Here is a 72,089-nt window from a genome sequence, read left to right as displayed (position 1 = left end):
TGCAGAGTCGGATCTGCACCCGCTGAGATCATGTAGTCGAAAATGGCCTGTGCAGACCTTTGTAGAAGCCGAACGGTGGCCGAGATTATCTCAGAATGAAATTCTGAGCACACCATGCCCTACGAGCTCTCCCACAAGATTTGGGGCCGTGTCTTTGCCTGTCGAATTTCACTCCAATCTGAGCTGGTGACTCTAGCCTCCTGCAGTGCTGCCCCGAGCCTCGATCTGAGCTCTGATACGAGTTGAAGGAGTACGAGCGGAAGTGCGACGCGAGAGAGAGTGCGAGAAGAAGAGCACGACGATATGGTGAACTCGCTCTACTGTAATGTGTAGAGCATAGTGAGTTCTTATTAGGTTTTACAAAAGAATATGTGTACATACCTGGCGGCCCGCCCACTTACCTGGGCGACCACATTGGGCTTTATACCCCAACACACTTGTCATACGAAGTGATCTTATACAACCCACAACACAAAATGTTAGATGCAACTATTACATCACCAAAGCGAAGATCATGAACTATACATATGTCATTAACAAATTTGACAACAAGACCAAGTCTAGCAAGTGAATATATAGAAAAAAGGTTATTTTTCATCCATGGTACATAAAGTGCATCAACATGTTTAAAAGAATTCCATTTGAAACAGTTAGCACAATCTTTCCAACTCCCTTGATTGGATAAGAGGCCTTGTTGGCACAAGTGACTGTATTCCCATGAGGGATAGACCCGAGAGAGGTAAACAAGTCACAATGTGGGGTACTGTGCTTTGTAGCATCACTATCACGGTACCACAAATGTGAATCTACAACAACTGACATACATGCATCATGGACAAAAGGATCATAAGTATACTTTGCACTAAATTCCCACTCTGCATCTACATCAGCATCACAATCTCCTTTCCCAAAAGATTCTACAATAGCTACACGTGTAGTGGATGTAGCCTCTTGCTTCTTGGCCTCTTTTGTATTCAATGTAGGACATTGGTTTATCAAGTGATCATTAGCCTTGCAATAATGGCATCACATCTTATTCTTACCTTTTTCACTAGAATTTCCAAAAGAGGTGTTTCCACCAAAAGCATTTGGAACACGTAATTTGCCAGTCAATGAAGAACCATGAGAAGTGGCTACATTACTGTTACAACCTTTTCTTTGAGAAACAAAAAAGCATGCTCAATTGCACGTTGTTTACCCCTTTTCTTTTTTGAAAGTGACTCTTGCAATAAAAATGTGCATAATGTATCAAACTTGAGAGCTTGAGGGATTCCTTGGGTCATAAGTCTCCAAGTACTAACAAGATGCATCGAGGACAGTCTACACAAGTGAACCGTCAAAAATGACTTCGCCTGCAAAAATGAGTTGCTCATTAATATCCTTGATACCAGCAAGGAAAGTTTCCATGTCATCTTGCTCTTGAATAATCTTTGACTCCATCTCTTTATGCAACAATGCAGTTTTAGCCTCATTGCGACTTGCATAAAGAAGTTCTCTTTTAATTAAGAACTGGAGACGGCCACTTTTCTTCTCAATTGAATGATAACCATTAAAGTAAAGCTCAAGAATCATGAACCAAAGGTCCTCATTTTCTTAAATTTTTATTTCTTAGAATCATAAGCAAAGTGACTCAGCTAGCTCCCATACTCTCAGAGCGGTATCAACACAAATGTAAGAGATTTCTTTGAAAAATTTAATCACCAATAAGAATAAGGTAGCAATTGTCCAACCTCTATTCATGCCATCCTTCATGTTTTTGTGACCTTTAATCTTTAGAATATAATAAGAAACCAAAACCACCCATAATTTACTATAACCCCATGGAAAAAAATTCTCACAAAAACTCAAAAATAGTATCCAACGAAGGGTGATGGACTCAATAAACTCTACAAAAAAGACCAATAAGTTCGGCCATTCCAATGTTTCTTAGCAAGGTAAGAATATACGTAAGGGACCAATAGTCATTAATTCAAACTTTTAGGGAACCAAGATGCAAGATTCAAAATTTAAATCAAAGCATGGTATAGTAGGTAAGACCACCAAAGCATGAGAGGCATCTTGTGGTATAGTAGGTAAAACCCCAAGTGACTTTCATGCATACAAACCATACTAAAAAATACAAGAGAAAATGATTACCAAAGCCTGACCAAGTTTTGATAAACACCGTACATCCTAAAATGCCAAAAGCCATCAACTATAGGTCCTATACTATTATCATATATGTGGTAGTGATGTGTGTGAATGTCTGAAAGACGTTTTTCTTTACAAAGGTGTTTTTTTTCCCCGTGCATTGCATATATGCCCATCACTCGAGGCCTAACTTAGCTTTTTGTTTGCACACTAAGAATACACTCTTTGTTGTGTGCCTTGAGCTTCTTCATCTTCTCCAAGCTATGTGTGCGTCATTGCAACCCTAATTCCAACAAGTGGTATCAACGCACGTCATGTCCTCCTAGTACTATTGCCAACACCCCTTTACTATTGCTAGCACCCCTTTGCTTAAGTTCCAAGTGTCTCTTAGCTTTTTTGAGCATCAATAGGTCAATCAATACTTCGAGCAAGCTCAAATTTCTCATTTGGGCTCATTTCAACCTCCGTTTCCACTATAGGTAGTACTATGCAAGCAACTTTTTCCTATTATATAGAATTATGTCAATAAATTTTTTGTAGAACAGCTCTCTCATAGTCCTCTTTGGGTTGTGCTATATAGCACGTGTTAGTCCTATAAAAAAACTCCTCCTTTGGGGCAAATTTCACATCAGGTGCAGTCACTCACCATGGCTGATAACAACATAGATGTTTTCAAGAGGTTTGCTATTGGGAAAAATTGAATGGGAATAACCACCCAAAGTGGGCTTATATATTCTTGTTTCAAAGGACATTTGGAATGTTGTGAAAGGCATTGATGTTGCTCACCTTTTGTGGATATAGGCTCTATTGAGGATCTTGAAATTTCTAGCAAATTTACTGGTGCTAGAGTTGTTTTGCCTACTAATGAGAAATTTCATTGTTTTTCCCACTGATGAGCAATCTCATTGGGAAGTAAGAGATGCACATGCTCATGCATTGATTGCATTATCTATGAAGCATACTATTTCTGTCAAAGATTATGTAAGAGAAAGATGACATGGGTACTTTTCTTGATGGTATCAAGGATATCAATGAGCAACTCATTTTTGCATGTGTTGGCAGGTTACCAACAACGGATGTTCATAGCATAGCCTTCTAGCACAAACATACTCTTGTTAGTACTCAGGAAGTGACTTGGATGGGACATGGAGATTCTTTGAGGGTGTCAACCTCAAGAACTGAACCTAACAATCAAGGATGTCACTCTATAAGATAATCAACAACTCATCATTTCCATACATTCATGGATGACCATGATGTATCTTCACCAAGCTTAATGCATACGCAACGTTTAGTTATGAGTTACACTATCATCTTATATAGGTAGTTGAAAATTTGTTTATAAATTCCTTTCCTTAATTTCAATGGAAAAATGAACAAGACACATGTGTATACCAACATAAAGGAGTGCATAATGAGAAACACGGTCTTGATTGCACAAGTAAAACACTTGCTTTGAGTTGATACCATCTTGCATGCATATAGAGGAATCATAGAATAGGATTATCATAAGTAGAATTTTCGATGTTCTAGCTGGCTTTAGATAGATAAGAATAAGTAGTGATAGTAGTATTTTGAGAGTTTTCAAAAAGAGAAGAGATATTAAATGTAGAACTGAATTGATGAAACAAAACACATTACGGTAAGGTGCCTAGGAGTTATTGGTCTCACAAGGCATTGGAGTTGCTTCACCAATGAATTGCCACAATAGCAAAATTACGGTAAGGTGCCTAGGAGTTATTGGTCTCACAAGGCGTTGGAGTTGCTTCACCAATGAATTGCCACAATAGCAAAATTTCCTTGACTTCAATGTGTGTGCAATATGTGAGAGAAGGACTCCTTATATAGATTATAGCAAGCTGGGGCCTTGTTTAAGCTAGCCCCTTGCTTCCTAGGCTAGCCCCTAGCTTCTAAGTGAACCTCCTCTTGCTATACTCACTTGTAGAGGTGTCAAGTGCAAAATTGCTTGCCAATAGAAGTGTCAAGTGACCATCCCCTTAGCCTTCCATGCAAACTTTGGGTGCTTCACCTCATGTAACCCCATGCTTAGATTCATTCTTTCCAAAAAAGATAGGTCCATGGCTATGGGTCATCCTATGGGCATCCATGGACATGCATACACATACATACCTATTCAACTATAGAGTTTTATTGGAGTATATAATTCATATTGTGTGTTATAATTCATATTATTCAGCTATAGAGTTTTATTGGAGTATATAATGGAGTCATAATTGAATTTGTAGATGGTGGCTGGATGACCTCAAGAAAGTTTTGCATAGCCCATACCCTAATCATCCCAGCGATGCATAGGTGGAGTTTGAGAGAGAGGAGAGTGGGATCTATCACGATGACTAGATAGACAAACTCCATGGTAAGGATACATGGAGAGAGTTTCCATGGTTCTTAGGCTATGTGGATGAAGAGTTATCCTAAAACAAAGCCAAAGCATACAACGGTAAGTTATATTCTCCTTATGCAAGTAACATGATATTTGGTTTTGAATAGTGTCCTCACCATCGTTTTGACTTGCAACATCACACAAGAAGGTTAGGGGGAAGGGCAAAATCGGAATAGTCATAGTTACTTAGCCTCTCGATGCCATTTCTCCTAGCACGGTCCAGGGGAGTCCAAGCCAACCAATTGTAGCTGTAGGACCATCATGTGGTAAGAAGAGAGGACGAGTGGTCATTGAAGAAGTCGAGGAGTTTTTGGAAGAGCAGCAAATTCAAAGGAGGAAACAATAAGGTGGCAGTTTAGATTCTGAGTAGGGTGACTCCAAGCAACACTCAGAATCACGGATGTTGAGTCCATCTCATGGTTCAAGATCCAAGGGTTTGATGCATACCATATCCATCACTACTAGGCAAAGCAAGGGAAACCACGCACTTTCAGTGAGGACTTCCAAACCACTAAATTCCTTTCCACTACATAAAAAACACAACTATAATTCAATGCATGTTGTTTAAATTATATTGGTTGCCAACAATTGATCAAATTTTGGATGTGAGGCAGTTTCGACACACTCAAACATGGAATGGCAGAAATTGTGTCTGTTGGAGTGGTTCATGTACATCTTTCAATAGTCGTTGACGTAGACCATCTATGGAAGACACTGATGGATCTAAAATTCAATCTTGAGTGAGTTTATGATGCTTTAGTATCTAATTTCCATTTTTGAAGTCATTGGTTGATGTTCTTACGCATGGTCTTATGCATTGCAGGAGCCTCCAAGTGATCCATTGTTTGGTGGGGTCCCTCTCTCAAACCGGAAAACTGGATCCTGATCAGCAGCTTGGAGGGGTGCAATTTGTGTGGGCAGACCTCCGACACATTGCAAACTTAGCACTGGAAATGGTGGCATTCCCCGATGGGATGTATTCTCTATCGAGGTCATTGCCAATGTGTTCACCCTAGTTGTAGAGTTCTTTTAGCTTGATAATGTAGTTGTGGTGGTGTGTTGATCTTACCACTTGGCACTTGTCATTGAGAAGGCTTGTGTGTGCGATTTTTTCCATCTTCCTTCGGACAATTTCATGGATTCAATAAGCTCTTAACCATTACTCTATGAGTTTCATGATAGATATTGGTGTGTTTCCATTTTAAATGTAAACCATGTTGCAGGTTGAGACCTTAGTGCTAGCCATGTTCACATGTAAATTTGATGGGCTTCTATTTGTTCCATTGTATGATGGTCACGTTGGAGATGTGGCAGTCGACAATGATGGTTTTGATACCGATAGCGATATGATCCAAGAACCATTCTGAGAGGTTCCATGGACGCTAGACGGCATTGGAGCACCCTTTTAGCCTAGTGTGGAGAAGAGAGAGTTCGTTTCTCGATAATATGAGGAGTGATTGAAGTTGCTATATATAGTTGTCATTGCCTTTATTCTAGAAGTGGTTGTTGGGTACATTGACAAAGGTTGGCAATGTAGTTTTGGACTGTCTTGTTGGATTCGACGGCTTGGCAATGGAGTGTGAGCATCTACAATGACATTGCATCAACATCGAGTGAGACTGCAAATTGTTTATGGCACATGTTTTACCACAACATCGGCTTCCTAGTGGGCTAGGGTTGACTCTTCACGTGGATGAGGTTTCACATTCAGCATAGTCACAACCTCCCACATCGCCTTCACCACATCCCTAGGAGTCCATGGTGTTGTATGTTCCACCCCAACAAGGTCACCACCTATAGTACCAGGTTGGCCATGCCACAATCAATTGGTCTAAGGTTAATATTTCCCTTGCTATCCATTGGGCCCCCACCTGCACGTGCACCACTAGCACAATCGAGCCACCAGGAACTTGAAACCCATGATGTATTGATTATTTCATAAGTACTCATTTTCTATGTAATGCCACATTCAAACTTGGTATTTGCTCTTCTCGCTAAATTTTAATTTTGCAAGGGATTGCTCTCTATTTTTGATTAGTGAGGTTAGTGCAGTTGTGATGTCAAATAATGAATGTAATTTAACCGAAGATGTTTGATCTTGAAGTGACATTTTATTAAATGATTTATTCTATTCAAAAAGTAGACGGAGGACATGGTGAAAATAGCCTTGGAATTAAAGTCACTTGGGTTTCCTATTAAAAGCCAATTCTTCACTAGTATCATTCATTTGCAAGTTTCTCTATGTTCTTTTTCACAAGCTTCTCTTTCAACCTTCTTGCGTTCACACATTCACCATGCCAAGGGGAAATCGTGGACAACGTGGCTGATTGTGTTGTCCATGATTTCCTCATCTATCTCTGTTTCACTCCATATCTAGCTTTTTGCTTTTTCTTTATAAAAGATGTTCGCTTTCAAGCCTTTCAATATTAGTTTCTATGGGTATGTTTTATCAGTCCTTTAATGTTGTTCATCCATTGATTTATCAAGACAAATTTGGATTGGAAACCCTCAAAATTTTCTTGTTGTGAATGATTTGGGTATATCATTTTTTGGTTGGTGGTTAAACTTTTTGCTTGTAGATTATGATGTTTGAAAGTGTGTGTGTGTGTGTGTGTGTGTGTGTATAATGATTCAGGTGTATTTTTGTGTTTGTATATGTGTGCGCATGTGTATGAGTGTACATGAGATAGGCAAAAAAGAAGGAGATTTATCAAGGTAAAGTGAGATTGGATTATTTTGGATTGGAAAAACTTAAAATTTGCTTCTTGTGATGATTTAGGTGTACCATTATTCAGTTGGTGGTCAACCTTGTTGCTCGACATAGATCGTGATGTTTGAAAGAGAGAGAGTGTATGTGTGTGTGTGTGTGTGTGTGTAATGATTTGGGTGTATTTTTGTGCATGTATATGAGTGTACATGAGAGAGGCAAACAAAAGGGAGATTTGTAAATAATGAGCGTTTGATCTAGGCGTATTTGCCAAGGGAAAAAATTAAAGAGAGAGAGAGAGAGAGAGAGAGAGAGAGAGAGAGAGAGAGAGAGAGAGAGAGAGAGAGAGAGAGAGAGAGAGAGAGAGAGAGAGAGAGAGAGGATGAGGATGAGGGAGAGGGAGGATGAGCAAAGAGGAAAAAAGAGCAGATCCTCAACTATCAAGGATTGAGGCCTAGAAGAATTCTTTTTTGGAATTTTCTTGTCGGATTGCAAAGAAGTGCTCGCTTGAAAATGCTCGCCAAAAATTACATCCAAACTAGAGCTATTGTCTTATATACGTGGGGCTTTTAAAAATGGCCATTGGCTGGATAATTTGGCCTTACATACAAAATAAGACATTTACAACTCAAAAATTAGTAGCTCTAGGATCAAAATCACATCAACTCATTTACATGGCTCTCAAAAAAATAAAGTACAATGTATAAAAAATGTGGCTCTAAAATTTGTGTCCAGTTAGGAGGGCACCCATAAGCTATAATGGACAAACACTCCCCCTTCCTAACCGATACATGTCCTTGTGCATGCTGCAAAAGATCTATCTGTAATTTTCAAAGTGCTACTTCTCAAGGGAGTTTAGTACTTTATTGAATTTTGATGCATGTGCCAGTATGTCCGCCTTATAGAAGAGCTCTCAAAAAGAGTTGTTGAGCAAGGTACTTTGATACGCCACATGCCTTGCTTGAAGCTCCCTTGTCAAGGAATTAAATATGTTTGAATCCATTTCAAACAACCCTCTCATAAAATCCTCTTTAGAAGCCTACATGTAGTGCGATGACAAAAACATAATGCGGGCATACATGCCCATACATTTTTGCAAGAAGCCTCATGGGGCTCCTAGTAACTGATGACGTTTGTGCCCTCAACAAAAATTTCCCAGGGGTGCTCCACCTTGTCAATGTCGTCAAAACCCTCTATATAGGTGATAATCATCTTTGCTATCTTACATGTCATTTGACATGTAAGATCTGGAATATCTCTCAGTAATGCTATTGTTGCTCGGAGGGTGTGGAGCATGTATTTATCAGTGGGCTTGGTGTTCAATTTAGGATCAATAAGGACTAGATAGTTTAACACCATCTTCCTCCTGCTTCTCCACACTCCATAGCTATTTCAAGGTTGCCTAAGAATAGGATAGTAGGTTGGGTCGATCCTTAGGTTTTGTTGTGCATTCCTGTATATTGTTTCATCCTAAGGCCGCTTCTCAAACCATCTCTTTCTCCACAGGGGTTGGTCGAGGATGAGTAAAAGCGGTTCGTTTGTTATTGCCACTCCATCATATTGTCCATGAACATTTGGCTCTAAATAAGGAAGCAAACATTTTTTCCACAAGAAAAATTTATGTTTCATTGGTGGCAATGATAGCATGTCATGGCCAAGATTCTTGGTTTGTTCATCTCGCTGGATAATAAAAAATGCTACAGAATCTAATACTTTGAGCTCAAACTTGATATATTCCTCTGGCATTTTTTCTATACACTTCTTTAGCTCATCTTGAGCATCTACATTTAGTATGTCCTCATCCAGGTCCTGAATACCCCCCCATAGTTGATGTACTAGATAGGTATGTTAGTGGCATCGACTCAACACTCTCAAACTCAATTTGTGCAGTTTAGGCTATTTGCATGGATTATGTTTTTGAGAGGTGCTATCTAAGTCCACAGCTTTTACTTTCAGCTCTTGAGCATTCACCTTTGCTTGTCTGCCAAATTTGATTTTGCCCTTGCAACCTGTTCTTGCAACTCTTTAACTTCTTGCTCATGGTGGGCATTTGTAGTGAGAAGTCCTATCATCATCAATTGTCTCTGCAAATTCTCTTGTTTTAGGTCTATTTTGAGTTCTTTGATCTCATATGAATTTGTAATAGAAGGAGTAGTAGAGGCAAGAGGAGTTGTGATGCTGGTGCAACCACTTTTGTGGAGCCGCATCCTAGTTGGCAAGTAGAGTGGAGAGAGTATGCTTTAAAGCATCATATGATATACATAATTTCAAGTTATTTTCCCTCTCCTTTTCCATATTCTCTAAGTCCGCAGCTTTTACTTTCAGATATCGAGCATCCATCTCTGCTTGTCTGCCAAATTTGATTTTGCCCTTGCAACCTATTCTTGCAACTCTTTAACTTGTTGCTCATTGGTGGCCATTTGTAGTGAGCAGTCCTATCATCATCAGTTGTCTCTACAAACTCTCTTGTTTTATCTCTATTTTGAGTTCTTTGATCTCATATGAATTTGTAATAGAAGGAGTAGTAGAGGCAAGAGGAGTTGTGATGCTGGTGCAACCACTTTTGTAGAGCCATATCCTAGTTGGCAAGTAGAGTGGAGAGAGTATACTTTAAAGCATCATATGATATACATAATTTCAAGTAATTTTCTCTCTCCTTTTCAATATTCTCTAAGTCCACAGCTTTTACTGTCAGCTCTCGAGCATTCATCTCTGCTTGTTTGCCAAATTTGATTTTGCCCTTGCAACTCTTTAACTTGTTGCTCATGGTGGGCATTTGTAGTGAGAAGTCCTATCATCATCAGTTGTCTTTGAAAACTCTCTTGTTCTAGCTCTACTTTGAGTTCTTTGATCTCATATGAGTTTTTAATAGGAGTAGTAGAGGCAAGAGGAGTTGTGATGCTCGTGCAACCGCTTTTGTGGAGCCGCATCCTAGTTGGCAAGTAGAGTGTTCTTTAAAGCATCATGTGATATACATAATTTCAAGTAATTTTCCCTCTCCTTTTCCATATTCTCTTCTAGTTTGTCATGCTCCACTTGAAAATGGACATTGGCATCAATCTCCTTTTCAAGATCTTCATAGGTGTCTTCAGCATCCTTTTTTGCTTTATCTAGCTTTGTCTGCAACTTTTGCTTTATCTAGCTTTGTTTGCAACTCTTGCTTTTCCTTTTGTAGCCCTTCCACCATTGAGCTTTATCACTTCTTGATTGGGTTTAGTTGTGGTTGCCTTGGCCTCTTTTGCCTCTCTAATTCAAGCCTTCATTGTCATTTTATGACAATTGAACTAGAGTTCAAGCATGTCAAGGGCCTCTCGGAGGTTGAACTTCTCAACTATTCTCATTGCAACTTTTTATCTTTGGATTGCAATGGAGGGATATCCCTCTTCCATATGTCCTCTTTTTTTTTTTTGCAATGGATCAGCATACCAATTAGGATGTGGAAGTGATAGTTGTATATTAGCATCTGCTTCCTATGCAATGTCCTATTCTTTAGCACAATGTGGTTCCAAAACTTCTTGATCAGGCATAACCTCTTCATGTTCTTTTTGTCTTGTGGTTCCATTTTTTTTTGCTTTGGCAAAATATCTTGTGTAGCATCAGTGGTATTTGTAGTAGCTTGAGGAAGAGGCAGTGATGAAGCATGTACTCCTTCATTTATAGTAGTAGGTGGTGGAGAAGGGGGTCTAGAGGTGTGATCTCCCTAGGTCCCTTTGAAATGGGTGCAGTAGCAGCAGTATCTATGGCAGGCTCCTCATGAGTTGTAGCTAGCCTAGGAGGAGAATTTAGAACGTAGTCAAGCTTGGTAGTCCTCTGCTATTTGGACTCTACGCGTCTCTGTTCAACTTTACACTTTAGCTCCTTTTTAATCTATTGTCTTTGTTCTTCAGCCAGCTTGAGATTGTCTCTTGCTTTTTGTTGCCTTTTATCCTTGAGCTTTTGTAATCTTGCATCCAATCATGAATCATCTGTATCCGAGGAAGACAAAACTCGTTGGGTAACAACAGCCTTCTTTGGTTCTTCAACCCTCTTGATTAGCCTTTCTTCTATGAGCCTTTGAGCCTCTTCCATGGACCTTTGAGCTTGTGTCTTTGGAATATGCTCTTTTGGGTGTGGTATCTTCCTAATGAGGGGTACTTCAGTCTCTTCCTCTTCCTTGGTCATCTCATACTCCGAAGGGATTTCATCTTTTTGGATCTCCCCATGGGGCTCCATATCTCATTCTATGGCTTCACTATCCGTAGTAGGTGCCTTATCTTTTTTTTGTGGGAGCCATTGAATCACTCCTTATAGCTTGTATATTGTGTTTGAACTTGTGGAGTATCGTTAATCCTACCAAGAGTTTGGTATGCGATGTGAGTCAACATTGGCCTAACATTCATGTAGCTTTTATTTTTGTCATTGCACTTGAGGTTGGCCTCTACTAGGTTCTCCAAGACATAGCTGCCAATGTTGCACTTGATGAAATGACACTTTGAAAATTTGATGGACACATGACCACCGCCATATACAAAAGTGGCTCTGTGTATCTTGATGGCTTTTGTACTTTAATATGCTGTGAAAATTTTCTTTCCAAACATCTCAAATGCATAAGTGAAGGGTGAGTCTAGGAAATGAAAAGCCTCACAGAATTGGAAAGCAAAAGGACTTTTCATGTCCATATAAATACAAAGAGATTGGTTGACCTTGAAGGCTACATTGATACATTTAGTTTTTTCTTCTTGTTTACCTTTACTCCAGTGTTTTCTTTCCTTTAGAGCTGATTTTCACTATGCCCTATGTAGGAAGGTGAATTTATTTCTTTTGAAGCCGATAGGCATACCTTTGTATTTGCCATCAAGATTACAGAAGATTCATAAGATGATTACAACAGGCCCACAGCCACATGCTGAACAGTTACAGTGGCCACAATCACACCCATTCATATCAACAAATGCACCTCCCTGCATTACAAAATAATTTAAGAATTACATTGAGGTCCAATGCCCCTAGCACCAATATTGTACTATCATCAATAAGATAAAGGTTAGACACAAATACACAAAGGAGATCTTATGTAACAAGGCCGCCACAAAAGCTGAGGGTGGCATTGCCTTTCTTAGTTCACTAAATAAGGTATTGTGTGGCTTGTTGATATGACAATTTTATCAATATTTTCTTAGCGATGGACATGGCAGCCTCAAGGGGAGCTCCATTTCGATATGAATCAAATATTTATATGTGATTTTGTGGCCTTGCTATTTGATAAATTTGCCTTCGTCTTCAGTAGTAGGTTATGGTGGCCGACATGTAAGTGAAGGGCCTGGCATAAAATCTCACTAGTAATCTTCACCTTCACTTTAGCTCCGTCTTTATCAGTGAGGGTCACCTCACCATTGTATTGTATGGTGGACATTAGCTCATGAAAATCCGTCCCTCATGGTGGCAAGCAAAAGAAATTATCCAGTTGTAGACACTTGGCACCATTAAGTATTTTAGGCCTTTGGTGGAGAGTCCATAATTCCTTGGGGAATATGTGTTACCATATACATGTGGTAGTGATGTGTGTGAACACACTAGGACCGCCGGGGCATTTTTTCCCTCTTTAGGAGGTTTTTTCCCCCGTGCATTGTATATACACCCATCACTCTAGGGCTATCAATCTTTCTACTGGACACTAAGTAACACACTCTCTATTGTGTGCCTTGAGCTTCCTTCGTCTTCTCCAAGCTGTGTGTGTTTCTCTGCAACCCTAATTCCAACAATTGGTATCAGAGCAGGTCACGTCCTACCAGGCTTAGTCGCCAGTTGCTCCAGCACACGCCTGCTCACTTTCTCTGATTTCAGCGAGCTTTGGCGAAATCACTTGATCAAGTCGTGTCCTAAGTTGAAGGCCAAAGAGGCTAAGAAGAAAGAGGGTGGTTCCACTGCAAATGCTGGTTCCACTACAAATGCAGCCATTGTTGAGTCTTCTGTTAAAGGAGACTGTGTTGCTAATGTTGATGCAGAATGGGCTTTTAGCGCAGAGTGCACTTACAGTCCTGTTGTCCATGATGCATGCTTGTCAGTTGCTGCAGATTCACATGTCTGGTATTTCGACAGGGGTGCTACAAAGCACATTACCTCACATCGTGAATTGTTTACCTCTCTCGAGTCTGTCCCTCATGGGAATTCAGTCACTTGTGCCAACAACGCCTCTTATCCGGTTCAGGGAGTTGGAAAGATTGTGCTCACTGCTGCTAATGGCAGTTCCTTCACACTTGTTGATGCACTTTATGTACCTGGGATCAAGAAGAATCTCTTGTCTGTATCCGCACTTGCTAGACTTGGACTTGTAGTCAAAGTTGTGGATGACAGATGTACAGTTCATGATCTCAGTTTTGGTGATGAAATTGTTGCATCTGGGCTTCTGTGTTGTGGGCTGTATAAGCTCACTTTGTATGACAAGTGTGGCAAAAAATTTGCAAATGTTGTCGCAGATTCAAGGGCTATTTCAGATGCAAAACTTTGGCATGCACGTTTTGGTCATCTGAATTTTGCTAGTTTACTGCGTTTGCAAAAATCTGATATGGTTGCTTCTTTGCCGCCTCTTGAAGAACCAGTCAAACATGTTTGTGAAGGCTGTATTTTGGGTAAGATGCAGCGTTCTAAATTTCCAAAGGATGGTTCAGTTCGAGCCACATGCAGGTTGCAGCTTGTGCATAGTGATGTTTGTGGGCCCATGCAAACTCCGTCCTTGGGCAATTACCTGTACTTCGTGACTTTCATTGATGATTACTCCAGGCATGCATGGGTATTTCCGCTCAAAGCAAAGTCTGAAGTTTTTATGTGCTTCAAACAATTTCTGGCTATGGCTAAAAATGTCTCAAAATATACTATGGGCACCCTCCGTTCCGATGGAGGGGGGGAGTATATGTCTCAAAATATACTATGGGCACCCTCCGTTCCGATGGAGGGGGGGAGTATATGTCTCATGAATTTAATGCATTTCTGGCTAGTCGTGGGATAAAACACCAATGTATAGTGCCTTATACACCTCAGCAAAATGGTGTTGCTGAGAGGAAAAACAGGTCACTGACGGAAATGGCACGATGTACGGTCAAAAGTCAAGCTTTGCCGCATTCTTTTTGGCTTGAGGCCATCATGTGTGCTACTTATGTACTTCAGAGGTGTCCTACGAAAGCTTTGCAGTCTATTACTCCATATGAAGCATGGCATGATAGAAAGCCTTCTATTGAGCACATGCGTGTTTTTGGCTGTTTGGCATATGCTTTGGTGCCACAAGTGCAGCGCAGGAAATTGGATGATAAGGCTGTCAAATGTATTTTTGTTGGTTATAGTGCTGAAAGCAAAGGTTACAGGTTGTATCATCCGCAAACAAAACGTATTCTGGTTTCTCGGGATGTAGTGTTTGTGGAAGATTCTGTTCAGCCCTTGCTGTCATGTACTAGAGACAATAATGTAAGCTCACAGGACATTTATGACACTTTTTTGCCTCTTTTCAGTGGTGGAAATACGAACATAAGTTCCAATGAGGCAAATGTACATCCTATGGGGGTTTCTGAAAATGTTTTAGATTAGCCTATTAGTGATGCAGATGTACATGATGTACTTGATGAGGAAAGGGCTGAAAATGAGCAGGCTAGAGGTATGCCAAAATGGCTGGTGCACACTTTGCGTGACAGTAAATTGGATGCACCTTTGTCTAGTCGTACTCGTTCACGCTCTCGCCATGCATCTTATGCATCAGATTGTTATGCTTTGGTTGTGTCTAGTTTACATGATGTTGAGGATCCTCTGTCTTTTGATGAAGCACAAAATTCAAAAAATTGGATGGCTGCCATGCAATCAGAATATGATGCACTTATAGAAAATGACATATGGACTTTATGTGATTTGCCTCCTGGCAAAAAGGCCATTGGTACGAAGTGGGTTTACAAGTTGAAACGCAAGCCCGATGGTGAGATCGATCGCCATAAGGCTCGACTTGTTGCAAAGGGTTATGCACAGCAAAAAGGCATAGATTATGAAGAGACTTTTGCTCCCACTTTTTGTATGACTATTGTGCGTTTTCTATGTGCATTGGCAGCTCATTTTGGTTGGGATGTACATCAATCAGACATTGTTACTGCTTTCTTGAATGGTGACATATTTGAGGAAGTTTATGTAATGCAGCCTTGCAATTTTGTCATAAAAGGACAAGAGGACAAAGTGTGCAGATGTAAGAAGGCTTTGTATGGGTCGAGCAATCTGCTCGTGCTTGGTATGAGAAAGCTGACACTCATTTGGTTAAACGAGGCTTTTGTAACAGTCCAGCAGAAAGCACATTGTATGTAAAGCGTGAGGATGATGTATTTCTCATTGTGGTTCTTTATGTTGATGATTTGCTGATCACTGGACCAAATGAGAGACATATTGCTGAATTTAAGGCTGATTTGAATGCTACTTTCAAGATGAAAGATTTGGGATTGTTGCATCATTACTTGGGTATATAGTTTAAGCAGTGTGATGGTGGTATTGCCTTGTGTCAGAAAAGTTACATAGAGACATTGCTATGTAAGTTTGGACTTGAGGATTGCAAACCTATTGCCACTCCCATGGAAACAGGTTTGAAGTTGAGTCTACATGATGCTAGCGATCTTGCTGATGTCACTCTTTACCAAACTGTTGTTGGCTGCCTCATTTATGTATGCAACACGAGGCCTAATATTGAGTTTGCAGTCTCACAGATCAGCAGATTTATGCATAGCCCAGGGTCTAAGCATTGGCAGGCTGTCAAGAGGATTTTCTACTACCTTAGTGGCACTTTACATCTTGGCTTGTTTTATCCCAAGGGGGGATCATTGCCGCCAGACTTACATGCTTTTTCGGACTCATATTGGGCTGGTTGTTTTGACACGCGAGTGTCCACAAGTGGTTTTTGTTTCATGCTCATGTATATCATGGTTGAGCAAGAAGCAACCTACTGTGGCCACTTCGAGTTGTGAGGCTGAGTACAGGGCTGTCTTCACAGCTACGGTTGAGTGTGTATGGCTCAGACACCTTATGGCTGATTTGGGTGTTGGACAGGACACTGCCAACACTATCTACACTGACAGTCAGAGCGCATTGGCAATTGCGAGGAACCCAGTTTTTCATGCTCGCACAAAGCACATTGAGGTGCATTACCACTATGTCAAGGAGAGGCTCTCAGTAGGAGAGATCAGCTTGGCTTATGTGCCAGCACAGAACAACCTTGCAGATCTTTTCACAAAGGCATTGTCTCGTGAGAAGCTTGAAGCTTTCCGCAAATCTTTGGGCTTACTCCCCTTTGTGGACTCATCTTGTCCTTAGGGCATGGCACTTCCCTTTACTCATGTGCCAGCTCTCGTTCACCGCATCACTCCAGGGGGGATTTGTTACCATATACATGTGGTAGTGATGTGTGTGAACACACTAGGACCGCCGGGGCATTTTTTCCCTATTGAGGAGGTTTTTTCCCCCGTGTGCATTGTATATACGCCCATCACCCTAGGGCTATCAATCTTTCTACTGGACACTAAGTAACACACTCTCTATTGTGTGCCTTGAGCTTCCTTCGTCTTCTCCAAGCTGTGTGTGTTTCTCTACAACCCTAATTCCAACAATATGGTAGCCTTGACCTTTACTCCATCAACAACCTGAAACATGCCAATGAAAACGTTGGCTGGTATTTGCTCTAGGTCTTCATCTTTGATATGTGTCTTTTCATTTGATGAAATGTCTACAACCTCGTAAGAGAAACTCCCCACTCCTTTGGCACACATCTTCGAGGCATCTTGATAACAAAATACATCACTTTAATGCCAAAAATTTGGTTGCCAACTTGTCAAAAATTCCTCTTTAGCATAAAATTGAACATAACTTAAGCAAATGTGATCCAAATTTCACCAAATTTCACCAATGTGTGTAAGATAACTAAAGGGACTAGGAACACTTTTTTCAAGTTAATGTTGAGCTAAGGATACATGGATCATGATCCATATTTGGAAGTCAAATTGAGTTTTCTTGATACCATCAAGTTTAGCATGATTAGTAGATGCTATGGTAGCAAACTTTTTGGGTTTGGACCTTTGATTTGCATATTAAATCAAAATTTACAATTTTTTCCCACAGGCTTGGACAATTTTGGGATTTTCACAAGGATTTTAGTATCTAAATGACTTGACACCTTGGGGTTGGGCTATACGTAGAATGTAAGTCAAGGTGGCTAGGTTTTGGTTTAGCAGTGTAGAATGAGGATATGGATCTCGATCCATAATTGGTCACAGAATGAGCTAATATTTGGGGAATGTGTCCTAATAGCTAATCCTAGCACATTGACGAAATCTTTTGTGATCAAAATTCACCAAGTTAGCACAAATTTCCAACTTATGTCCATATATCTCCAACTTTGATCCAAATTGATTTTGAAGCCTTCTTTGTTGCAATCTTGTGGCTATTAGGTGTTAGCATTTTGTGACTTGATGCCTTGATGATAAAGAATACCTATATATACACTTGTTTGTCAATGTTCATCTCTATTTGACTTTGATTGGACCTTTTGCCACCAATGATGCCAAATTTAATGTTCCTATTAAGCATTTCCTGCATAGGAGATCATTATGGGGGTAGTAGCTTTCAAAGAACCATCATTCTAGGGGAGTGATTGCATGCTAGATATCTTAAACTTTCTTGAAGCAGGGGGGTACCCTAAATGTTTGAGTAAAGGTGAGCGGTAATGATGGCTCGTAAGGCTACAAGATTCAACTTAATAAATGACACTCTCTATTGCAAAGGAAAGATCAAGTGCTATGCGAATACCCTTGTCCAATAAATTCCAAAAAAATTCTTTAGTTGCCACTTGAGCATTTGTGGTGAGCACGTTTCACAGGAAATCACGAGCAAAAAGATACTTCAAGCAAGCATTGTTTGGCCTAGTCTACATTGAGATGTGCAACACTGGTGTAAAAGCTGTCATAGGCACCAATTAACATGGGATAGAATATACAAACCACAAGCACATATCCTTGCATACGGGCCTTTTGAGAATGGAGAATAGATGCAATAGGATCTCTCCCTAGGACACAATCTAGGAAGCTTGGAATGTAGGGTAAACCCTAGCCATGGGCTGCCCTCTTATCCTCTCTCAAGAGGCATTCATGCCATACCATCACCCAAAACTTTCCATGGCAAGTTAAGGCCATCGAGGTGAGCATGGTGCATTGTAGAAAGGCCCTCACCTACCCAAGGTGGTTGAAGGGGGAGCACCAAAAGATTCACAGCATAACCTAATCACAGATCAGTCAACTTGGCTGTTCACTAACTGTTTCATATTGAAGGGGAAGTCTCATTCAAGGAGCACATATAAACCTATAAGAGCCACCTAAAATCAAACTTGCATGCTAAAGCTTGAGTGGTGTTTGAAACAAAGAATCTCTTGACGCTCAAGGCTTTGCTTGATGACCTAAGGCTTTGGTAAAATCTCTTACTTCCACCTTTGAGCTCAAGTTGGTGAGTCGACTCTCAAATCAGTCCTTCCATTGCATGTCACCCTTTTGGGTGTCTCCCCAATCAAGGAGCAAAGGAGCACATTTTTGCCTTCTCGACTTTGCAAAGAGCTTCAACTCACCACCCCAAGCCTTGGCTTTGCAAGGGCTTTAATTCATCATCTTCTTGGTTTCCCTCTCTGCAAACAATTCATCAAGGCCAGCCAATTTTCTTTTCTTAGAAAACTTTCTAGTTTTAAATTTTGATTTTTCATTAAAAGGTTGCAGAGGACCATAGTTTCTTGCTATACTCTTTTGCCTTTTATCATAGAATTGCTCAAGAGGTAGTGTTATTCCTCTCTTCTCTTATGCCCCACATTGCATGGGTTAGACTGCTAAAGAATATATATTTGGTAGGACCTCTTGAATTTAAAATGGGCAAGGATTCTCTTGCAAAATTTTACGGCCAAGGTTTTCATATGTGGAAAGCCAAAGTACAAGGGTTTCTCATGAAGACATATTTGTGGGGAATAGTGAAGCCAATAGTTGAGAACGAGAGGATAGAAACTAGAGCGACCACTGCTAGGTATCTAGAGAGACATGAGCAAGACTATGGCATTCTCCTTACCTCTCTCAATGATAAATACATCCACTACCCAGATGAATGCAAAACTTCTCAAGAAGCTTGGTTGACCCTACAAAGCCACTTTGGAGCAAAGGCAAAAAGGTATAAAATTGCACTTAAAATGCAACTTTATGCACTCACAATGTAGCCAAGAGAAGACATAGCTTCCTTAGTTGATAGGATGAGAAGCATTTGCACTCAACTTGCTTGATGATGAAAATAAAGTGTCCATACTTCTCAAGGCTATGCCTGATAGTACCTTTGAGCAAATAGTGATGGTCCTTATGGAAAAGGATCATGTACCTACCTTGGAGGACACTGATGGGGAGTTGGGATGGATGGTGGTGTGCAGAGGCCATGGCAAGAGAGAAAATGAGCAATAGAACGAGAGAGAGAGAGAGAGAGAGAGAGAGAGAGAGAAAGAGATTCGACACGCTAAAAACAACTCTCTCTTGAGTGATTAAAAAAGATACCATATAAGGCTACTTTTCCATGCGAACTCAAGGTTTTAATGGCATGCTTTAAGAGAGCATTCTTGTAGGAAGACATTTACTAGACTAGGGCTTGACACTCAACAGACACAATCACTTCACTTCAAGCCATGAAAATAAGGACCCAAAGAAGGACACTCAAGGATATTTTGTGGAACAAGTGCAAAAAGTGTGGAAGAACTAACCATGCTACGAAGGCCTACTACATGAAGCCTACTACATGATCAACCCATGCAATATATGCATGAAGATAGGACACCTACTTTTCACATGATTCAAGAAACATCAAGAAGGAAATCGAAGACCAAGGGAGAGAACCTTCACAACAATAATCCATGAGACAAAGGCAAAAGATGAGTTCATCTTGTTCAAGAACAAGACAATGACCATGACTACCTCGATGAACCTTCTACCACTTCTAGATCATGTCAGTACATTGAGCACTATCTTGATAATGATTATGTACTATAGTTTTGATCCTAGGGAAGAAACAAGTGGTCACCTTGTGAACCATGAGCTAATAATTCCATAGAGAAAATAGCCATGATGTATCAGCAAATCACAATGAACCTAATAGATGATTCATATTTCAAAGAATTTATCTTGACTAGGTTTAAGGGGGAGTTTGTAGGGAAAACCCTAGCCATGGGGTTTCCCTCTTATCCTCTCGCCTAAGGCATACATGCCATACCATCACATGCTACCCATGAGCCACATAAGATTTGTGATCTACATTAAGTGAGCTCATGCTACCCATGAGCCACATAAGATTTGTGACCTACATTAAGTGAGCCCACGACTTTATCCCACCTTTGGAGACTCTCTCACAAGACACACACATGCACACACACATATTCTCCTAGTGCCCCATGTAAGTGCTAACTATGCATCATTGCTTAGCTCATCTTAAAGCCTTTCTCTTTTGGCTATAAAGTCCTCTCTCTGTACTCAGTTCATTTCTAATGCATTTCTATTCCATTTTTCATACACATTGAGTCCATCTTTTGGTTAGCTTGTGCTAACACCATTATGCCAATCACCCATGAATCTACTAACATTAATCCACCCTAAACCTAATTGCATCATGGGAAAGAATCCAACTTGAATATTGAAGTCCATCTAGCTAGTCTAAGTCGCTAACAAGCAGTAAAGAGACCGAGTGAGCAACATTAATGAAGAATATTTGACCTCAAGAGGCCAGAATAGGACACGGCCATCACCATTGAGTATTATGTTGCACGGGCTAAGCATCACAAACATAATCTCAATGAGTAGTGTAAAGAGATTGAAAGAGAATGCTTGTTTGACTATGACAATTGTTTTTGCACCAAGAAGACAAGAAGTCTATGTCTAGATGGAAGGGCCCATTTGTGATTAGGAAGAAGACGTATTAGGGATAGGAGATACAAGTGTGCCCTTGATTGCTAGGCTTTGATGGACAAATTGGAGAAAGCTTTGTGGATTTACAAATGTGACATTCTTAACCAAAAATAAAATAAAAAAAGATACAGGAGTATAGATTTGGCTATATACATGTAAGTTTGTGTGTAGGTTTACTTTATTATATTTATCTACAAGTAAACAAATCAATATACGTAAATAAATTTGTATAAGTTTTAGAAAAAAGTCTATATATATAGCAATTCACTTATAAATGCATTTTGTTTCTGCCACTGACACTTACACTTCTAAATGTTTAAGTAGAAGTATGTATCTATACAATTTGCATGTATTTATTTGCTCCATTGACATGGATAGTATGGACACACCATATTGTGTACAAACACTACTTAGAAAAGAATGAGGGTGTGTAATAGCAAGGAAGTGCATGTGATTGAGTGTGAACAGTTTCTTTGTTTCTCTTGTGAGTTTTCAACCTTGTGCATGCTTCAAGACGTATGTGCTTGGCTTGTGACTTGCTCGTATACCTCAATAACCTTGCCTCACCCATAAATTAGTTTGTTTATCAAAGATATCAACTAAAGGAATTTGAGCTAATAGCTTTTTTATGGAAAAAACATATAATCTGCATATAAAACATATGTGTGAAGTTCATCTTGTTATGCATATGCTCAACTTTATCATCTGAAAAATCTTTAATCTTCTTAACAAGCAAAAGCTTAAAAGTACATATTAACTATGGTTAAATATGATTACCTCATACGTTTTTCTCTTTTTTTGTTGTGTGAAGAGTCCTCTTTTCTCCTTTATGGTATTGTGAACTTAGATTAAAAACTTATTGTCAATTTGTTTCTAGATTAGAAACTTAGTAGAGAATAGCATTACTTTTATGCATGTGCATGCAAACCGTGCACATAGGTTGTGCCCATTAAAAAAAAGGGCATACAATGTATGGTATGGAGTTGGCATAGCTTGCTCCATGTTTAATATAATCCCATCAAGAGTGTGCCCCTTCTACATCACTTTATGCATATGTAGTGTTAGAGCAGGACTTATGCTTATCCTCAACTCTTAGAGAAACTACTTGATGCAATAAGTAGTTAGAAAGTATTTACCATATTGTGTACAAACACTACTTAGAAAAGAATGAGGGTGTCTAATATCAAGGAAGTGCATGTGGTTGAGTGTGAACAGTCTCTTTGTTTCTCTTGTGATTTTCCAACCCTATGCATGCTTCAAGACGCATGTCCTTGGCTTGTGGCTTGCTCGTATACCTCAATAACCTTGCCTCACCCATAAATAAGTCTAAAGTCTGTTTATCAAAGACATCAACTAAAGGAATTTGAGCTGATAGCTTTTCTATGGAAAAGCCATATAATATGCATATAAAACATATATGTGAAGTTCATCTTGTTATGCATATGCATATTTATTTCCATATAGAAAATAATCACAAACAACTTTATCATCTGAAAAATCTTTAATCTTCTCAACAAGCAAAAGCTTAAAAGTACATATTAACTATGGTTAAATATGATTACCTCAAACGTTTTTCTCTTTTTTGGTTGTGTGAAGAGTCTTCTTTTCTCCTTTATGGTATTGTCAACTTAGATTAAAAACTTATTGTCAATTTGTTTCTAGATTAGAAACTTAGTAGAGAATAGCATTACTTTTATGCATGTGCATGCAAACCGTTCACGATAGGTTGTGCCCATTTTAAAAAAAAGGCATACAATGTATGGTGTGGAGTTGACATAGCTTGCTCCATGTTTAATATAATCACATCAAGAGTGTGCCCCTTCTACATCGCTTTATGCGTCTGTAGTGTTAGAGCAGGACTTATGTTTATCCTCCACTCTTAGAGAAACTACTTGATGCAATAAGTAGTTAGAAAGTATTTATTTACCTTTAATGGGTGCTTGAAGAAAAGTGTCCATGTTTGCCTCCAATTGCATGATGATTTCGAAGATAGTAATGATTGTTTTTCTTGTGCAAAATACATGTCAATCAAAATGAGAAAATCCAAATCACACTATAAGTGTTAATTTAATTCAAAAAATCTCTCTCTCTCTCTCTCTCTCTCTCTCTCTCTCTCACACACACACACACACACACACACACATACACACATGAGGGAATTGTGTGCAATATGCACTTCCCACTGTTGGCCATACATATATTGCATGCTACCATCAATAGTTAGATCTCTCTACTACAACATGGAAACATTTATCTAAACCAACATACTTTGCATTGTATAAATATTGCAAGACAAAAATGATCCACTTATCGAAAACAAAAGAGTAGAAGAGTCTTAAAGGGGCTAACCATGTTCCCTAACTTGCACATAGCAGTAACCCAATCTCATGGTAGCGAATGTAGTATGAGACTTTGTGCTTAGGAGACCACAAAATGTAATACATACGCTTATCCACATCAACCATGAGCTAGGCCATTTTAGCCTTTTGAAGATGTTAATATAACATTTTATTTCCCTATCTACTACATGTGCCTTGCCACTTTTCTCTCTTCAACAGCTAAAGTTGGGCAAACTGAAGGGTCGGTGGACATCATAGTAGAGCAGAGATGGATGACTTTTGGGATTCCTTGGGCAAGTATGTAGACTTGCTAGAGCTCGATGTTAAAAGATTGAGCTGGTTAAGGAAATGAAGAGAGCTAGACAAATGCAGTTAGAAAGGGCAAGGAAAGTGAGTGCTAGGGAAAGGGTTGTGTCTATATAGTCTTGATTTTGAGTTATATCAAAGAGAAAAAATGGAGGCGGGGGGGGGGGGGGGGGGGGGGGGGGGGGTACCTCCAAGGCAATCTATAGGGGCAAATATGATAGTTGATCTTGGTGAATTGTGCTGCATTGTAAGCTTCTATCAAGCAAGCTATTTCCCGCTAGAGAAACGACCATGTCTAGTTTTTTTTATTTTTCACCAGCATCATTGAGGGAAATCTCACCCCCTCTTTTCTCTCCAATTTCATCACCTTGCTTAGGGTCAAGTAACCTAAACCATAATGCAATAGGAAGCAGCACCATGGAATTGTGACTTGTACAATCAGAGAGTATGTAACTTAGTCAATATATTGATTGGACATGCATGCCACTCTTGAGCATTTCCTTTGACCAAGAGTAGCAGGAGTAACCCAATCAAAAACCTACACATCATTTGCAATAGCTTTGGGCCATTCCTGCAACCAGCATCTTCCTATGGCAAGTGGAGGAAGGGAAGTCCTTGCCTGGCTACTCTACATCTCTAGGCAAGGGGCAGCTCTACCATTCTCTATTTGTATCCCTTGTTTAGTCGTTTCCCCTACATAGTTTCCTCTTTCTCAACTTCTTCTTCCTCACCTAGGTATGACCATCCGTGCCATCTTTGCAAGACAACAGCTTTCTGGCATACCATTTTATCAGAACTTCATCTTTGCATTTGGTTGATTTAACCATACCATGACCAACCCATCCTCCTCAAACATCCATCTATGCAAGTTTCTAATTGGATGGGAAGCCCCATGGATGTGCACTTACTTGATCTTTTCAAGCACAAACATTGGTTGGGGCCTTCCCTCATTAGCTAACTGAATTATTTGCTTGATCGTACCCAATGATCATACACGCAAAAATACTTGTCTCCTCTAATCTCAGCTCCTCAAAACAACTCAATCAGCCTTGATTACTAGCTCTAATTGCAATTGATCGGTCCATAGAAATTTTATGTATGAGATCTTTGTAGAGTGCACGATGCGTGCATGTATTTGTGCAGGGAACGGGGATAAATAGGGGGTGGAGAATAGAGCAAAAAGCTCTATCTCTTTATTTTTTGTATATAATAGAATAAGGTAAGTTACTGGTTAGTGAGTTAGGTGGACATCGACTTGCGAGCTAAGCCACGTTGCCTTTACCCCAACAATCTTCCACATAAAGGTGAATGTGTAGCCACCTACTAGTATATATAAAAAAATAGAGGTGAGAGACTCTCTCAACCTACGTCCAATGTCTCGTTCACTCAATTTTCATGTAGCCATATTGGTTCTAGTGATAGACAAACGTAAAAATCCACGCTAAAGCCTGCATGCAAATCTCATAGATATCTTTGTATGGTCTGCATAGCTCCACAACGTATTATGCTAGTATCGGTCATTGTACTACTGACAATCCTTGTTGCAAATCCTCCCATTGTTAGAGTTGCTAGGTTGAGCCTCAACACTAATAGGTCGCACATGAGATGCTCGAATGATAACAAAATATGCACAACCCTGGTTGTACTAGCTTCCTTAGTGCTATTTGGATTCACCGTATTATCAGAACTATTACTCACATATGGATGTGTCATCACCAATATTAGGATGGTTACGTCCCTCTGGAACCATGTGTCATGGTATCAACTCAACAATCTCTAACATAGGCATATCAAAGAACTACATGTGTTTCATCTTTGTCTATGTCAGCAAGCGTGCTCTGCCTCTGTCTGCACACACTCTGACAACACATGTTGTGTCTCACTGGAGAAATATTGATCCACCTATGCAAAGTCTATTGACATGTCCTGCACAGCTACATACTTTGTCTCCTAAGCATAGTAGAGCTGACATGAAAATGAGACACGTCTTGTCTCTTTCTCCTCACACGTCAGTGTCATCACTGAGACTATGTCATCTCATACTTGAGAACCCTACAATGGATAGAAAATATAGGATCGAGCTCCTCGCACAATGACTAGGCAACCCAACTGCATCTGAAAAGGCTTCTCTTGAAGGAATACCTGACAACCAATGTCTCTCAAGCATCTCACTGAGATCAAGCTCTGTGCAATCTCTGGAACATAATGTACATGTTGTAGCAAATAAGATGCATTACTGGGTAATTAAAAGTATATATCTCCTACATTATCTTTGTTATATATTGAACCGTCAACTAGATGCACAGGATCAAGGCTCCCACTAGTAAAAGTGCTAAACTACTCACATGATGTGACGTGAAACACTGCATATTCATCTTGCAGCCATTGGAAGAAATTTTCATCTCTATAAAACATAAAAGAAAGAGGAACACTAGAGGTAAACATGACATCACCGTCACTAGCATACAAAGCCATCTCTCAGCTAGTCTATGTCAAAACCATCACTACATCATGCATACATCTCCGCCACTGTCTCGTATGTCTAGCGCAACTGCATATAATATGCCTTTTGTGACCACAATGCCAACAATGCATGTATCAACAAGAGCAAGACCACTCTCTCTCACTAATCATCACAGTCGTCTCTAATCTGTCACACATAATGGATGTCATATCAGTAAAGAAAAACACATATGCATCAAAGTGGGAGATCTCTCAACCACTACGCTAATCAAGCATGAAACCATATGAATCCAATGCTCACATATGCAATCCAATGCTCGACTAAACTCTAACACGCAATGTACAGAAGCAATGACCAATGTCTAGTCTAAACCAAGAAAATAAATAAGCATTAAGTGATAAAGCAGACACAACATGTATCAAAAATCGAGATTGAGATAAATAGTTCTCAACTAATCATAAAGCATATGGCCATATACCAAGTCATGAGGAAACATTGTACTCAAAGACGCATCCCACAAATAGTGCTATGAATCCGACAAATGTGTATATCTGCATCTGTAAGCTTGTAGAACTTGTAACCAGTGACTACTTGTAAATTGTATGCAGTACACTCACAATCAGAATGTATGTCGATCAAAAATATTGCATACCATAAATCCACCTATAGCCACTATGAGCATACTATAAATCTCACTCATGCGAGAGTGGATACAAGAACACTAAATCCATGTCCAAGCTGACAAAATTCATCAAAGTGAGTAAATACTTGATCACTATCAAAGTGAGAGTAAATCTTGACCACTAAAGCATCAGAGAGTAAGCTCCAAATACATAGAGATCATGGCAAGAATCAAGGGAAAAATTGATAGAGCCTCCCCTGAAATTTAAGCGAAATCTCAAAAACTAGCTCACTCTTGAATGAGTGGCTCTATGGACAAGTACACCTATCCAGAATCTTTGTAAACCTGTGAATCTACCACCTACAAAGTGTAACTTCACTCACTTGATATGTGCATATGCATACGTAACAAAACTGCACAAATTTATGCTAAAAAACTCTCTAAAGTAACCCACACTTCCATACATGAGCACAATGACTGTGCCACATAATTCACACTGGATAAATGCAACTTGTAAGCAAAATGCCCGGAACCTGGCACACTACCTCATCGACCAAAAATCAAACCCATAGAATAACCAACCACCTGTAGCCACAAAAGGCACATATATCCTCCAAGCTTTGTAAGCAAAATGCAACCTGTAAGCAAAATGCCTGGAACCTGGCACACTACCTCATCGACCAAAAATCAAACCCATAGAATAACCAACCACCTGTAGCCACAAAAGGCATATATATCCTCCAAGCTTTGTAAGCAAAATGCAACCTGTAAGCAAAATGCCTGGAAGCTGGCACACTACCTCATCGACCAAAAATCAAACCCATAGAATAACCAACCACCTGTAGCCACAAAAGGCATATATATCCTCCAAGCTTTGTGCCTACATCTGATGCACAAATCCCTGTGATGTCCAAGATGTACTTATGGTCGTAAACATCCGGGAGTCAAAGCCGCTCATCGGGAAGATCTCTCTAGAAAATCCATGGAGTTGTATGTGTTGTCAATGTGCATCATTGGAGAAGAAAATAATGTCAAGAGGAGACTCAAAATGTGTACTAGAGGAGAGCCGATGCCACTCTCTCTCAATCTGTCTCGTACTATGTCAAACTTGGGAAGAAGATGTCGATGCTATCTTCCATTGCCAAACAAAAGCTCACCAAGAAGCCAAAGAAGGTGTGTGTATGTCAAAAAGAACACACCTTGCTTCTCTTCTCCAATGCTGGAGAAGAAGCACCTAATCTCTCTCTATCGCAAAAAATGTTAGATGTCGAAGAAGCATCGAGAGTCAAATCCAATACCGACAACGTCGGGTGAAACTACCTTTTACTATGCTACTCAAATGGATATTTTGATAGCATAAAGAGCTTCAAAAGGGGGTTAAACCTTGGGGCGCCTGATGGAAATACTCCTGATAAAATGAAGAAGCTACAACAATGACTGAAACCAAAATCCGGCCTAAAATTACGTGCACATGGATGCGAATTTCATCTCTCTCTCTCTCTCTCTCTCTCTCTCTCTCTCTCTCTCTCTCTCTCTCTCTCTCTCTCTCTCTCCTACTCTAAATTTTCTCTCTATTCTTGCTTGAAAACTCTTTGCACAAAGCTACATTACTCTATTCTTGTCTTTACGTGTTGGTTGAAAGCAAAGGATGGTGGTACAAAGTTGGTTGTCCTTGACAGTACCTTTGACAAATCTTTGCAATGTAATTTACCAAAGTCCCAAAAGAAATCACTTATCATATTGTATATCATTGGATACATCTTGGAAAGAAGAAAATCAAAAAACAAACTCCGACAAGTTTTGACACAAACTACAAAAAATCTTACCATTCCCCACCTTTTCATTAGTACCAATAAGGTGGAAAAACAATTGGTCATTCTTTTGTACCACCAAACCCTACTTTCAGCTTGCTACATAGTCTACACTCGACTATCAATTTGCTCCAGATAGACATTAGCTCTCAGTGAACCTTAGCCACTCCAAGAGGCATTGCATCCAAAAGTGGGAAGGGAGACCAAAGCTCTGATACCACTTGTAGAGTGCACGATGCATGTGTGCGAGGAAGGAGGAGGAGCAAGGCCACTTTGTGTGGGTGGAGAATAGAGCAACAAGCTATATCTCCTTATTCTTTGTATATAAAAGAATAAGGTAAGTTAGTGGTTAGTGATTCAGTGGGTGCCCACACATTGGACTAGCAATTGGGGACAAGGCACATCGCCTTTACCCCAACAATCTTTCAGCCCAATTGGGCTCTTTCTTTGGGTAATTGATTGGTGAAGCTAGCCCTTCAAGCATAATCACACCACCCAATCTAGCAATGAAGCAACAATGGAATGCTAACAACTAACGCACGCCTAACTCACTAATCTCCTATCTTTACGTTGCACTATGTGGCTAGATTTTGTATGCATGATAGCTTTGATCATAGTGGCATCAATGATGCCTTCTCTCTACAAAATCCTATCACGATACTTGCTTTTACTCCTCTTACACGATGTTTTACTTGTGATAAGACGGCGCCTCTCTCTCTCTCTCTCTCTCTCTCTCTCTCTCTCTCTCTCTCTCTCTCTCTCTCTCTCTCTCTCTCTGAGCCACATTGTGGGCTCTCCATTGTAACTCTCATCACGACAATCTTAAAGCATCAAGAATCACTTATCAACCCCACGCATACTACATCACATGTATCTTTGGTCCCATCGATCATATTTGACCTCCAAGGACGATAATAGAATCTCTCTCTCTCTCTCTCTCTCTCTCTCTCTCTCTCTCTCTCTCTCTCTCTCTCTCTCTCTCTCTCTCTAATTTGACGTGATGCACCCATCTATGATGCACATGTCTTAGGTGGTGCACATCATTGTATTTGATGTTATATATCAGTATAGATGCATCTTAGTAATGACCCCACCCCTGCATTTCAATCCTTATGAGCTGGAGATGGCAAGGAAAGGTGCATATGAGACCATCACCCCCCCCCCCCCCCCCCCCCCCAAAATAGTTCCAATTTTCAACCCTAAGCAGTAAACTAAAGATGCTAGTAAAACTCATCATGCAAACATAAATAAAGCACAAGATGGCACATAAACAAAGGGATGACAAGGTAATAGGTGGATTGATGTCATGGAAGATAGATAATACTAATGTCAAGCTATATTATTACCCAATTGGAGGGGACCCCTTGTGCCCCTCCTAGAGGGACATAGAGTTAACATGGGTAATTGATGGATTGGTGTTATGTCTAAGCAAGATAGATAATATTTATATCAATATTTAAAAGCACCAACAACAATGCCATTCCAATGTATAATTTTTTTTTTCACAAAAGACCCTTGAAGCACTTGTGGACTTAATCAAACCACTTGTCCATTAGCACTACGATAATATCAAGCATTGGTGCTCATAAAAAATCCTCAAAGACTCTTATCTACCCCCCAAGGCTATTCCATATTGAATTTATTGTCTATCAAAATCCCTCAAAACAATTTGTGTTCTACCATTCACATCAAGCAAGCAGTGTAATACAAAAAATAACATGCGAGAAAAGTCAAAGTAAACAATCTCATTTATATGTAACAATTTGACATATTAATATCCAGATCCATATACAATGACACAATTTAGATGAGGGTATAACGACTCCATTTCAAGCCATTTATGTTGCCAAACTTCTCTTGATTCAACTCTGAGCTGTCAGTTAGTTTTGGAAGTGTCACATTTGTAGACAAATGCTACATTAAAACAAGGGATCACATGAAAAATGACCAAGTCATATTCCATTAAATTGTACCAATCAATTTTCATATCATTGATCACATGGTTTCTTGCATGTATCCCTTCTTAAATCCATCATTCTTGCATTTTCATCTCAATACCCATCTAATGTCACATCCATCAATCCTCCAGGAGAAGCATCAACCAAGAACAATTTATTCTAGTAAGTGGCATAGTGTGCAATGGCATGGCCCTTCAAAAAAATGCAAAAATACACAATAAATTGAGCATGAAGCAATTACAGTAACTAGCATGAAAATACACAATAAATTGAGCATGAAGTAACTAGTATGGTGTTGCTCTAACATATGTCACATGCTATGTGAAACAAGGGACTTGTAGGAGCCTTTAGTGGATGCGAAAATCTCAAGGATTCTGAAAGATATTAGTGGAATGAAGTTGGGGCTTCTCATATCTATAGGTTATCAAACATACTATCCTGGGTGTAGATGCCCACAAGGCAAGTGTCAAGGTGCCTCTCGTGCTGCAAAAGATGAGTGCATGCCCATGTTCCCAACAAAAATTTCTTGCCTAGCAAAGGTACATTCACATTCACCCACGGCATATGTTAATCAATCTGATGCTGCCTTGGCGTGAGAGGGAAGCCTGCATGCATGTTGAATAACCTCCCAACAGAGAACATCCTACTAATTCGGCCTTAAACACTTACACCAATTCGTCGACCCTTCACGCTAGCAGCTAACCATTATATGAGCTTTGATCAGTGCAGAGGCTTTAATTGCCGCTTCCATGGTTTGGATGTTGTTTTGAGCTTCACCATGTAACATTGACAAGGTTGCATGTAGGACATTTTTATTTGCATGGGCTAGGGACAATGCAATCTGCCGCAGGTAATTTGAGGGAGGGAAAAAAGAAACAATTTATATTAGTTTAACATAATGATATTCATTTGCTGAAGTTTTCTGCTAGTGAGCTTTTGATGTTTTCTGAAGTATGAATAGAGGTCTTGAACTCTTGTACAATGATCCCTAACAACACAAGCAGACTTGCACCTTGTGGTCATCATCAACAATGGCACCAACAGATCCAAGAGATCCACATACCTTCTTTGTCTTTGTCTTCAAAACATCGTCATTCCCAGACAAGTCTTTTGTCTGCACAATATTCATCACTTGCCACTTTCTTGCCTTGTTGTTGGTCACATCTAGCGAGACCAAGTTGCTCGTTAAAGGAATTGGCATTTTCTGTAAATGGCCAATCGTTGTATCCTACACACTTACAGATTATCAATACATGACCTGCTCCCTGGTTCCAATCTTTGGAAGCTCATGCCCTCTGGGCACTTTCGAGGACGTTTCATTTTAACTTTAGTTAACTTAAGCTTTTCCATTCTGTTTAGGACAGTGCCAACAATCACTTGCAACATTTATAACCCTGGTACGCAAAAAATGTCTTTAGCATAGAATATACAAGCAAACATAGCTTTGAGACTTCACGTTTCAAAAACCATCTAGTGAAGTGACTCCCATACAAAGAGTCAACCAGCTAGCATTGCCACTGTATAGCATAATAAGGATGAGGATAAGGATACATTCTCCCAAGGCTTTCACATAAAGAGACATGGTTAACAAGTAATACCTTAACCTGCTTTCTTTACAGGAGAAACTTGAGAGAGAGAGAGAGAGAGAGAGAGAGAGAGAGATCTTTTAATGTCCTGTAGAGGCGGTCGACATCTTTGTTACATTCACTCTGGGCATCGTGCTAAAGCCCAGGTCCGATAAAAACACTAATTGCTGCATCAACAGGTATATAACCCTTTGACAGCACCAGCCACTCTCCTAGTCTCATGGCAATGTGGCAACACAGCTGGTGCAATGGTCCTGAGTACTATGTCCACTTGGGGAGCGTGCCAAAAGCTTTGTTCAAGTACAAGGCGTATAAGACAGAAAGATTTGAGTGATATTGTACACGATGCTAAGCTGATGTCATCAATTATCTGCTCCAACATAAGATCGGAAATCAAGCAAGAAGACGGCCTCTGCCTTGGCACTGTGCTTTCAGCTTGACTACCTTCACAAGTAAGAGATGCAGAAGCCGCTTCATTTTTATCAGAGCATGATTTTCTTAGTTCTCTATGACCCATTGCTCATAAGCAGATCCGTTGAAAGACTCAAAACATGGCAATCAAGATTCTTTAGATTTACCTGCACAAAAATACCACGGTAATTGCAAGGCAAGGCTCAGATATGGCAAAAAGTTTGCACACACAAAGGAAGCCAACTCACCAGGACTGCAATGCCTGTGTCATAGAAGTGTGGAATGGTAACAAGTCGCACTAGGCGCCCCTCTTCACCTGTTACTCTGCTGTAAAGCCTTAATAGCCCAAGATACAATCAAAAAAATTCCAGTCTGCATTAGCCACGTTATGTTACCTTTCAGAAGTCGCGACGTATATTTCTCCTGATTCCCACAGAAATATATATGGGGGCATGTGTCCAAAATAAATGGATCTTTGTCTGTGTAAGGATAACAACCTGCAAAATTTTCACCAATTGATAGTTACAAGCCTCGGAACCCACTGTACTTGCAGTCAATATTAAGGTGCATTTGTTGGTGATTATTTCTCTTCTTTAGGTGGCAGGGCGAGAGTCTTTATTACCTTTCCATTTATCCATAGTGATTATTGAATGGCAAGCAAGATGCTTAAAAAAGGTTGGTGCCATTTGTGGCTCTCACAGTTCAAAATGCTCATTAGAATTTCCCAACAAAATAGGGTCCTGTGGCAGAGGGAGAGGAGGTGATTCATGGGAGGCTAGGAGACAAGATACATGGTATATGAAGAGGGGGGGGGGGGGGGGGCGGAGGGTGTTGATCTATCTCTAGGGGGTATGGGGACACATCTATATGCTCAGGGAAGTACAATCATGAAGTGCATCAAGCTGAGAGAGAGAGAGACACACACACACACACACACACACACACACAGATTGAGATTTTATTGTCTTCAAAGGTCAAATATGACCTATAGGCTATGGGACCAAAGATACATGTGATGTACTATATGTGGGGCTTATAAGTGATTCTCAATGCTCAAGGATCGTGGTGATGAGAATCGCAATGGAGAGCCCACACTCTGGCTGGGAGAAAAAAGTGTGTAGGTCTAAGTCATGGTTGAAAATGTGAGGGAAGCAAGTTCAGATGTGAGCAAAAGCTGAGCACTCTAGTAGTGTGTAGTACTCATACCCTCAAACTTACAATGAGCATAATGTGCATAGTCGATGCGACTCTTCTCCATTGCAGTGCGTATCGCCAACAAGGAGATAGGCTAAAGCATATAAGGATGAGTACGGTTTCCTCTTTCGGCGAAGAACATGGTTTTGTAGTTGAGGGCAATATGGGTGGTGTAATGTATGATGCACGACCCACCGGATTCCTTCCAAGCCGTAATACGATGGCATTGTACAAAAGCTTCATTCACTTGGGAGTCTATTGAGGCATCATGTAACAAGTATAATGCATCCCATCTCCCAAACCACTTCTTTATATCTTGCATCCATCCCGTGCTCAAGATCTTGCTTTATGTCTTTTTAACTTTTTTGACTCTCCGTGCAATTGTAGAAAGTCAAGGTGAGGGTTTTTGATGCATCATTATCATGTACTCCACAACCCTTTCCATGCCCATAACCTCAATTGGAAGAGATCCCGACTCAAGAAGTAGGAGCATATATGGTGTTTGTGTCTTAACTTGGAGAGAGTTTGTAAGAAAACGCTTATGGGCATTCTCAAACTCTTTCTAAGTAGACTTTGAGATGCTTCCGCCCCACACTTCAATTCTATAAAGAAGAACCTATGTCACCAATGTGTCAAACAGGTACTTCTTGAGAATCTAGCATTTGACATCATCCGCATTATATATATACTCAAATGCATAGTACGCTCTTTCCAACTTCCAAACGACGCATAGCACATTCATCCCACTTGTGATTGGTTGGAACCTCAAGGCCAAGGTACTTAAAGCTCTCAACAACTTCAAGTGCCTCATTGTTGTACACAATACATGGCTTCTCCTTTTGGTTGGTTTTCGCACTTGTTTTGGTTTCATTCACAATCAGCCCACTATGCAAGCAAAAGGACTCAACAACCACTAAACTCACTTAATACTTGAAAGGAGTTTTTCTATGCTTCTCCACAGATTGTTACATGGAATTGTATCAAAAGCTTTCTTGAAAAGCAACAATACAATGACTTACCTTTCAACCGGCTTTCTTCCATGAGAACAAGAAGAGTAACAAGATGGTCAATGGTGTTATGCCATTGATAGAAACCCGTTTGTCCTTTTACACTTTTCAACCTATTCACTCAATTTTTATCTCCATTATGTACCTAAATAACTTTTTCATAACAAACCCAATCATTATAGTCCGATAGTTATTGACCTTTCTTGTATAGAGTGCAAGATTGAACATATCAAACATCCAATGATATGATGACTCTTCTATCCATTTAATCATTATCGGCTTGATAACCGCTTTGCAAGTGGCTAACTTTTTAAGCACACCGATACATATCCAATACTAAAAACCGAGGACATTCATGGGAGAGAACCATAAAAAGAAATATTTCCGACATTTGGTTGCTCATATAGTTGCCTACAATGTATCTACATATCCATAAGACTCGAGTCCAGTTACCAAAACTCTCAACCGTTCGACCTTTAGGTTGCTCCAAAATCTTCCACATGCACATACCTTTTCTTGGACTTGAAAAGTTTGGTGATTAATCATTTACATACATACAAGGGACTAATTCAAAAGAAGAGAAGATGGAAAATCAATTTCGAACAAATTGACTCTTACATTATCTACCTTGTCGACACCTTTGATATGCTTTATGGCAAAGCATTCTTTAGCACAAGAGAAAATAACTTTCTTGAAAGCTTCTTATTTAGTTTTCAATGGTGCATCATGTTGGAGCTTTGTCACTCATGCCTTTGTTCAACCATTTCAATATACAATGCTCGTTTGAAATCCATACAAAGAGACAACTTTTCTTCACTTTGGCTAAGATTTTCATGCTTAGGTATCTCTCCACATGTAAGGTCAATACATAAGGTGTGATGGTCTAACTCCAAGTTCCACGGGCCAAGCATAAAACTCTTTATGCAATACATGATGGCTTCAAAGAGTAACACATAATCAATCACACTATCCCAATTTTGTTTTCTACATGTAAATCCATCGGTTTCACTCCATGAAGATAACACCATTTGCAATGAGCATGTCGGTACTACCATATATGTGTAGAATGGTCCGGCTCTTTCTCATCCATCAAGTAGCGTTCCATAGTGATCCGCGGCTCTTTCTCATTCATTGAAGAACAATCATATAAGTGAACTTCCTCTAACTCCTTTGAGATGTATGACATATCAAACTGTTAAGTATCATGTTGCAATGTAAGGTGCAACGGAATGAATGTCGTTCTTTCTCAAGATGAGTGATCCATAATGTGCTCAAGGTTCCTTTTTGTTCTTATGGAAGGGAGAGCCTTCCGTTCTTAATGAGAGAGTGCTATGAACACAAAGTCAATGGATACTGTGCGTGCAAGTGTATGAGACTGAGAGATAGAGAGAGAAAGAGAATTACGACACCAAGACGGTTGTAAAACCCTCCTCCGAAGGCCCCACTCTCGTCGGCGAGAGTGGTCTACTATTGATTGCACAAACTGGTACAATGTTGATGCATGTGACTGATGCAAGTCTAGACTGTCGGTGTCGTCGACGGGGTTAACGAGGCCGACGCTAGGACTGAAAACTGAAAGTATGTATCTGCTGTCCAAAAACGCTCAAGGCTGAAATCTGCTGCAATTCAAAACGCTGAATTCGGGGCTGATTTCTGCTGCTGAAAAACGCTGATTTGGGCTGTTGAAAACGCTGATTTTCTGCTTCGTTTTGGTGCTGAAAATGCCAAGGGATGTTGGGGGATGAGGGGATCTGGAAACACTAGATGCAGAGAGGCTATGGCGATCTTGTGTCTGCTGAAAAACGCCAAGGAATTGTGACTGCTGGCAATGGTGAGGAAAAACGCTAGGATGCCTACATGAGAAAATCGCCCAAGGTAGTTGGGAGTCTTGTTGAGAGAGAGGGGGAACCTGTCGAAGGTCTGTGTTCTCCTTGCTCATCTACCAAATAGTGCTAAACTTGGTTATCTTACCCAATTTGCCCTACCTACTTTCCAACAAAAGTCACTTAAATTAATAAGTGAAAAATGTCAAAAATAGGTAAAATAGACTAAATGCACTGAAAATTCCCCTGAAGGATTCTAATGGATTCTGATGGGAATGCTTATGATCATGTTGTGTGCAACCAAAAGATATGCATCTACACTAAGTGACTGGGCATGCACGGTCTACGAATAGACTCACAAAAGTGCCAAATCGCTTCTAATGTAAACTGACTGGACTAACGGAACCCTTGTTATGTTGTAGCTTGTCCACGGACACATAGGGTTGGATGTGTCACGTGACATCCCCTCCTTTTTATAGTGAGGTACTGGTACCGAGCTGCATGGCTTCCTTGTAGTCTGCCAACAACTCTGGATAATCCTTGAAAAACTCTTCGTCGATCCACACCGCTTCGTGGGTTCCTCGATCCTTGAACTTCAAAAAGTATCCTCACTTGCTTCTTCGAACCATGTCGAAACCGATGCAACAACAATTGCTCCCGCTCCATGACTTCAGCTTCATCAATGATATCCGGTTCTTCTTCTTCCGAAATGTCCTTTGGAGGTGTTCCCTGAAACACTTTCAACCAAGAAACATAAAAAACATTGTGAATTGACCATGAGTTAGGCAACTGCAATTTCATTGAAACCTCATTTATCTTTTTAATGACTGGAAATAGACCATACATACGAAAAGACAACTTGGGACACTTCTTTCCAACTTGCTTTAGACATTGCTTCATGATTCTTAGATATACCCAATCTCCTTCCTTGATCGAAACATCCTGACGATGCTTATTAGCCTGCCGTGAATAAGATTCCTGAGCCTTGCTTAGCCGAAGCTTCACACTCTCAGAAATCTCATCCAATGACTGACTTTCACCATTGGCATCAGGCATTTGACTGACCGAGCGAGTCAAAAGTGACTGGAACGGACGGCCAAAAGCTGCCTCATACGAAGTTCGACCAATAGCAGAAGAAAAAGAGTCATTCAAAATAGCCTGAACCAATGGGAGATAGAGCTCCCACTAAGACTGCTCATCATGCACATACGACTTTAAAACATCAAAAGCCAATTGATTGTAAATTTCTGTTTGACCATCTCACTGTGGATGAAAAGCCAATGAAAAATTCAACTTAGTGCCAAAATTTTCAAAGAGTGCGCGCCAAAAATTGGACATGAACTTAACATCCCTATCTGAAACAATTGATTTTGGCAAACCACAGAGGGGGTAACAATGCTTAATGAACAACCATGCTACATCTTGTGCAGTAACTGTGGCTTTACAAGGAATCAACATGCAAAACTTGCTGAAACGATCAACAATTGTCAAACATTGAGTGTTCCTTGAATGCAAACTTGGTGGTAGGTTAGTCACAAAATCCATGGAAATATCTTGAAAAGGTCCATCGGGAATAGGCAGCGGAAGCAAGAGGCCTTGCTGCTTACCCCGAGGAGCTTTTAATTTTTGACTTATAGTGCACTGTGTGACATAACGAAACACATCTTTTTGCATTTTAGGCCAATAAAAGAATCTTTCTATCCTCTTTGCGCTCATCATCCGATTTGCGTAATTGAGTGCCGAGCTGCAAAACACGGTTAGAAAAAGACACGACTGGCATACCATGTTGTTTGAGATTGCGCCAATCTTCCTTCAATCGTGCGAGGTATTGAGGAGGCATAAACCGCACCTTGAGCTTGTCTTGGAAATCAGCCCAACTATAGGAAAGGGGCATGAATTCGTCGGCTTCCTCTAGGTGCATGGCTAGCTGTGTCTCTTGCCATCGTGGTACCAATTGATGGCAACACCGGCAAGGTACATGGCTGCCGTCAAAACTTTGCTATTTTCTGTCTTCTTAGTTGTCGCAAAATAAGCATTAAATTGATGCAACCAAGAATGAATAACCGTAGCATCCATCTTATCATCATACAAACTGAAAGTCAACTTTTCTGTGACTAGGTTGTTGAAATCCGCATCGTGGCTTGCGCCACTTGAGGAACTTCCACGATCTTTGGTTGGTTTGGATTTTGCGGCAAGAACTTGTCGAACCAATTCTTGAGTGCGGAGTTCTCTCTGAGCTTCCCGATCGGCCTCCAAGGCCGCTCGTCTTGCTTTAGATTCCTCTTGTCTTTGTGCTTTCCTTTCTTTTCGTTCATCGCGCTCGCGTTCCCACGCAATGCAAGTCGCTTCTTGTTGTATGACAATTCTTTCGTTGCCTTCTTCGCACTCGCGTTCCAAGGCAATGCGAGTCGCTTCTTGTTGTATTGCAGTTCTTTCGTTTCGTTCTTCGCGCTCGCGGTCCTTGGCTTCCTGTCGTTCTGCTTTTCTTTCTAGTTGTGCCATCATCTCCATCATCGACTTGACCATCACCTCCATAGAATTTGGTACAACTTGTGGCGTAGATGGGGAAGGAGGAGGGTCGGGAAAGCCTCCTGGTGGGGAAAGCTCTTCTTCGCCACTCCCATGCTCATCATCTGTATGTGAAGTATCCATTCCGCTTCGGGTGAGGACAATGCACTATGATCTTTGGTTCTTAAGTTCTCGAGGAACTTGGGTTCTTGGGTTCTTGAGGGTCTTGAGGTTCTTGAGGTTCTTGAGGTTTTCTTTAGGATCTTCTCTTCACCCGAGATCTACTCTTTTCCCTGGGCGCACCCCTTAGCGGCCTTGCGCTCACACCAAGGTTGCTTTTTCCCACCTCACGTAGATTGGCCGGCCGCTAAGTGCACGGTCCGCTCTCAATGAGTGAAAAGAGGCACAAGGGGAGGCTGGACAAGCCCTTCTTTCCTGGGATTCCTGTCACTCTTCAAAAACACGATTAAGAATCGACATACCCAAGCGAACTTGGGTTCGTGCGACCACAACAAGCAAAAAAAATTCTTGTGATTCTTGTGGTTCTTTCCTTGAGTGATACAGAACACTGTCAAAGCTCTGATACCAATGTAAGGTGCAACGGAATGAATGTTGTTCTTTCTCAAGATGAGTGATCCATAATGTGCTCAAGGTTCATTTTTGTTCTTATGGAAGGGAGAGCCTTCCGTTCTTAATGAGAGAGTGCTATGACCACAACAAAGTGAATGGATACTGTGCGTGCAAGTGTATGAGACTGAGAGATAGAGAGAGAAAGAGAATTACGACACCAAGACGGTTGTAAAACCCTCCTCCGAAGGCCCCACTCTCGTCAGCGAGAGTGGTCTACTATTGATTGCACAAACTGGTACAATGATGATGCATGTGATTGATGCAAGTCTAGACTATGTCGGTGTCGTCGACGGGGGTGACGAGGCCGACGCTAGGGCTGAAAACTGAAAGTATGTATCTGCTGTCCAAAAACGCTCAAGGCTGAAATCTGCTAGGATTCAAAACGCTGAATTCGGGGCTAATTTCTACTGCTGAAAAATGCTGATTTGGACTGTTGAAAACGCTGATTTTCTGCTGCGTTTTGGTGCTGACAACGCCAAGGGATGTTGGGGTATGTATCTGCTGTCCAAAAACGCTCAAGGCTGAAATCTGCTGCGATTCAAAACGCTGAATTCGGGGCTAATTTCTGCTGCTGAAAAATGCTGATTTGGACTGTTGAAAACGCTGATTTTCAGCTGCGTTTTGGTGCTGACAACGCCAAGGGATGTTGGGGGATGAGGGGATCTGGAAACGCTAGATGCAGAGAGGCTATGGCGATCTTGTGTCTGCTGAAAAACGCCAAGGAATTGTGATTGCTGGCGATGGTGAGGAAAAACACTAGGATGCCTGCAGGAGGGAAATCGCCCAAGGTAGTTGGGAGTCTTGCTGAGAGAGAGGGGAAACCTGTCGCCGAAGTCCTATGTTCTCGTTGCTCCTCTGCCAAATAGTGCTAAGCTTGGTTTGCTTTTATATATTATCTTACCGAATTTGCCCTACCTACTTTCCAACAAAAGTCACTTAAATTTAATAAGTGAAAAATGTCAAAAATAGGTAAAATAGACTAAATGCAATGGAAAATTCCCTTGAAGGATTCTGATGGGAATGCTTATGATCATGCTGTGTGCAACCAGAGGATATGCATCTACACTAAGTGACTAGGCATGCACGGTCTACGAATAGACTCACAAAAGTGCCAGATCGCTTCTAATCTAGACTGATTGGACTGACGGAACCCTTGTTATGATGTAGCTTGTCCACGGACACATAGGGTTGGATGTGTCACATGACATGCAATGTTTTCATGAGGGCATTCATATCCATAAAGACAATATCATCACCTTTGCCTTTCAAACAAGCAACATCCTCTAAATCAACAAATGGCTGATCTCTATCCATGCAAGCATAAAAGGGAAAATCATGATGAGAAATGTAGTACCGGCTACAAAAATGGATGCTCTTTTTTGTCTCATACTTTTCAGCAATAAATAACATTTGTGTTTGTCATCTTTTACAATTGATACAAAATCTTTCAATCCTTTCTCAATCATACATGCTACCTCTCCTAACCCTCTTCATTGCTTAAGATTCTTTGACCACATTAATGAATGTACAATATATTCTTTAGCCCATTAATCCTTTGTGCATCATGCTCCCAAGGTTCAACAAGAAGTACAGCATTGGCTTTGCTAGTTAGTTCATCTATGTCAATCCCCACATTCCATAAATATCCATTGCAATTCCAAAAGCATATGTTCAATTTAACTCAGTCTCATAGATCACGTGTTCCTATTTGCTCCATAGACTTGTGTCCTTGAGCATGTTTTCTTAATGAGACATGTCCTTGTTTTTCATATCCCTATCCTCATATGCCTTGTGACACACATTTTGTTACATAATAATGCGATCTTCACATACAAAACATTTTGTACCTCTCAAATAAATCCACTTATTATCAAGGAGAATCTTTCGCTTGATCTCATATAACAGTGTGCAAATGATTGGCCGTTCTCCTGAGCAAGAAGCTCTTTGCTTACCTACTCTGTGTGTAACAAACTTGGACACTCCAAGTCAAGAATCTACCACGACACAACATAAATTCACTTCAAAACGGTTCACAATTGATCGACACGGCCCGGCAGAGTTCCGTGCCAAGAGGTATTGGCCCCAAAGACTGGCGCCCCTTTGGGTATTTCTTTTTATATTTTCTTCGAGCAAAGTACAACTCCCGCAGGTGCTCTCTCTCAGACTCTGCGTCCAGATGCTCTGCAAAGGGAGCCCCCTTGGGTTCTTTATAAAGGTTACAAGGTTGCTAAAAGCAGAGCCCCAAAAGCTGCCATAAATAAAGAAAAGGCTTAAAATTAAAGCAAAACCCAAAAGCTGCCCCAAAATATTGCGTAGCCTTTTTCTTGCTTTTTTCTAGCACAAAATTGGAAATCCGTACAACTTCTGCTTTTTCTGTACGCTCAACGCTTTTTTTTCGCCAGATTTTACACGACTGCCACGTCAGCATTTGCAGCGCGAAATCCGAGACTGTTGCCACATCAGCCGCAAATGGCTTCCACATCACTAGTTTGTGACATACCCCCCTCTTGAAAACATTGTAATCGCCCTCGATTACGCATGCAAAACAGACATAAGCCATAAAGTTTCTTAGCAGACACTGACTGTTAGTATCGATGCACTAGAAACACACATCTAGCACATGTACCAATAGACAGTCACATCACAGGACATCACATGACAAATCACATTCAAAATTTCATTCGGATCTCAGACCATGATTAATCGGCAACGCATTTAGCAATCGCATCTAGATCCATCGGGACCTCATGGATGCCCGATTAACTAATCCTTATTGCAATCACGTCTATCGAGATCGTTCAGACCGAAATGCTGCAATCATTTCGTCTATCGGTTCCTACACTTAAACAAGTCGAGAACAAATCAGTATCATTGTTTTTGGGAATTCCAGTTCATAAAGTCATTACAATATATTGTCAGCTCACAATATCCCTGAAACTCAAAAGAGACATCAGTGACTTTAGTATCAAAAATCGGGGCAATTTGTTGACAAAGGAGTGGAGCGACTCCCCTCTTGTGCATACCCGCTGCACCAAATTCCGCCCAAGCTGAGTTCGGGGTTCCATTTGGAATAGACTATGCTAAACCAAATGCTTCAAGGTAAAGATTCACAATCTGAAGAGTATCTGTCAGGTCCTCCTCCTCCATTCACTTCACATCCCCAATGCGGAGTAGGTCTTGAATTTAACCAAGAACCGTCTTATCGTTTTACCTTCTATCTTTCTGTGCCAATATCTGCTTTGGAACGAGTATTTGCTCGTTTTCCTCCACTTTCGGTTGCTCATCTTGCTCCCCATCATCGGGCACATCGCCTTCAAAAGGCTTCAAGAGACTAACATGAAAAACATTGTGAATTCTCCAAGTATTGGGCAACTTTAGTCTAAAGGAGACATCATTTATCTTTTCGGAAATTTGGAAAGGTCCGTAGTAGCGCAAACTGAGCTTTGGAAAAAGTCTCTCCTTTACCTTTTTCTTTCCCAGGCGTGCCTTCTCAAAACGTAAGAGCACCCAATTGTTCTCCTTCAATTTCAAATCGCGACAACGGCAATCTGCTGCCTTTTTCTGTCTTTCTTGAGATTTCTGCAAAGCCTCGCAGACCTTGGCAAAACGTGTACTCATCGGCTTAAAAAATCTTATCTTTCGTGCTTAGGAAGGGTGGAACCTTCATAGCACCTTCAATAATCTCAAATGGCGCCTTCCCCGTCGAAGAGTGTATCGTTTTATTGTAGGCAAATTTCACCATTGAGTCTAAGGTAAATACTTTTCCCATTGAGTCTTCTGATCCGAGATGTAAGACTTCAATAAATCTAGTACCATTGAATTGGCAATCTCTGATTGCCTGTCAGTCTGCGGGTGGAACAATGACGAGAACTGCAACCGCGTGCAAATGTTCTCCCAAATTGCCTTCCAAAACTCGTGAATCTGGGGTCCCTGTCAGAGACAATCGTCTCAGGCATGCCATGTAATCTGAAGATCTGTGCCACAAACAGTCTCGCTAAGTGATCCGGCTTGACTGTTTTCTTCACTGGAATAAAAGGAGCTTGCTTGCTAAATCTGTCAATAACAGTCCAGACACCATCGTGACCACTCTGTGTTCTCGGGAGATCGAAAATGAAATCCATTTGCAATACTTTCCCAGGGGCGGGTGGGCATGGGTAAAGGCTGTAACAATCCCTGTGCTTTATGCCTCTCAAACTTGGACCTTCTGGCATACCAAGCAACTGCGTATAAAATCATTCACGTCCTTCTTGAGTCTCGGCCAAAAGAAGTATCTCTCCACACCTTCCAAGGTGGTAGCAATGCAACGGCGACCCGTAAAAGGTGGACAGTAACATTCGGTCATAACCTTTTCCCTAAACGGCTGTGTAACACACAACATAGTTTTCCTCATTAAGTAGCCATCCCGAATGGAATATCCCGCTACGACTTCCTCAATCCGTATCCGAGTGAAAATATCTGCAAAATCTGTATCTGTGGCATATTGATCGACCATATCCTCGAAGCTCCTATGATGTATCGCGGAAATAGCCAGAACCAACGGCTTCCGAGACAAAGCATCTGCCACCAAATTCTTTTGTCCCTGCACATGGACAATCTGGAAGTGAAACTGTGGCAAGATGTTTGCCCACCGCATCTGCTTTTCCCATAGCTACTTCTGTGACAAGTAGCGTAAACTCTGATGATCTGTGAAGATCGTAAAATCTGCTCCGAGTAGGTAATGTCGCCACTGAGTAAGAGCATGGATAACCGCCAAAAGCTCTTTCTCATAAATCTGTGCTGTCAATTTTGGCCGTGAAAACAATCGGCTCTCATAGGCAATAACATGGCCTTCTTGCATTAAGACCGCACCGAGACTACGACCACAAGCATCACAATATACTTCAAATGACTTCTGCAAGTCCGGCAAAGTCAAAACTCGTCCTGTAGTCAATATCTCTTTCAATGTCTGAAAGGCAATCACCTCTGTGGATCCCCACGAGAAAGGGACTCCTTTCTGTGTCAACATATGCAAAGGGGAAGCAACCTCTGCAAACTTTCTAATGAACCGCCAGTAATAAGAACATAAGCCCAAGAAGCTTCTAACTTCATGGACATTCTTCAAGTCGGGCCAATCACGGATAGTCTCTATCTTGGCTGGGTCCACCTGCACTTCTGCTGCTGAGACAATGTGTCCCAAAAAGTGTATCTCTGGTAGGAAAAATTCACTTTTCTTTGCAATAATCACCAACTTGTGATCTCGTAATGCCTGAAAGACCTATAGCATGTGTGCTCTATGTTCTGCCTCATCCTTGGAGAAGACAATGATGTCGTCAAAGAAAGTGCCAACAAATAGTCTGTACTCTCGTTAAATCCTGTCCATCATTCGATTAAATGTCGTTGGAGCATTGGTTAGGCCAAAAGGCATCACCGGAAACTCAAATAAACCAAAAGTCGTCCGAAAAGCTGTCTTGTAGACATCCCTCTGCGCGATTCAGATCTGATGATATCCGCTCTTCAAATCGATCCTGTTGAAACATGAGGATCCCTGTAGTCGGTCAAGAATATCATCGATCCTAGGAATCGAAAAACTGTTCTTGATGGTGATTTTATTGAGAGCTCTATAATCGATGCACATTCTCCAAGATCCGTCATTAACAACACTGGAGAGCAATACGGTGAAGTACACGTTTGGACAAGACCCTCCTTTTCCAAGAGGTCTTTCACTTGGTTCATAATTTCTTCATTCTGGGGTCGGCTCACACGATAAGGTGGCCGGTTCGATGGTGTGCTTCCAGGTATCAGATCAATGGTATGATCCTCGGGACGAGCTGGTGGCAACTCGCCTGGCGGACCCTCAGAAAAGCAATCGACATGAGTGTGGAGAAAATCTTGGCATTCTTTTTCTAGGTCAAAACATATTCGACCTTTAATCATCATTCAATTCTCTCCAGAAAATCAAGGAAAGAAGTTGAATTTCATCAAGTACAATCTTTGTGCCCTTCATTTGTCAAAGTCGCTTTCTCAGCCCGAGAGTCAACCACGGCATTGTTCGTATGGTACCAAGGGATCTCGAGGAGGACGTCACAACCTTCCAAGGGCATTACGTAGAAGTCCTCGTGCCCTAAACACCCCTGACATTGCAACGGAGTTTGCCAATGATCGGTGTATTGGCATCATCCCGTCCGGGTGCCGCTAGAACTACCTCCGCCTGTGGCCTCAGCCTGTCGGGCGTAATCCCAAATCGAGCCGCCAATTGAAGTGAAAAGAAGTTGGCCTTGACTCCTCCATCAAAGAAAATGAGGGCTTCCTGTTCTTTCACTTTGCCCTAGGTGCGGCAAAGTTTGTACTTTAGTTCATCTGATTTGGTTCAGGCCCCATGCAATGTGGTACCAATTCTGTTTTCATCTGCCTTTTTTGCCACATTCCTCTACTGCTCTAGAACTCTGGCCTATCTGCAGTCTGTTCTTGCTGTGCCTTTTTGGGGCACTTTGCGGAGATGTGCCCATGTTCCCCACATCCAAAACAATTCCCCTCTTTGAGATAGATAACCCTTTCTCTAAGAGTCTGTCGGGGACATGTATCATTTTTTTCGTTGTTCTGGAAACTCTTTCTCTTTCTACTTTCATTGTGAGAGGTCTGTTGGGTTCTCTGAGTCAAGATCTCATCAATGGAATAAGTCAAATTTTTTGAATGTATCGCAAAAACCCCTTTTTACATGACCCATCAATTCTTTAAAAGAATTCAACTTCTGTTCCAAGCAGTAGTCTCAGATCTCTGTAGGAAGTCCGCAGCAAAACCACTCAATCTGTTCCTTAAAACAAGACCTTCATAAATGAAGAGGCTAGTAGAAAAGAGTTCCAAAATCTCTCGCAATAAGCGTCCAAAGAATCTCGCTTGGTCATCCGAAGATGATTCCAAGCATTTGTATATCTCGTTCGTACTCCCGAGTCAGCCAAGAAGAAATAAAAAGCCTTTCAACCATTTAACCAGAGCTTCCTTTCTCAGTAGAAGAGTGAACCGCCATGTTTGAGCATCACGGAACCCAGAAAAGGATTCAAATCGACCGTCCACCTTCTTTAAATTCTTTGACCTTCTTGCTTTTATCTTCGAGGAAGTCATATTGGTTGGCTTTTAAAATTATAAAAACAAAATGTTTCTTCTTTGCATAAAACATGTGATCGTCGGAGTCCGAAGTATCTGAGGATGATTCCTCGATAGAACTGTCAGAAACTAGGCGAAATCTAGGCTTCTTTGCCTTTTTCTTGCCCTTTCCGAAGCTTTGCTTTGTGCTTCGCTTGTCCACGTCTTTTTGCGAGTACAGGTTCTGCTTTTCTGCACTCATCTGTCTTTTTGGCTTTACTCCCTTCTTGAGAGTAGAAGCAATGGCCACACGCCATCTCGAGTAAATCATATCAATTGGGTAATTCTTCAGGTGTATTACCAATCTCGGGTTCTTGGAGTACTTAATCAATTTGTTCACACATATGCCAATCTGCAGTTGACGTTTGTACTCTTATTCTGACAAACTTGTCCGAAAAAAAAATTTGCCCAAATCTTCATTCTTTTCTTCAATTCCCACGCCGGATCTTCAAGTTTTCTTTGCCTTCCCAATGAGAGGTGTCATCTCTGTCAGATTCTTCACCAGAACCCATGTGTAATTTGGAATTTTTAATGGCTTTATGCCCTGTAAGACAAAGCGGTGAAGACGGGAGGACGCCCGATGGGCGATGTATGAAGGGTGTGAGTGGCTAATAAGTCCGGGGTTGAGACACGAAAATTCTTTCCCAAAAGCTATGTGCGCTGTAAAAAGGATCAGATCCTCCGTAGAAGAAGAATCTTTCTGAGCTCTGATACCACTGTAACAAACTTGGACACTCCAAGTCAAGAATCTACCACGACAAAACACAAATTCACTTCAAAACAGTTCACAATTGATTCAACACGGCCCGACGGAGTTCCATGCCAAGAGGTATTGGCCCCAAAGACTGGTGCCCCTTTCGGTATTTCTTTTTATATTAATCTTCCAGCAAAGTACAACTCCCGCGGGTGCTCACTCTCAAACTCTGCGTCCAGATGCTCTACAGAGGGAGCCTCCTCGGTTCTTTATAAAGGTTACAACGGTTGCTAAAAGCAGAGCCCCAAAAGCTGCCACAAATAAAGCAAAGGCATAAAATTAAAGCAAAACCCCAAAGCTGCCCCAAAATATTGTGTAGCCTTTTTCTTGCTTTTTTTCCAACACAAAATTGGGAATCCGTACAGCTTCTGCTTTTTCCGTACGCTCAGCGCCTTTTTTTTCCGCCGGATTTTACGGGACTGCCATGTCAGCATTTGCAGCGCGAAATCCGGGATTGCTGCCACATCAGCCGGGGTGTGTGTGTGGTTTCTCCTGCCCAAATGGCTGCCGCGTCACTGGTTTTGTGACACTGTGTGCCCCATAAACCATGACTGTTGACATGTCGAAGTGGGTTTTTTAAAATCTTCAATATAATGGCAAGAGAAAGAGGCATCTCCAACTTTCTCTTTGAAAATTCCAAGAATGACAATGTTCTTGGAACATCACTTACGTTCTTTCGACTTCTCTATATCTACATTCTCAACATTCTTTGTTTGGGCCATAACTTACATGAGAGAGTAATCAAAAACCACGTTGCTACTACATACATCAACCCAAGGCTTGGTTGTGCATACATTTTTCATCTCACTTACAAAATGACTCATGGTGTCAAACTTCTTCTCTTTCAATACATAGTCATGCTCCAAGCACTCCTTCAAAGCATTCAAGTCTGCAAGAGAGCAATTACATTCTTTGACTTCCTCTTCAAGTTGCATTGTTTGCATTTCAAGTGTCCTCTTGAGTTGCTCATTCTCAACAAGAACCCTTAGCGTGCCATTCTTCATTGCAAGTGTCCGTAAGTCTCCACCTTGCCGGTTTATGGTCTCTTGCAACAATACCAAGTATGTCATATTCATGGTTTTTGATGTCGTTGGTGGAGTAGTTGTATTGCTATCTCCATCCCTAGAAGATTATTTTTCAAGACGTTATGGACCTTGTTGAAGAAGAACCCTTGCATACTGAAGTTCAAGATAATTTTGGTACGAGTAAGGCTCGTTGTTGCTCCTCCCTACTCACTGCTGCAACCTCACTCCATCCCGCCGCTCACGTTGTTGTAGCCCCCCCTCACTCCCTTCTTGAGCAGCCCGCCTAGCCACTCACCCTGCTTCCCACTAGCTTCACCCCGCCTCGCAACACCTTTCCCCTCCATCCTCCATCCTCCCTTCACTCTCATGCGCTATCTGTGGGCTGTTTTCAGCCTACTGGTGGTCTTCGTGGGTATCCTCGTCTTCTTATTTTCAGTAGCAGACACAGAATGGCAGCCCCTACTTCACCTCAAAGAGACTCTACTGAAGCCCCCTTGCTCGACACCGCGGAGCCAACCCTTCAACTTGCTCTTTCACCAGAAGAGCAAGCGAGCTTGATGGCCGAGGTGGAAAGGCTTCAAGCCCCCTCGGTCATCTGCAAGATTGTTGCCACATGGCCCAGTAAAGGCGAGGTTTGAGACCCGCTCCACGCCCGACTCCTAATGTCACAAATTGCTGACATGTCAAGCCATTGAAGAGCGGAGCTGTCGCAAAATGATGACGTGGCACTACTGCCCGAGTGCAGACGTGGACAGACAGTACGGATTTCCGCGACATGCGCTGATGGGTGTTGACGTGGACAAACATTACGGATTTTTCGCAAAAAGCGTTGACATGCTGACAGGCACGGGTTTCCGCCAACTACTTTTTGGACAGTTTTTAGGCCAAATGCTTTTGGCATTTTACTGCTTTTGAGTATATTGCTTTTGGGGCATCCCTTGTAAGAATAAATAGACCCTTGGGGCCTCACTCTGCAGAGCACCTGGACGCAGAGTCTAAGAGCGGAGGTCCCTCACGTGTTGTACTTTGCTCAAGCATTAATATCAAAAGAAATATCGAAAGGGCCCCAATGAAGTAGGACTTTTCGAAGATGACTTTGATTTACGTATGAAGATTATTTTTATGGAAGATCCTACTATTTGTGAACAGATAACATGTGAAAATCGAGAATGAGATGATGACGAATTCGGAGCAATGATTGCTCCAAAATGGACCTGATAACGATAAGAATCATGAATTCTGAATCATGATGATTGATTGATGAATGATTGAATGCAACTGTGGTAAGCGCATCACGAGTTCCCCAGGGATAAGATGGCCACACAATGAAAAAGATGACTAGGACTGAATGATTGAAACACTCTGTTCAGTATAAACTCGGTGTCTGATTGATGGATTGGAATTCTCGAAAATGATTACTCACACATGATTGTGTTGAGTGCAGATGGAATGATTAATGTAATGACTGCAACATTTCGGTCTCGAGAAATCTATGGGCATGATCGCAATAAGGATTACTTAATCCGAGATCGCAATAAGGATTACAATTCTTTCAAGAGGGGGGTATGAAGATTATTTTTATGGAAGAGCAAGCGAGCTTGATGGCCGAGGTGGAAAGGCTTCAAGCCCCCTCGGTCATCTACAAGATTGTTGCCACATGGCCCAGCAAAGGCGAGGTTTGAGACCCGCTCCACGCCCGACTCCTAATGTCACAAATTGCTGACATGTCAAGCCATTGAAGAGCGGAGCTGTCGCAAAATGATGATGTGGCACTACTGCCCGAGTGCTGACGTGGACAGATAGTACGGATTTCCGCGACATGCGCTGATGGGTGTTGACGTGGACAAACATTACGGATTTTCAGCAAAAAGCGCTGACATGCTGACAGGCATGGGTTTCCACCAACTGCTTTTTGGACAGTTTTTAGGCCAAATGCTTTTGGCATTTTACTGCTTTTGAGTATATTGCTTTTGGGGCATCCCTTGTAAGAATAAATAGACCCTTGGGGCCTCACTCTGCAAAGCATCTGGACGCAGAGTCTAAGAGCGGAGGTCCCTCAGGTGTTGTACTTTGCTCAAGCATTAATATCAAAAGAAATATCGAAAGGGCCCCAATGAAGTAGGACTTTTCGAAGATGACTTTGATTTACGTATGAAGATTATTTTTATGGAAGATCCTACTATTTGTGAACAGATAACATGTGAAAATCGAGAATGAGATGATGACGAATTCGGAGCAATGATTGCTCCAAAATGGATCTGATAACGATAAGAATCATGAATTCTGAATCATGATGATTGATTGATGAATGATTGAATGCAACTGTGGTAAGCGCATCACGAGTTCCCCAGGGATAAGATGGCCACACAATGAAAAGATAACTAGGACTGAATGATTGAAACACTTTGTTCAGTATAAACTCGGTGTCTGATTGATGGATTGGAATTCTCGAAAATGATTACTCACACATGATTGTGTTGAGTGCAGATGGAATGATTAATGTAATGACTGCAACATTTTGGTCTCGAGAAATCTATGGGCATGATCGCAATAAGGATTACTTAATCCGAGATCGCAATAAGGATTACAATTCTTTCAAGAGGGGGGTATGTCACAAAATGATGACAAGGCACTACTGCCCGAGTGCTCACGTGGACAGACAATACGAATTTCCGTGACCTACGCTGACGGGTGTTGACGTGGACAAATAGTACGGATTTTCCGCAAAAAGCGTTGACATGCTGACATGGCTGCTGTACGGATTTCTGCCAATTGTATTAGCTGCTTTTTGGACAGTTTTTAGGCCAGATGCTTTTAAGATTTGACTGCTTTTGAGTTTACTGCTTTTGGGGCATTTTCTTTGGGGGCATCCCTTGTAAGAATAAATAGACCCTTGGGGCCTCACTCTACAGAGCATCTGGACGTAGAGTCTAAGAGTAGAGTTCACCCGGGTGTTGTACTTTGCTCAAGCATTAATATATAAAAAAATACCGAAAGGGGCACCAAATTTTGGGGCCAATACCTTTGGGCACGGAACTACACCTGGCCATGTCGACTCCAATTATTAAAGTGTGAAAAAGTTGTGAAGTATTTTAAGTGATTCTCTCGTGTGTCCTGCGAGATTTCCGACTTGGGGTACCCAAATTTGGAACGGGAGCCAACTTGCAGATCTCCCGGCCGAGGGGCCTAAACCCTAAGAGGAAGCAACAAAAGAAGTTTTACCAATATAGACCTCGTCTACGATGTGAAGATCCTTGCATCCCCGGGCATTCATGAGCGGCCAAGCTGAATGGCTCGATCAAGAAGGATGCCCCAATGAGGGTGTGACTGGGTAACCTATGGTGGGCCATCCCGAGTAGTCTCTACGTAAAAATTAGTGATCTAGAGAGAGAGAGAGAGAGAGAGAGAGAGAGAGAGAGAGAGAGAGACAGACTGCCTGGATGCTCTTCAATAAAATCTTTCAGTTGGCGGGTCCTTTAGAGACAGAGATCGACCTATAGGACCAATCAATACATCCTTCCTTATATATTTTACTTCGTAGTTGCCACATAAAATGAAAAGACTAGCTTTAGTTTGAAATCTCTTCAGCAGCGTGAACAGTGCAAGAAAGACACAGAAAGAGAGCATTAATACATGATTCAATACAAAAATCTTGTAAGATCTTAGTAGAGGCCAACTGGCTTTTTATCAGACCAATCTTACATCATGTAAATAACCATCATCAAACTGTGAACCATGATCACTATTCAAGGTGTTGCTAGATCAGTTGTTATAGAGAAAATACCTAAAGTGTCCGGAGCAGTTGGTGCAATATGACGCCACCTGAGAGTCCTTTCCATAAACTCAATCTGATCATCTGCATCTGAGTATTTGCCAAGATCATCAACGTTCTGTCCTGAAGTTCCTAACAATCTGCTATCACACAGGAGCTTCGTTTTCATGCGCACACGAATTAACTAAGCAGCCAACAAACACACACTATTCACCTGACTCCATCAAGCTCAAAGCAATGGGGATTTGTGGCCGAATAAAAGGTACTATACACAGATGCCCCTGGAAAAAGGCATGTATGCAAGGGCTATTGCAGTGACAAAAGTCAATCAGTAGTAGAGAGACAAAAAGACAAGCACAGGATCAGTAAGAAATACAGGAAAAATGTTATTCCAGTGAACCTGTTGAGGAAGAGAGAAGTTGGCAGGGTCATTTGAACCAGGCATAACATCTACCGGAATAGCTGCTGCAAGCTGATTGTGCCACATTCAAATCATAGATAAGATAATGGTCTTAAAAAGAGTTTGGTCAAAACCTTCATCAAACTTAGCACAGTTCATGGAATTTTCAAAGTAAACCTGTGTCAATGCTAGATCCAGCTCCTTGACTGGTTCAACCAATTTGCTTTGATCTTTGGAAGAGATTGACTTCAAAAACATACCCAGAATCAGCAAAGTGTTCGAGTTCATAATGCAGGAAAAGAGCAGGAGATATGCATCACCAGCGGGCAATCAAACTTGAAAGGCTCCCAGGACCTTTAGAATAATCAGTAGATTTACCTGGCCTGTCAGCAAGTTATACTGTAAATGCACTGAATCTCCAGCGATTACAACATGAACAACTTGAGCCACAGCACTTTGTTCCTGTCCCAAACAAGAAGTCTATTTATTTATATGTTTTCTTTGGGCACCCATCCCATCCCAAAAACATCTGAATGATTGAAAGTATGCAAATGTTTTATGCCTTTTCGTCCCCCAGATGTCCTGTCAAATAGTCGACAAGAAGTTGAAACTGGAGTGGGTTGGCCTCGTTAGCACAGATTCTCAGTCCTGACACTAAGGCCACATATTTATCTTCGACTGCCACCACTAAAACACCATACTTAGTGGATATTTTCAGAACTAAGGTTAGTTTTTTCAACAAGAATGCATCAGACCTGGAATCTTTTGAGAGGGCAGTGGCTCTTGAGGAGGTAAACCTGGTTCTAGAATACGCTGAACCAAAAATTCCCCGTCGCTACCTTCTCTTCCACAAACAGCAACAACCACACCTGAAATAATCGCAAAATTTGAATGCAATCTGTGGTTGAATATCGTGCAAGCAAGTGACAAGCATGCCTGAAATAACTACAAACTCACCAGTAACGTATGGTTTGGCGGACAATGTCTCCCCTACCAATCTGATTCGACCACTTTCATCTTCAAGGATCAAATAATCGTTTGCATGGACAAAATTATGAGGTGATACTAAAGGAGCAACTGATCGCTGCCAAAAACAGATATATTCAAGCAAACCTCACCAATTCTCACATAACATGGCCTATTTATTTCTAATTTGGTAATGAAATTGCTTCAACTAAAGACCATATTTTAGCTTACCTCTTTTGCATATTCATCCAGAATCGATGGCTTAAGCTGCATCTGCTTATACAGAGTGCCAATCACAATGCAATCCACACCTTCTTCTAAGCCCAGAATGTTCCGAACTGCAAAAAAAGAACCTTGTGATACAATCTGGGCTACTCTAATCAGAACATCAGTAAAGCCATGAAATACAGCCATGCAATACGAACATACGCATTCATTGTATTTGAAGCATTCTAAACAAATATAATACCTACTGTCACAAAATGATGACGTGGCCATGCTACCCAGACACACACACGGCAGACAGATGACGTGGCAGATTGTACGGTAGTCTGCTGACGTGGAGACACTACGAACTGCCTGCAAATTACGCTGACAGGCTAATGACGTGGCAGCTCCGCAAATTGCATTGACAGCATGCTGACGTGGTAAAACTGTACCGAATTCCGCTTTTTGCGCTGGTGCTTTTTCTAGCAGTTTTTGGAGCCAGTTGCTTTTGGAAATACGACGCTTTTGGAATCATTGCTTTAGGAACCAATTGCTTTTAAGTTTAACTGCTTTTGGGGCTTTGCTTTTGGCATCCCTTGTGAGAATAAAAGGACCCTTAGGGGCCTCATTTTCCAGAGCATCTTGACGCAGAATCTGAAAGCAGAGGACCCTTCGGGAGTTGCACTTTGCTCAAAGATTAATATAAAAGAAATACCGAAAGGGGCGCTAGTCTTTGAGGCCAATCTCTCTAGGCACGGAACTACACCGGGCCGTGTCGACCAAAAATTGAACTGTGATTTTAAGTTTTGAAGTATTTTAAGTGATTCTCTCATGTGTCATGTTGGATTCCCAACTTGGGATGCCCAAGTCTGTGACAGTGGTATCTGAGCACGGCCAATTTCTCTTCTACCGGGAAATCCGATCCTCTTACCACGACACACATGGATTTAATCGACGAATCTCGCAAGAATCAAACGAACCCTCTTGATACTTCTGAAACAGGAGGCGGTACGGAAAATTCGAATGGATTAGCAGATCACGAATACGGACCACCTCGGCCTACGCAGTATCAGCTAATGGAGATGCAACGTCAACAGCAAGTTGATGATTGTGAAAAACAAATGCTCAAATTTGCAGAGGATCCTTAATATACCAAACTTTTGACGCAACACCCAATTGACGAGGTGCACACCCATTGGCAGAAAGCTATCAATTCCCCAATCAAGTCAGTCCTCAAGCAACCTCCTGTTCCACGGATGTTTACTGTAGATGAGCTCGAGGATGTTGTTGGAAAACAAGTTAACTCAAAAGCAAATTTTTTCAAAAGCAATTGGTCTTCAAAAACTGTCAAAAAGCATCAACGTAAATTGCCCGTACAGCCCTGCCACGTCAGCAGCCAGTGTGAAAAGAGGAAATCCGTACAACCACATCAGCAACCTATTAGTGTGATTTCCGTACGTCCGTACTATCTGCCACGTCAACTGCCTGTACTGCCACGTCAACACATGTCCGTATTGTTTCTCATGTCTGCACATGTCCATATTGTTTCTGCCCGGGGGTGGTCATGCCACGTCATCACTTTGTGACATACCCCCCTCTTAAAAGAATTGTAATCTTCCTCGATAACGCTTGCAAAACAGATAGAGGCCATAAACCATTTCAACAGACACAGACTCTAAGTACCGACGCACTAGACACAACACATCTAGCACTTGTACAAAGATGACAGTCACATCACTGCACATGACATCACAGGACATCATATGACAAATCAATCACAGAAAAATCCATTCCAAATCTCTGACCATGACTACCAGCAACGTATTTAGTATGTAATGGCATTTGCCTATTCAATTTGAGAGTAGCGGAATTTAATGAGAGTACTTTCAAGAAATGATTTTGTGAGCATAGCGGATAGACATAATTGAAGATAGCAACATAATTATAGCAATTAGTTAACTTGGCATGGACAATACTTTTGCAAGAGAGAGAATATAGAGAACATGACAACAGTTGAGGACCGGATTTATGTAGAGCCGGTCCCCCCTCCAATAGGCATTTGTATTATGATTTCTCCCATAAAGAGAGACTTGTTACAATACATTCTTTGTGTTCCTTGTGACCTAGGTGAAGCAATGAAGATGGAAAGCTTCATGCATCACCATCATAGCATAACCTAAACTTGAAGAAAGCTTTAACTATACCAAGCCTCAGTCCCAAGACCTCAAACACCTTCGAAGGTGGAGAGAGCTAGCAGGGAATGAGGGTAGGGAAGAGGAAGAAGAAACATTTCATACGAGAAAGAGCTAGTTCCTCACTTATCATAACTCTTGTGCTAGCATACATAATAGCATAGTAATGAAGAAGAAATAGATGGCAAGCTCAAGCATTGAAGCATGGCTCTTGGATGGATTTGCACTCCATAGCCAAGAGTGTTGGTGTAGGCTCTCAACCTCTACTTGCTTGGAGAAGGAGAGGGAGCTCTTGCACTTTGCATAGTACACAATGAGAGTGTTTGTGAGTGTGTGTGGGTGAGTATACCCCCTAAACACCCCCCTAGCTTGCTTGGGTCGACCCCCCCTTGTAGCTCATGCTTGATGCTCATTGGACCCCTCCAGGCCTAGCTAATCACAAGCAGGAGCCATTACAAGCAACATGGGTAGCCTTGGGACAAGTGTCCCCCTTTCCCCTTTGAGAGGGAGGACTTGATAAATGCAAAATCAATTAATTAAATATCCTAAATTATCATTGGACCCCTTGGGTGGCCAACCAATAGGCTTCAAGCACACCATGAGGGCAACATGGGGAGGAACTTGACAAGTGTCCTTGCTGCCTCTTCAAGCTGGGGCTTCCCTTGTGTGTGTGTGTGTGTGTGTTCTCTCTCATCCCCCCCCCCCTTGTAGGCTCGCCCCCCTCCTTGTAGGGATATTTTTGACTTTGGATGAGCAAGCCCCTTAGTCATCAAGCATGACTAAGCACTTGAAGTAGGGGGTGTTCCCACAAGCATCTCAGGCAAGCTTCTCAAGGCACCTCAAGCATCTTAATCATGCACCAAGTCAAGCACCTCAAGCATGGAGCCAGTCAAGCACCTCAAGCATCTTAATCAAGCACCTCAAGCATGATAAGCACCTCAAGCAGGACAAGCACCTCAAGCACGACAAGCACCTCGAGCTTGGGCCGGGTTCCCACCTCAAGCTCAGCCCTAGCTTACCTAAGGTCAAAGGACTTTTACACACATTATTGGAGGTCTTCAATGAAGCTAACCCTAAGGTCTTATGCTCCATTGGTTAGCCTTGCTCTTGATAGACCATCTCCCATTTGGGCCCCTTTACTATTGGCCCGTGTTGAGATAGATCTATAAGCACATATCTATATCTTAACACTTGTTCCCATTTATTCTCCCACATTAAGTGATCAATTTAATATGAGAAAATCATTTGGGTTGGTTAGATATTAGATTTTATGACATAGTAACCGCATCTAGATCCGCACCGGATCTCACTGATGTCAGATTAACTAATCCCATATTGCGATAATGTCTTTAGAGATTTTCGACCCAAGCATTGTCGTGTGCGAGTAATCATTCGCCTCAAGCACTGTCGTGTACGAGAAATCACTTTCGAAAATCCTAAGTCAAAGTACTTCTCTCATAAAGTCATCCACTAGCAGAATACTCTCAGCCCATCAATTTTCCTGACATCCAAAGGAAAATCATGACTTTGTGACAAAGGAGTGGAGTAACTCCCCTCTTGTGCAGTCCCGCCTGCACCAAATTCAACCCGCTAATCTGTGGGAACTCTTGGAATAGCCACTGCTAGATAAAAAGCGTCGAGATAAAGTTCCAAATCCAAGGAGTATTTGCTAGGTCCTCCTCCTCCATCCATTTCGCATTTAATGCCCGATGATCTTAACTGAGAACCACCGTTCACTTTCCTGTCTTGGAAAGTCAATATAGTATATTTATTCCGAAACGAGTATCTCCTCGCTCTCTTTCTCTTCGAGTTCATTCGGGAGCTACCACTACTCCAAAGTCATCATCATCTCATTCCGTGGTCATCAGCCAAGTACTGCCGTTGGCAGCGTTTCAAAACGTTGAGCAGTGATGTGGCGAGGGCGGTGGTCGCCGAGCTGTGGACGTTACAAAATGTTGGAAGATTTTCCACCCTTGTCGCATAGAAGTGTCATCGACAGTGCTCCGCCGTGGACAACATTTCGAAGCGCCAACGAATATAAGCAGTTTCGACACAAGGGAGTGCGACGGGAAAGCGAACGCAAGCGTCACCAATCTCATGCATTTTAGAACTCCGATTGTAATGGCGATCGTGGGTGGCTCCGGCAGTAGCGTTTTAAAACGCCAACTGCAGAGGGGTGGGAGAATAGCACTACCGGTTAGGGGGAGAAAATAGGAATCTCACGGGTTCTCAACGATCCGCCTTGCTCCTCCAAGGCTCTGATACCATGTCAAAGTCTATGATGAAGAAGCGTAGAGACCAAGGGGAGAGAGAGAGAGAGAGAGAGAGAGAGAGAGAGAGAGAGAGATGAAATGAAATGAAATGAAATATTAACGTCTTTAAAAGGCCAAAATGACCTATGAGACCAATCTGTTACAAAATGGTGAATCTAATACCATGTCTGGGTACAAAAGAACTAAAACAAAGATACTACTACTAGAATCCATCCTCATCTGCACTCTGGATAGGGAGAGAGAGAGAGAGAGAGAGAGAGAGAGAGAGAGAGAGTCTCTTGAATCAATCAACCTTAGCAATGAATAATTGATACTATGTACAATGGGGGCAAGGGGTCACATATATACCCACCTCAATAAATTGCCCTACCCAAACTTTGACAAATAAGTCAATGAAATACCTAAACGCTAAAATAAATATTAGGATCACTTTGGGTAGTGCACTTGAGATGCCAAAACTCTAACATCACCATAGGAAAAAAGGGGTCTTTATTGTGAGCATGATAATTCGCATGCATTTTTATCAACATTCCATCGACTTTAGTTGACAATGTCAAAACACAATCCAAGCTTATATGTTGCACATCTTAAGTCTTAAAACACAAAGAGTAGACATCAAACAAGCAAAAAAGGGGCAATGTGGATTTGGATATTGTAATTTGTAATTTAATTTGAAAGAATAAGAAATTGTTGCAAAAGATCAACATCTACAAAGTTAAAGAGAGACTTGCGGTGTCTTAGAGCATTTTGGTGAGAATGTCCCTTGGGGAGGAGGGACTATTTCAGCCTCAGGAAACATTTTAATCTTGAAGAGAGGAAGGGAAACGGGGAAAAAGTAGAGTTTTGGGGAGTTTTCCTCAACTATGCAAAAGTGATAATGATTCTACCACCGAGTTGGCTGATATGGTGCACACTAAACTCGCAAAAGTTCAAGCCACTTTGGCGTGTAAGGTGCAGCGGAAGTGAATGTTGAACTTTGTTCAAGATGAGTGTTCCGAACTGTGCTCAAGGGTTCCTTTTACTTACGCAAGGGAGAGCCTTCCGTTCCTTTAGTGAGAGAGTGCAAATGATCACAAACAAGTAGGTAAACACTATGCATGAAGGTGCTGAGACTAAGAGAAAGAGAGAGAAGAATACAACACCAGAATGTTGTCAAACCTTCCTCCAAAGGCCACACTCTCTATGGCGAGAGCGGTCTACTATCGATTGCACAAATCTCTACAATGCAATGGACTTGCCGACGATGAGGACGGCGACGAGACGGCTGAAAATTGAAAACGCTAAGGGCTAAAATCTACAAATCTTGTATCTGCTTAATTCTGACTCTATTTCGCTGACGACGACAATGACGACGATGCGACAATAATGCGTTGAAAACGCAGATGCTGATATCTGCGAATAGCGGACTGAATCTGCAAATATTGGCTAATATGACCGTGCGGCTGCTGCGGGAAGGTGAGATCTGCGAGGTTTGGGGGCTGCGGTGCGGAGTCAGACTGCTGAAAACTGAAAACCTTGATGCACAATTGGGTCCTGTCACACCGAGGAACTGCAAAACGCTAGACTGATTCACTGCTCCAAAAACGCTAGAGAAACTGCTGAAAATCTGATAACGCCAGGCTGATCTGCAATGCAGAAAAACGTTGGGGTTGATCTGCATTTGATGAAAACGTTGATTGGTCTTTGCTGGCTGAAAACGCTATGTCCTCTTGCCGGTCTTGCTGAGAAGATACACTTAGACGGTATCTGTTGCCTCTTTTGCCAGAAAGTGCTAGCGGTAGTTTTCTTATATATTGAGACTTGGCCAAATCGCCCTATCCAATTTCCCAACAAAGTCACTTATTAATAATAAGTGAAAAATGGCTAAAATGGGAGATAGAGCTCCCAATGAGACTATTGATCATGCACATATGACTTTAAAACATCAAAAGCCAACTAATTATAAATCTCTGTCTGACCATCTGACTGTGGATGAAAAGTCGATGAAAAATTCAACTTAGTGCCAAAATTTTCAAAGAGTGCGCACCAAAAATTGGACGTAAACTTAACAACCCTATCTGAAGCAATCGATTTTGGCAAACCACAAAGAGGGTACCAATGCTTAATGAACAACCGTGCTACATCTTGTGCGATAACCATGACCTTACAAGGAATCAACATGCATACTTACCGAAACGATCAACAATTATCAAACATTGAGTGTTCCTTGAATGCAAACTAGGTGGAAGGTTAATCACAAAATCCATGGAAATATCTTGAAAAGGTTAATCGAAAATAGGCAACGAAAGCAAGAGGCCCTGTTGCTTACCCCGAGGAGCTTTAACCTTTTGACAAATAGTGCACTATGTGGCATAACGAAACACATCTTTTCGCATTTTAGGCCAAAAAAAGATTTTTTCTATTTTGTGAGGAAAGTGGCCATGAGGATAAAGATTGCTACTATCTCAAGAGATTTCAATCATCTGCAGCAAAATCTTCACGGCATGCAACATGGTCTAGCCCCAAAGTTTCCACTCCTATCAATAGTAGAGTAGCCACCTCTCTGAAGTCGATCCTGCCTTCCCAAGAGGATGTGGCAGATCTACAATGACTCAAAGTTTAGGTATCTCCAAAGCATGCTCATTGTACGCTTATGACATTTAGGGACAAGATGCATGGGCAAGGGCTTAAACGATGATGACACTACTAGAAATCTTGTGGGCACGATCCAAAGATAGGTGTGTCATCTTTACATGCTTTCTCACATGATAGTACAAAGAGACTGTTTGTATCTCCTGATTGTGTTTGCTCTCTCTCTCTCTCTCTCTCTCTCTCTCTCTCTCCAAAATCATAAAACAGAACAGAAGCTATAAATGCATGCCCTATAAAGTGAGCATCCACATCCCAATCTGCTTATACTCTGTTGAAATTACAGCCTCTTACTGGGAGCATTGGGATACTGTTGTTGAGCAAGGGAAGTAAGAACTCCTCTGAATTTGTGTAGGCGGCAATAGTAGAGATGGCTGTATTGCTGGCCCTTGTACTTTTGAGAACGCAGATCAAAGACTTCATCCTGCAATAATAAATTTAAATAAGCTGGGCTGCTCTAAGAACGTACTTGCTCTTGAAGGGAACGAGAATAGACACTAAGGAGCTAGCGCTCGCTCTCGCGCTCTCTCTCTCTCTCCCTCTCACACACACACAATGAGCACACAAATATACAACCGGAGCTTTCACCATACCTTGGGCGTGTAGAGAGCCTGTTTTCTGGGCACAGTTTTCTCAACCCCCATCCTTCAGAAAGGTTCCAAGAGCTTTGGGCGGGAATTTGGTAGTAATTTGCACACATGCTTACGTGGACGACCCAAGCAACTTTAAACACCATTTGGCATCGTGCTTACACATACGGTGGAAACAAGTGAAAGGATCACGGATCACGACGGCTTTCAAAAAAAAGTGATAAAATTGTTAGGTTCAATTAAACTGTATCAGTGTTTGGGAAAGGATTGACTCAGCTTAGTCTTGAGTCGATTGAAAATCGAGACTAGTTACTTGAAAACCTTGGTAAATGGAAGAAAAATCAATGAAATATGTGAAAAAGTCGTCCAAAAATTTTGCTAGTATTTCCAGTTTTCTTCTTTGTGAGGAGGAAACTCGATCAGCATCCATTTAAGAAAAGAGACTTTCTCGAACGTTAACACTGACTGTAATCAAGCTATAAAATGCAAGAAATGTAAATCCGTGTGAAGTTGTGAAATGAAAGGTGAAATAAAAAGAACTAATTAATATATGTGTGTGTGTATAAAATTTATTAGAATCATGCAAGGTGAAGCCTCACTTTAGCATTCTAAAACAATAGAATGCAAAAAAAAACATGTGAGTGTGTAAATTTACTAAAATTATGCAAGGTGAAGCTTCACTTTAACATTCTAAAACAATAGAATACAAGAAAAGCAAAGACATGTAAGGATGTGAAATGAAAGGTAAGTCCCTATCATGCACTGAAAACGATGAAAGCCTCCCTAACCCAACACAACACTAAGGGTTTCTTTTAGAAAGCTAAAAAGTAAAAATCCAACACTTCATATACAGCACCATTCAGACTGCCTGGAACCTCTAGTTGGGCAAGGTTGTTTTGAAAATGTGGCAGCATGCTATTTGCCTAAAACAATAATGGCATCGTCCAAATCCAACACCTCGACTAGTAGCATGCACCCCTCGGAACACCTCCTCCTCCATGCACTTTGTAGCGAGAAATGCGGAGAAAGCTCGAATTACTGACCCCATTGGCTTGCAACCTAAGCGATAACCAGAAGCTCGCAAGCTATTCGCTCCAATCTGTCGAGCAACTTTTAGCAATCAGCATGTGTGAACAAGCTGGAGCAACTACGACGCATGACAAGGCTCGTCTTTGTGTGCAGTCTAAAGAGAAGGAAAAACACTCATGTGCAAGCAATCTCTCTCTCTCTCTCTCTCTCTCTCTCTCTCTCTCTCTCTCTCTCAGGATAAGTTCCTAGGACGTTCAAATCTCTTCTTCTTCTTCTTTCAAGTGCTTCCATTGTTGTAGATTTGTAGAATGCAATAACCCTTTACTCTTGACATCTATAAGAATGCGACATCGCTTTACTCTTGCATTCAAGAATCTACCACTCCCAACCCTTGTGCAACCCAAATTGACCTTCAAGATGTTGCATCGCTAAGAGCCGAGCCTGTCGTTGCACACAAAAGATTAATGGGACTAAAACATTCAGGTTTCCGAATTGTGATCTCACTTACTCTCACTTTGATTCAGAAAGGGTTTGATATAGGAGTATTTTTCTAAAAATTAAAGAAAGAGCGGACGTGCAATGTGGAATTTTGATCAAATAACATTTTCTTGCGGCCCATGATACAAGGCAAAATTCATGTATTACTTGCACTCCTAGATATAAGAAAGTTGTCCCCAAAGTTTTTGTAACATTTAACGGCCTAAAATCTTTTGTGTAGCGGAATTTAGCATGAACATAGTGGGCATTTCATTAGAGTTGATTCCTAATGAGAATTACAAGAGTGCTTGGGTGGAGAGAGCAACAAAAAGCATAACACCTAGTTAGATAGCATCGACAATACTTTCAAAAGAGAGAGCAATTAAGCTATTGACAACAGTTGAGGACCGGATTTGCATGGAGCCGGTCCCCCCTCCAAAAGGCTTTGTATTATGGTTTCTCCCATCAAGAGAGACATTGTACAATACAATTCTTTGTGTTCCTTCAAGACTAGCTAGTGCAATGAAGATGGAAGCTTCATACACCAAGCAAACACTTAATCAAACACAACTTGAATTATCCCCGTTCTCAGACCCAAGACCTCACACACCTTCGAAGATGGTGAGAGCTAGCAGGGTATGAGAGTAGATTGAGAGGAAAAAGAAGTATCTTACGAGAAAGAAGTACATCTCCTCACATAATCACTCATATTAGCATAGCTTAGCTTAGTAATTAGCTTGGTAGAGAAGGTGAGCATGCATTGAAGCTTGGCTCTTGGTTGGATTTGCATCCACATGCCAAGAGAGTGTTGATGTAGGCTTCTATCTCACAAGCTTGGAGTAGGTGATGAGCTCTCCATTAAAGCTTGGGAGGAGATAGAGTATTTTCCCTTCACACATGGTCAAGTGTGAGAGTGTGTGTGTCAATGCCAAGCAAAAATCAGCCCCCTCTCTCTCTTGGGCGAGCCCTAGCTGCTAAGTTAGGCTGGCTTTTGCCTCATTGGACCTCCCCAGGTCAAGCCAATAGGGATTAAGCAGCATAAGTGATAGCCTTCTGACATGTGTCCCCCTTTCCCCTTTTGTGAGAGCTTTAGGTAATTAAATAATTAAACTAAACTCTCATTGGACCCCTTTGCCTCCTGGCCAATAGGAATCAGGCAAGCCATGGGGCTCCTGAATGCTCATTGGACCCCTTGGGAGACTGCCCAATAGTCTTCTAGGACACTTAATTCTTATTGGTTTCTTTTATTAAATGTTTTTAAATTAATTAAACTAGATTTACTCTAGCTTAATTCTCATTGGTCCACTTCAAGGGTCTTCCAATAGGAATTGGGCACACCTTGTGGGCATCTGGCCTAGGGAGCTGACATGTGTCCCTCATTCCCTTTGTGTAAAGGGAGCCTGTGTGTGTGTGTGTAGCTTTCTCTCTCATCCCCTAGCTTTGGGGCTCGCCCCCTCCCATGTAGGGATATGCAAAGACTTTTTGAGCTCACACTAAGCATCCAATTTTCCCTAGGGTCAACCTTTGGACACAACCTTTGAATTTTGGAACCTTAGCATTTTGGAAGTCTTAATGGGCTGAACCTTAGGGTCTTTTTGGCCCATTGTTTCACATGGCTCTTTTGCAGATGGCCCCCCCTTTGGATCCCTATTTTCCCTCCTTTGGATCCCTACTGTGGCCGGTCTGCTAACTTAACCAATATTCTAGCTTTTTCTCCCTTGGCACTTCCCCACATTAAATGATCAGTTTAATATGAGAAAATCATTTAGGAGAATTAGATATTGATTATTATGACATTACCTCTCTCTTGAAATCATAGTCGTCCTCGACTATGGTGTAGAGAAGATAAAGCATAAGCATGGGTCCTTTTCTTAGCGGGTAGAGGATCCCTATGTTACCCTACGACATCGTTCCATAATGGATGACTAGTCCATTTGGCGCTTGAGAGCCTGAGGCTGCCGCAAGCATGTCTGCACATTAGTCCTATCAGTCTTCCATAGTAGAGTGACAAGCTCTACTTGGTGTTTGGGAGACGTCGTCTCCACAAACTTGATCTAAGCATGCATACTACTTCATTTTTGTGCACAAATCAAGAAAAAGAGAGTCTTATAAGACAAAAAAATTTGTTCATTTTTAACATTTTGTACATTTGCTTACTCTTGGGAAGCATTGTAAGCATTGACAAGGTTTAGGTTATCCTTTAATTGTATGCCTTGCATCCATCTAGCATCTTCAAAAGGATAATTCTTAAACTTAATAAGATATCGTCTGATAGTCTTACCGCCTCTTAATACCTTGTCTTCATGTCGGAGAATGGACTCGGCCTGCAGCACCTCCTCGTGGTCTTCGATCTCCGGTGGGTCTTCAATAGTTGGTTCTTGAGGTGGCTCTCCTTTGTAAGGCTTTAAAAGGCTCACATGAAAAGCATTGTGTATGAGCCAATGATTGGGCAACTTAAGTTGATAGGCCATCTCATTGATTGGCCTAAGAATCTGGAAGGGACCATAGTACCTTTTTGCTAGTTTAGCATAGTACTTTTGGTGGCCCGTAGGATTCTTGCCCGTCGTGTGCCTTAATCGAGCCTTGGGAAACTTTAACAAGACCCAATCGTTTTCTTTAAAGGCTTGGGCTCTTCTGTGCTTGTCAGCAGCAGCCTTTTGCCTTTGCTGTGAGATAGAGATAGCATCCTTAATCTTTTGGAAAGATTCTTGTAGGTCTCGGCTATACTCATCTGCAGCGAAGATCTTCCCATGTACCTTAAGTAGCAAGGGACTTTTTTATCTTCCCTCAATTACCTCGAAAGGTGCTTTTCCTGTAGAAGTATGTACAGTGTTATTGTAAGCATACTCTACTAAGGGTAAGTACTTCTCCCATTGGGATCTTTGATCTACTTCCGTTACATAGGCTTTTAGTAGATCGAGAATAGTTAGGTTAGCTATTTCACTTTGGCCATCAGTTTGTGGATGATAGGCCGAAGAGAAGTTTAGCCTTGTTCCTAAATTCTCAAAGAGACCCTTCCAGAAATTACTGGTCATTCTAGGATCTCTATCCGACACTATGGACATTGGCAAGCCATGGTACTTAAAAATTTGTGAAATGAAGAGGGTTTCCATTTCATGGGCTTTGATAGTCTTTTTGACAGGTATAAAATGAGCTTGTTTACTGAACCTGTCTACTATCGTCCATATTCCCGTATTCCCATGGATAGACTTAGGCAATCCAAAGATAAAATCCATGGATATGCTCTCCCACGGTGAATTAGGGATTGGCAAGGGTTGAAGCAATCCAAGTTGCTTCCCTCTATCAAATTTTGTCTTTTGACATACCACACATTTGGAAACATACTCATGTATGTTCACTTTCATGGTAGGCCAATAGAAATATGTTTCCATTCCCTTTAGGGTAGACTGGATCCCTCTATGCCCCGCATATGGGGGAGCATGAGATTCATACATTACTTTCTCACGTAGTGAGTTAGTAACGCATAGTCTATTGCCATAGAGAAGATAACCATCTTGTAAAGTAAATGGTTCTTCTTTCTTCCCTAATGCAAGGGCTGAAATCACATCTCTAAAATCGGGATCGATAGCATACTCATCTATCATTGAAGATAGATCATTGTGAGTTGCTATGGAAACCGCATTCACTCTCGGTCGTCTTGAGAGTGCATCGGCTACTTGATTATGCTTGCCAGCAATGTGAGCAATATGAAAATGAAATTGCGAAAGGAAATTTGCCCACCTCATTTGTTTGTCGGAGAGCTTGGTCTGCGTCATGAAGTACTTAAGACTTTGGTGATCCGTTCGCAGAATGAAAGGAGTCCCCAATAAATAGTGCTTCCATGAGTCTAAGGCATGTAGAACTGCAAGGAGTTCTTTTTCGTATATGCCTAGAGCTTGCTCAACAGGGTCGAGCCTTCGACTCTCATAGCCTATGGCGTGCCCTTCTTGGAGCAAAACAGCCCCAAGGCAATCACCACAAGCATCACATTGGACCTCAAATGGTTTTGAGAGATCCGGTAGTGTAAGCACAGGTTGAGAGATAAGCTTTTCTTTAAGCTTTTCGAAAGCATTGTTCTCCTTAGCAGACCACGTATACCTAACATTTTTCTTTGTTAGGTCATGTAATGGTCCCGCAATTTGTGAGAACTTTTCTATGAAGCGTCTATAGTATGCACACATACCTATAAAGCTTCTTAGTTCATGAAGATTCCTTGGTTTAGGCCATCCTTTTATTACCTCTAACTTGGATGGATCCATTTGGATTCCATCTTGAGAGATAATGTGACCTAAATATTGAATCTCTTGCAAGAAAAATTCACTTTTCTTTCGATTAACATAAAGTTTATTCTCTCTTAAAACTTGAAATATTACCTGGAGGTGTTGCTTATGTTCCTCTAATGAATTAGAGTAGATGATAATATCATCAAAGAACACTCCAGTGAAGGTTCGATGAGGTCTGAACAGCTTCTCCATCAAGCGGTTAAATGTGGCTGGTGCATTAGTCAAGCCAAAAGGCATGACAATGTATTCGTAAAGACCAAATGTAGTACGAAATGCGGTCTTTACAATGTCTTGATCAACTATCCTTATTTGATGATAGCCACTTTTTAGGTCAATCCTACTGAAGTAGGTTGATCCTTGTAGCTTATCAAATAGGTCTTCTACCCGTGGAACGGGAAACCTATTCTTGATAGTGATCCTATTTAGTGCTCTATAGTCGACACACATACGATATGTGCCGTCTTTCTTTTGCACTAATAGCACAGGTGAGCAAAATGGAGATGAGCTAGGCCTAACCATGCCCTTCTCAATTAACTCATGCACTTGCCGCATAATCTCCTCTTGTTGAGCTTGAGAAACTCTATAAGGAGGTTTGTTAGGCGGTGAACTTCCTGGAAGAAGTTCAATTGCATGGTCGTCATTACCTCGTTTAGGAGGTAGCTCACAAGGGATGTCGTCAATAAAGACATCTTGAAACCCCTTGAGAAAATTGGATAACTCTAATTCCTTTTGGTTGCTTTTATTTTCTTTTGCTAAAGCATTAGGTTCATTTTGAGAATCTTTAACAAAAATCATGTACACGGAAATAGAGCTCTTTATTGACTTGTTGAAAGCTGGTGTATGTACAATGGGGATGGTGTTACCCATCTCCCTAGCATCTATATACATGTCCTTTTCCCTGAACTTAAAGGAGATTCTCCTTTCAGGAAATTTAACATGGGCAGCCAGACGGTCAAACCATGGTGCCCCTAGGATTACATCCTCATGCTTGAGAGGAGAGATAAAGAAGTCCTCTTTGTCCACATAGCCTTGGACATGAAGCCTCAATTTCCCGATTAAGGGAGTGACTGAAGCTTCTTGCCCCTTGAAGGCACTGTCTGCGGGTAGGATATCTCCCATCTCGTAGGATTGTATGCCTAGCTTGGTGGCTAACTCCATAGATATAAAATTGTGAGTAGAACCAGGGTCAAAGAGAATAAAAGCATCATGTTCTCTTACCTTTCCCCAAGCATGGCATAGAGGAGATCCTTTGTGGTGCATTTGGTGAATCTCCTCCTCTTGGATTTCAACCAAAGAAGCTCTAGGAGGATCTTGGCGGTTGTTCTTTTGGGGACAAGCGCGATACGCATGCCCTTGTTCGCCGCACTTGAAACACCGGTTATCTTTACGATAACGCTCAAGCTCTTCAGGAGAGAGTTTATTCTTTCCTTTGTAAACTCCCTTCTCTTTGGCTTTGTTGGAATTGCCCTTAGGAGACTTTTGGACATTGTCCTTCCCCTTAGGCTCATTGGAACCTTTGTTTTCCGGGGGCTTATTATTTCTTTTACCCCCCGTTTGGAAATTGATTCGCGAGGCCACCATAGTATGGTGTATTACCGCCGATATGGTACGTGGCCTTTGGGAGTTGACATACTCCGCCATTTCTTCGGTTAAGCCCGCACAAAATTGTTGCTTTTGCTCTCCAAAATCCAACTTTTTGAAGACAGTGGCTTTGAGTTGTAGGTCCCAAAACTTGTCTACATATTTGTGGATGGATTCATTGGGAGAGAGCTTTAAGCTTCGCCATTCGGTGAGTACTTTGTCTTTGGCATCGGTGGCCAAAAACTGCTTCATAATGGAAGCTCTTAAAGCCTTCCATGTTCGTGGAGCTTCACCGTTGGCTCGTAGGCTAGACCACCATTGTCTGGCGGACTTTTGAAAGTGCATAGCTACATGGCGTAGCTTAGAGGACTCCGTGAAGCCCTCATCTCCAAACGCCGCATCGAATTGCTGGATAAAGGCCAAAACTTTGTCTGTAGCACCGAAGGTGCCATCATAGGTAAGGAAAGAGATGCTCTTCCCTCCCTCTTTGAATTTCTTCAGCTTGGACGACCTCTTCCATGCGGCATAGGATTTCCTATGGCCTCTTCTTTTTGATGGTTCAAAAGTTCCACCATCACTTTCTTCAGAAGATGAAGAATTTGAAGAAGGTGGAGAAGAGGGTGACCTCTTTCTCGCCTTTTTCTTGTCTTGATCTTTGTCGTCTTCACCATAGCTTTCATAAGAGGAAGAGGATGAAGAAGATGGAGAAGAGGGTGTCCTCTTTCTCGCCTTTTTCTTCTCTTGCTTTTTATCATCCCTCTTTGAATTATGGCGTGGAGAAGAGTGTGATGGTCTTCTCCGCTTTGGTGGTGATGGAGAGCGTTTAGCCCGCCGTCTTCGTGGAGCCATCTCCGCCGAGGTGGCGGGAGACTCGCTTCTTTCTCTTTCCTTCGGTGGGGGCTCTTGAGTTCTCCTTTGGGAAGGAGATGCATCATCAAGAAGTAAGTTCTTGAGCCCTTCATATGGATTCTCTTCTTCTTCCCGAATCGGAGAGAGACCTCTTTTGGTAGTCTCATAAGGAGGCTTCCTAGGTGTTCTCTCGTCATGGTGATGAGCTTGGAGAATCCCGTGAGCACGGAGCTGCCGTTGCACTTCACTTTGGAGAGATGGATTGCCCATGGCTTGTTGAAGCCTAGAAACAAGATAATTAACAAGCATTGAAGCATCATTAGTAGCTTGCTCATGAGCAAAATCAAAGTTATCAACATTAATTTCACTCTCTTTAATATTGTCAGCCATTCTAACAACTTTTAGGTGTACTTTGGCACTTCAAGCCCTAGTTGCTACTCCTCTTTACCCCTTTAGAAAAAGCACTCAAGCTACTGTACCCGCGGCTCGAATACCATTAATTGCAAGGAATAGAAGAGAGGGTCTTTCGACACCAAAACAGCACCGGCTCCTGTCAAGCTTCTAATAGCTCAATAGTGGTTAAGCCGTAGGCAAGCCCCGTAGGACTCCACTATTAAGACCATAGCTCTCGACGGTGATGCCCCGTTAACTGCACAAAGGCAGGCGCACTGCAAGGCTGAAAAATCCCTATTCTACTTACTCACAGGCAATTAATAATACCAACCATTTGTAGCTAGCTTGAGGACCTCCCTTCTTGAGCAAGAAAAGAGAAACCTTGAGCTCTGATACCAATGTAACATTTAACGGCCTAAAATCTTTTGTGTAGCAGAATTTAGCATGAACATAGTGGGCATTTCATTAGAGTTGATTCCTAATGAGAATTACAAGAGTGCTTGGGTGGAGAGAGCAACAAAAAGCATAACACCTAGTTAGATAGCATCGACAATACTTTCAAAAGAGAGAGCAATTAAGCTATTGACAACAGTTGAGGACCGGATTTGCATGGAGCCGGTCCCCCCTCCAAAAGGCTTTGTATTATGGTTTCTCCCATCAAGAGAGACATTGTACAATACAATTCTTTGTGTTCCTTCAAGACTAGCTAGTGCAATGAAGATGGAAGCTTCATACACCAAGCAAACACTTAATCAAACACAACTTGAATTATCCCCGTTCTCAGACCCAAGACCTCACACACCTTCGAAGATGGTGAGAGCTAGCAGGGTATGAGAGTAGATTGAGAGGAAAAAGAAGTATCTTACGAGAAAGAAGTACATCTCCTCACATAATCACTCATATTAGCATAGCTTAGCTTAGTAATTAGCTTGGTAGAGAAGGTGAGCATGCATTGAAGCTTGGCTCTTGGTTGGATTTGCATCCACATGCCAAGAGAGTGTTGATGTAGGCTTCTATCTCACAAGCTTGGAGTAGGTGATGAGCTCTCCATTAAAGCTTGGGAGGAGATAGAGTATTTTCCCTTCACACATGGTCAAGTGTGAGAGTGTGTGTGTCAATGCCAAGCAAAAATCAGCCCCCTCTCTCTCTTGGGCGAGCCCTAGCTGCTAAGTTAGGCTGGCTTTTGCCTCATTGGACCTCCCCAGGTCAAGCCAATAGGGATTAAGCAGCATAAGTGATAGCCTTCTGACATGTGTCCCCCTTTCCCCTTTTGTGAGAGCTTTAGGTAATTAAATAATTAAACTAAACTCTCATTGGACCCCTTTGCCTCCTGGCCAATAGGAATCAGGCAAGCCATGGGGCTCCTGAATGCTCATTGGACCCCTTGGGAGACTGCCCAATAGTCTTCTAGGACACTTAATTCTTATTGGTTTCTTTTATTAAATGTTTTTAAATTAATTAAACTAGATTTACTCTAGCTTAATTCTCATTGGTCCACTTCAAGGGTCTTCCAATAGGAATTGGGCACACCTTGTGGGCATCTGGCCTAGGGAGCTGACATGTGTCCCTCATTCCCTTTGTGTAAAGGGAGCCTGTGTGTGTGTGTGTAGCTTTCTCTCTCATCCCCTAGCTTTGGGGCTCGCCCCCTCCCATGTAGGGATATGCAAAGACTTTTTGAGCTCACACTAAGCATCCA

At 41.5% G+C, this 72,089-nt stretch overlaps 1 protein-coding gene across 2 annotated transcripts; it reads right to left on the bottom strand.

Moving 5' to 3' along the window:
• Positions 1 to 32,094: 32,094 nt before the first annotated feature.
• POLD2 (DNA polymerase delta small subunit) lies at positions 32,095 to 61,941 on the bottom strand. 2 transcript variants are annotated; one of them, XM_086504420.1, is made up of 14 exons: positions 61,785 to 61,941; positions 61,486 to 61,615; positions 54,123 to 54,229; positions 53,883 to 54,009; positions 53,681 to 53,794; positions 53,488 to 53,612; positions 53,304 to 53,387; positions 53,103 to 53,171; positions 52,926 to 52,997; positions 52,740 to 52,831; positions 52,538 to 52,665; positions 33,089 to 33,190; positions 32,942 to 33,009; positions 32,095 to 32,860 (listed from the first exon to the last, which is right to left on the bottom strand). In XM_086504420.1, exons 1-14 carry the CDS (start codon positions 61,833 to 61,835, stop codon positions 32,789 to 32,791), a joined length of 1,341 nt encoding a protein of 446 aa, XP_086360546.1. In that variant the 5' UTR covers positions 61,836 to 61,941; the 3' UTR covers positions 32,095 to 32,788. The 2 variants fall into 2 exon arrangements, with proteins under 2 accessions (XP_086360546.1, XP_086360547.1); XM_086504421.1 differs by having other exon boundaries at positions 53,488 to 53,603.
• Between the last annotated feature and the right edge of the window lie 10,148 nt (positions 61,942 to 72,089).

The sequence above is a fragment of the Adiantum capillus-veneris genome, chromosome 28 (assembly GCF_014529385.1).
Source record: "Adiantum capillus-veneris isolate H3 chromosome 28, ASM1452938v2, whole genome shotgun sequence".
In the NCBI taxonomy this organism is placed as follows: Eukaryota; Viridiplantae; Streptophyta; class Polypodiopsida; order Polypodiales; family Pteridaceae; genus Adiantum; species Adiantum capillus-veneris.
This window is presented reverse-complemented; position numbering and strand designations above follow the sequence as displayed.

Excerpts from the sequence above, each read along its gene's own strand:
- POLD2 (XM_086504420.1), bottom strand. The coding sequence starts at position 61,835 with ATGGGGGTTGAGAAAACTGTGCCCAGAAAACAGGCTCTCTACACGCCC. Across the intron at positions 53,613-53,680 it reads GCCCTCTCAAAAGATTCCAG|TGGTGGCAGTCGAAGATAAA; the intron begins GTCTGATGCATT and ends ATGGTGTTTTAG. Across the intron at positions 52,998-53,102 it reads TGGATCTAGCATTGACACAG|CTTGCAGCAGCTATTCCGGT; the intron begins GTTTACTTTGAA and ends TGGCACAATCAG.